This window comes from Ochlerotatus camptorhynchus, unplaced genomic scaffold (assembly GCF_037179485.1).
Source record: "Ochlerotatus camptorhynchus isolate MF236.1 unplaced genomic scaffold, CSIRO-AGI_Acam_v1.1 ptg000471l, whole genome shotgun sequence".
NCBI classification, from domain to species: Eukaryota; Metazoa; Arthropoda; class Insecta; order Diptera; family Culicidae; genus Ochlerotatus; species Ochlerotatus camptorhynchus.
The window spans coordinates 715,735-787,823 of record NW_027040957.1 but is presented as its reverse complement, the minus strand read 5'-3'; the positions used below and the strand labels follow the sequence as shown (position 1 = coordinate 787,823).

Here is a 72,089-nt window from a genome sequence, read left to right as displayed (position 1 = left end):
TCGGCACCATGATGGGCAGGGAACAAAACTTGCGAATGGTCCGCAAATCAATACACTTTCGTGCCACACACGTTCACTGCAGGGTTTTTCCGCTCGAATTTACACGCTATTCCGCCATTCATCCCACCGGAGGAAGGAAGAATCCCGTCATGCCTCTCACTATTTCATAACCTTCACCGAAAATTGCCTTTTCGCGAGAAAGGCTTGCACCGAAAACATTCGACGTTCGAAGAACTGCTGATGTTCACACAAAAAAAAAAGACACAAAAGAATGAAAATATTTTCACTTCTCCTATTTGGGTGGAAACTATTCTAGGCTCGTTAGAAACACCCGTCCTAACGCGTTCCACTGGTTTCAGGATTCAAAGCCGAAATGAAAATCGAGCCACACGCGACACACCGAACGGATTTGGGCTTCGCATGGTTTCTGCACGGAGCTAGATCCGACGTACCAGCAGGGAATAAAATTTACACCCGCTTCGAAACAAGGGCGACGAGGAAAATGACTTTTATTTTGTTATGTCGCCTCTTCTGTGCCGCCGCTACTGCTGCGACGACGAGGACCCACCACCCATTTCTGACGTTTTCCCCTTTCAGTGTAGTGGTGAAATAGTGTGGTGGTTGAAAATTTTCCGAAAATCACCACTGTTGATGAAAATTTTCCGCATTCACTACAACCTGCAATGAGAGTGAAAGAAATGGCACGAATGAGAACTGTCACACCGCCAGATTGTGGTTGTATGTACCTTGCAATCAGCTGGGGTATATTGCACACTGGGAATGATTGGTTGAAAGTGGTTCGATTTTATGGGTGAAGATTTTTAAGCGAGGCCTCGGCAAACTATCGGCAATCTTTGTGAAGCAGATTTTTTTTAAAGCTGGTTTAAAACCATCTAGCGGTAATATTTGCTTTCTCGTAAAACAGTACAACTAAAAAAATGCACTAGTGAATTGTTCAGGAAACATATATTTTGGTTTGACCTCGCAATGATAATGAAAATTTGCATAGATACTGCTTGATCTGTTGAATATGATTAAAAGAAAAGCTATAAATATAAAGCTTGATATTTGAAACAACTTTTTAGCACTTTTATATGGTGCACGTCACTTTTGCAAACAAGTCGTTTTTTCTTTTCTTCGAAAATGTATGGATTACGTCGCTTTGTGAGCATACTTCCAAAACATATTTTTCTCATGTAAAGAGAGTGTGTGTATTTTTGAGTAAACATTGAAGGAGATGCCTAATTGATGTCAACATCTAGAGAAATCGTTTCAACCGTTTCGAGCAAAAGTGGTACATAAGCCATGTTTTTCAATTTGGATCTTTTTGCATAAACGGCATCCAAATGCAAGGTTCTACTATAAAAATCTAAAAAAAAAAACTACAAGGGCAGCCCTATGGAGTTGTACGCAATGGTGACGTAGGACTACGTGGTCTTCTATAATAAATGTTATTTGTTAACTGCAGCAGGAGCTTGTGTTTTGTGTAGGAATAGGAATTTGAGCGGGGTTCTCTCTGATTATACTCCTTAGTATGACTATGATTGCCCTGAAAAGAATCTTTTGTAATTTTTTAGTTGGGAAATGTTGAGAAATTTAATTCTTTTGGAAAATCTTGGTGGCCCTGAAAAGGGCCGATGGTACTGCAGGCTTAAAACCTTTGGAAGATGATGATGACGTGTAGGCAGCTGGATCAGCAAATCGGATCGGAAAATTCCATATTCTTCGGTTTAATGATTGGGCACTCGCACGAGTCTCGGCCCGTCTGCAGCTGGACAGGGGTTGAACTGGTGTCTGCGACTGGTTGGAAGGCCACAGAATATCAGTGTCCACCCAGCTAAAGATTATCCCTTTTTAGTGTTTCTCGTTAAACTCCTTCTCTCAACAAGTTGGTAAATCTTAGCCTTTAGCAGAAAGACGCTTAACACTTTTTTCGCCGAATTTATGATCCTGTATCACGTCATGGTTCTTCTCTACGCCTGTTCAGATAAATTAGTACGGGCTGGAATAATTGGAAATTGGATAAATATTTAATAGATAGCTGGAAAAATCTTTACGCTTAATAGTTAATCGAATAATTGGACATTTAGGCATCCCTAGAAAATAGTGTAATTTTGTTTTTTGGTCGTCCTTCGAAAATGTTGCAACCAGCAACTGTAAAGGCCCGCGCACATTAGATCCAGATCGGACGCGTTGCGGCAAAGTGACACCAATCAGTTTCTCACCAAATGGGTTCAAATTTTGAGAGGTTAGTCAGGATCCGATTTGGAATCGTTTAAGTACTGTGGAGCGATAATTTCAAATTTTGCATCACTCTAATGACCATGGCTTCACTAACCTATTTTGCAATATTTCTGCTACGCTCTTCTATCATCCAGAACAACAAACGTACCAATGAATGTGTTTGCCGTCGAGTTATTAACGAAACAGAAAGTCGATGAAGAGAATCGATCAAACTCACTTGCCCCCTGCTTCCAAGTTGGGTTACAAGATTACAACTCTGAAGAGCATTTTGTGTGGTCGTTGGGGGTGTGTGATTCTGAATATGGCAATGAGTGTGCATAATGCTACGCAATTGCATCCTCCCTATGTGTACACGCCGGAACAACGGAGGCGAATGCATGTACGTAATTGGTGGATTTGTTTGTTATTTCAACACTTTCGGACAATGCTTGACATTTACTACCTTTTCAATAGGTTTCTTTTTGAAAATCAACAGTCAAAAGCATTGCTATTGATGCGTAGAAATATATCTGATCGATTGGTGATAAAATTATTGAAAATGGTCTAGGGGGAGCTGAGTTAGTAACGTTCGAAATCTTTCATAATTTCGTTACATGTTCCATTTTCAGTTTTCACAAAGTGTATCCCTATATAGAAATCACAGATGTAGTCCTACGTCAAAAAAATGGTAATTTAAAAACATGTTATGAACAAATTAATTTTTGGTACACATCACAATGGCCATTTCGTTGCAAGGAACAATAGTACATGTCCATATAGAACTTGACTTTATTGGATCCAACGTGAAATATCTGGTGATCTTGGCCATATAGAAGGTTACTATATTCGGGAAATCTATTTTTCCGGGTGTTGAGCACATTAGTTCAAATTTTTATCACTACGGGGCACTAGTGTGAATTGCCTGGATAAGCTGTGTCTAGAGCGTTTTTGAATGGTGGATAGATTAATTCAGAATTCTTCCCCTATGAGGCGCTAGTGTACATGTAAACTTGCTGTATAAGCTTTGCTGTAAGATATTGATTATCTACAAAGTTGCTGTCTTCTGGAAGTTTTTCAGGTGTCCAATGCCTTTCGGATAGAAGACGTAAAAATTCGGAAATTTCTCACTACGCTGCACTAGTTTGCATGTTTACTCCATGTATCTGTATCTTGAAATCCAACCCATCCAATTTTATTTCGTCGGTGAACAAGGCCTGTCGGATGAATAGCTGCCAACTAGGGGGTTAAGAGGCTGATGCATTTTGGTCCCCCATGTTCAAGCCAAGTTGAGGCCACTGAGTTTATATGAGAATCAGAAAATTATTGGGGAGCTAAAAGTGCCTCGTCCACCATCTTTATATGAACAAATGGTAGTTAGACAGTTTCAGAATTTTCTCACAACGTGGTGCTAGTGTACATGTGAGCTTCCTGTGGACCAACATTTTAAATATTTTTAGAACGAGGACAACTGCCTCTACCAGAAATGGATGTCCGACACCATTTTGGAATAGTAGTTAGTAGTCTTCGGTTTTATAAAAGCTGTCATCAACCTAACAGTATAAGTTGATATAAGTTTTTTTTTTTTTATTATAGTTACTTGGATTGGCACACTTGGGTCATTCGTGACTTGTCCGGGGGTGAGATTTGAACTCGTGACTTTGGCGTGAGAGGTATGGATGTTAACCACTACGCCGGGGTCGCCCCCTGATATAAGTTAAGGGGTTACGCCACCCTAGAATACAGAAAAATGCACCAACTTCATTAATTGTTTTTGTTATTTAATAAAGTCACATACTTAATTAACTTATATGGGCTTATAGTACACATAATTAAGGGTGCTTACAGTATTTTTTCATAACGGGAAACCATGTGTGGCAGCACTATTTACAAACGAAAGTAATCGTTTTGATTTATTTTACGTAGGGTAAGTTTACTATTTTTGACAACAGTGGACCAGTTTTTTGCCCTTGGGCCTAAATCAAATTTTAAGTATATTTTCAAATTGAACATATGTTCGAACCTTGTATCGTAAAACAAAATTGAAAATAATACAAAAATGTGTAATTTATACCTGATGAATGTGAGAATTTAAGATAAGGCCAATCCGAGCACCACTAGGGCCTAAAACTGGCAAACTTACCCTAGTTTTATTTCTTGATTTTTCAGAAAAAAAAATCACAGTAAAAATTACTGGTTAATATCGCTTTTGATTCGCTTCTGACCGACTTGAAAATACTAGTTTAAAAAAAATCCTTTGATAAGGTCCCTGTAAAGCAAGTCGAAAAAAGAATGGTCGATAATAAATGGTTGATAATATACAAATTGCCTTTTCGACCACTTTGCAACTCTTTACTCCTATGTTAAATTCCCTTCAGCAAACGTCAGTCTGTGCGTAAAACATGGAGGACATTTCCTTATCCTTTCACTCCTATGAAAATCCCATAAGATACTGTCATGCTTTGCGTGAAGAGACGGTGCTTCACTGGTACCATGGTGGAGTGAAGAGATAATACAAAGTTCGCTAGATTCATGCACAGATTGACAGATGGTTATGGGATTTTACCATAAGAGTAAAGAGTTGCAATGCAGAGTCGTCGAAAAACTCCAATGCTTACTGAGCATGCAACCATATATCTGCTTCTCTTTCAAAAGAGCCAATGTCGCAATCGTAAACAATTACTTTTTCCGCAAATTTCTCGAGAATGAAAAACCACTCAAGTAAACCACCACGATGATTATGTAGAGGGAGAGTCCCCCTATCTGATAGAATTGGAGGTTTACATGGATTCGCTTTGAACTACGAGAAATTTACGAAAGAAGTCATTGTTTACGTTTTCAACATTGGTCCTTGTGAACGCTCAGTGTCGATATCATGAAAATTTTATTTTGACAGATCGATGACCAACTATATCAGTCACTGAGGCAATACAAAAAAGGGGCCAACTTTAAGTCAGTCATTTTGCATGAAGTTCCACATATGTTATGTGTTACTACCCATATTGTTAGGTATTTCATAGTTTTTCTCACCGGATTTTTCCATCTTGGATATAAAAAAATATAGTATGAGGATTTGACAGTTTTTCTAAAACCGGAAACCACCTTCTTTGATTAATAAATGCCAATTTCCGTTCTCTAATCGTTGTTTCCGTTTTGAAAACACCCATATTGTTGGGTATTTGATAGTTTTTGGAAGCCGGAAGAAGCCATCTTAGATCATTAAAAACCTGGAGCTGCCATCTTGGATATCTTGGATCCATATCATATTGGATCTCAAAATTCAGAACTTTCTCACTACGCACCCCTAGTGTGCACATGAACTTCCTATGTATGTTGAAAATGCTGTAAAAGTGCCAACTACCCCCACATTATTGATATTTCCGGGGACGACGTGTAGAGGCCAACAATATTTGTATATTCGGAACGGAGACAATGTGCTGTGGCCGGAAATAGATGATTGACGCCATGTCGGAATAAAAGATGTTGACTACTGGTTTGTGAAAAAGTGTGAAATACCCTAACACTTTTTTGATGCCAGAATACCATGATTTGTTATTTAAATGGTCTTCTTATGCCAATGTTGTTGTCTAAAAACTGAATGATCAGGTTTTGTTATTTTGGTATATATTAGATATTTTATGAAATATTTCGATAACTGAATAGTATAAAATCAAGATTTTATACCACAAGCATACCAAAACAAGGTATCATACCACATTAAGATATTCATATGTTATCGGTTTGTTATCGGATCTTGCTCGGGATGTCATCCTCGTTCTGAAAATACCCACAAACTGGAAGTCACCATCTTGAATTCCAAAATGTCACCAATCATCTATTTCTGGTTTCTACACGTCGTCCTCGTTCCAATAACATCCATACTGTGGGATATTTCTCGATTACGTTTTCAAAGTAAATTTATCGAAACTCTAAGCACTCTTAAGAAAGGGTGATGATTCCCTAACAAGATGGTGCTGTTAGTTTGCGTGGGAGTGCTAAGAGATTCGATAAATTGACGTTTGCATTATTGTTTACAAAAGCAGATACGTTTGACACTTTTTCGCTAGCCGGAAGTCATCATCTTGAATTCCAAAATGGCTTCAACCATCTATTATCAGCCTCTAAACGTCGTGTCTGTTTCGAAAATATCCATATTGTGGGGTACACAACTGAACAACTTTCCTGAAGATAATAACCTTCTATATGGTAAGGATCTCGAGATACAGCTTGTACAGGAAGTTCAAGTGCACACTAGCACCGCGTAGTGAGCAAACTCTAAATTACTGTCCACCAACCACAAGACCTTGATCCAATGAACAACTTATCCCAAAACAGAAAACTTCTGTATGTTCAGATTCACGATATATTCCATGATGGAACCAAATAACCTAGATTCCCATAAGCAGTTCCTTTATATGCAGTCCGTATTATGCGCATGTATGAAGGGATAGCTGAACATTAGTATGCACACAAGCGCTGCATAGTGAGCTAGTTCAGAGTTTAGTATTCTGAGGACCTTTATCAGCTGAAGATCATATGGACCTTCACGTCACGTAGTGAGAGAATTAAGGACTAATCTGTATAACATCCGGAAGACCATGTTACCCTAGTAGATATGCACCATTTTTGTTCGCAACGGTTCATATATCCCGCATGATAATATGGTTGTTCATCGAACACGCATTTAATGGTCAATTAAAATGTTTCTTAGCTGGTAGTACCGACACCTGTGGCGCGCATAGTTAATTACCTCGCATATGATGTTTATTCACTATCGCCATCTGTTTAGCGTACTGCCCATCACAGTGTACTTAACAGATAACGGTAGTGTTTTTGCTACGCTGTTTTTCACTGAGAAATATTTAATGATCTATGTCTGTTTGTCTCTGTGATATGGGGCTATACGATGAATTGGGGGTTCACACATTTAGTCGAGACAACGTACAGTATCTCGTCGAGATTAGAACTTCAGGTCAATTTGGAGAATGGAACATATTGTGTTAACAATATAAATGTTTGTTATGGAGCTCTATGATGTGGGTTGGGTTTAAATAACATGCTGGTGCATCGTACAAGACACCGTTGAGCCTGTGGAACTTGAAGAGTTAAACTTCAGGAAGATTTGTAGAACCATAGATGTTTTGTCAAGATAACTATGTATCCTACACGAGTACTGGTTTTTAATAAATTCCATAACTTTTGATACTTTCACAAGGACCATGTTTAGTGAAGACTCACAAAAACCAACTGGCAGCCATGCTTGGCATACACAGTTGTACACACCAACTGCTCATTTGTTAATAACTTTTTACTCAGCTGTTGAAATTTGTTTTTCTTTAAATTAATTGATAGATTTGTATCATAGCTTACTATAGATATGCCAAAAGTAGATAAATCTTAACATTTCAATCAACACCAATGAATTTTTACACTTTAAGTCCGAGATGTGCAGCGAGCATTTCTCACTTCATTTTTACAACGCATAAACAAATACAGTTTATTACTAGAATTAAAATCTACTTTTTTTACGTACCTATAACAAGCTTAAACTCTAGTCTATCTACTACTTCAAAAAGAACTATGTTTCGTCAACTCTGTGTAAAGTTATTAGCAAATGAGCAGTTCGTAACCAAAACTGTGTATGCCAAGCATGCTGGCAGCGACAAAAATGTCGTGGAATTTCTGAACTGTTTTCTGTCAGCGACAGAACATACAATACAATGTATGATAAAGAATGAGCAACGACACCGTCCGCTTGAAATTTAGGTACATACGACCGCCATTTTGTTTCGCTCTCGTTTTGCAAAAAAAAAAATAGATTTGCCACCAGTGTCTGTTTTTCTCATTTACCCTCATACACACTCAGGCATGGAAAATCATTTGCATTCATTTTGTGCATTCTTTTACATTCATTCGCCCCTAAGTTTTTTCTTTAACAGCATTCCGCAAAATGATGTATAGAGTTTTTGTAGGTTTTGCTATAAGCTACAACTTTTGTTAGCAAGTCAAATCCGTATCTCATATGCATGACGAAGCAGAGCGAACAGAAGTCACTACTGTTTTTCAGTGAATGTATTTTACATTCAATGAAAAACAGTAACAAGTTCTGCCCGCTCTAGTTCATGATGCATAAGAGATACAGAATTGAGTTATGAACATAATTTGTAGCTAATAACAAAATCGACAAAAGCTCAATACATCATTTTGCGGAATGCTGTTGATGAAAAAAGTTAGAGTCAAATGAATGTAAATGAATGTGTGAAATGAATGCAAATGATTTTCCATGCCTGCACACACTGACTATCGTTTCTACACAGTGTAGATGAATTGCGTTTATTTTGAAAATCTTCACTGTCAACGAATGAGTGGAATGTTCAAATGAGTTCATTGTCCATCGATGAATACGCGTTTGTTGATATTCATCAACACGATCCTCAAAAGCGAAAAATCAAATTCATCACCTCGATATTATCATAAATGTTGCAAAAGGCAATAATCCTCCATCGATCTGAGAGAGAAAAGCAACATAAGACGTTCCACAACGGTATAGGGTAGAGAACTACTTCAGCCTAAGCGCCCATTTTGGGCCTATCGAGCAAAAAACTTCAAATAAATCCATGATTTTAGAGTTAACATGTCAATTATGCATTTGGTACGATACTTTAGTTAATAAGCTACCAAACAAAGTCAATGAGAACGCGTGATATGAAGGTTTGCACCCATTATTCCCAAAAACAAAAGAAGCGCTCCGACCGAATCAATTTTTAATATAATATTTTTATTATATTAACTACTTTTTAACGAAATTATATGACTTGAGCACACAATTACATGGAACCGTTAATGTGAACAATAGCATCTACGTCCTGAACTGCTTGGATAACATTAATGTGACACAGAATGTACGATATTACACTTGTTGTTACCAGGTGAATCTTTGTCATTGATGAAAAAATGAATGAGATTTTGACGAAGGTTTTTTTTTTGCGGATCAAGCCTGCAAGTGACTATGTGACGAACAATACCGTGCGAAAGTCTATCAATGACAATGACAAATCTCAGCACTGGTTGCTACAACGGATTGCTATCTCTAAATTACCGTACCAGCACCATATTTGACGCGTTCCTAATGTTGACGCACTCGTCTATTTTTGATCGCATCTCGATTGTGACAAGACATTTTTAAAACCTTTGTTACTCCATCATCCCTAGAGCACTCGAACTAAAATTTGCAGAAGTAACATGTCAAAAATAATGATTTAAAATAGTCGAACATTATTGAATGCGTCGATTTAGGAGCCGCTTCGAATATGGTGCCTCCACGGTAATATCTCTTTTTTTTTGGCTTAAATCGTTAGGAGACGTACGTTTCATAACATAAACATGTGTTTGGTCAACCGGCGCGCCATAGACCTTATCAGAACTGATTTGATTAATCACGCAAGCTACCGTAGATTGTAGATATTTGTGTTTGCACAAACGGTATGAATACTTGGGTTGTCAATTTCAATGAAATTGTGTACTGCGGAGCTTTAACTGATTGAATAGATTTTCTGTAAATTAGATACTTTTTCAAATACATTATTCCCAGTGTACACAGGACCAGGCTGTAAACTGAGGTGTATTTTCCGAGTGCAGACATACGTCGTCGTCGGATGCCGTTTTCCGCGATTTCCCACCTAGAATGATACAAACACATACCCAGTGCCGAATCGCATTCACTGCGCAGGATCTAACATCGGAGAAAGCCGTATACTGAATTTGACATTTAGACGACGATGGTTGTTTTGCAGCAGAACTTATTTATGAACAATCGCGCACTTTGCTCTCACGCAGCGTCACAGATCTGTCACTCAACATTGATGCAATGCACACGCTCGTCGCCAAATCATATGGTACGGGCGTCGATCGCAACACACGATGCCACTTCCTTATGTGCTCTACCTCCACGGGGTTCTTCTCTTTTCACGCTTCACGCACTAGAGAGCACTATTGAGGAGAACGAAGAATTTAGAATTCTCGCGGCATTCACTCGCCGCTCATGGGCGTCCTTCCGAATCACGGCACGAATCTAGACTGACGTGGAAAAAATATGTCTGGATCGAAAATTGCTTCATTTTCGTTTGCAGTGCTCCATCATTTCATCGCTTAGTCCCCGGCATCTTCGTCAGAAGGGTGGTGGGTGATGGTGGGACGAACCGCACTGAAAATAAACTATCATGACTATAAGTCTGCTGCTCGCCGACAGGCTGAAATTCGATCGTCTGCTAACAGGGCTGATGGGCCTACAGAGAACAGACTACGTATGCTCAAACTCACGCGATAAAAACTAGAGTGCACACGGCCACAGGAGCTCAAGTTAAAAACGTTTCAATATTTGTGCGGTTGGATTGAAGATTGTAAGGGAGTCTGGGTAAAATCATAATAACTTAAATTGGTTATTGGTATCACTTCAATGCGAATTTTAGATTAAATCAAAATTCAATTAATAAACTTAGATTCATCGTTGTTAACCGCACCTATAACGTTTGCATTTAACAAAAATTCAACACGATCACATTATTGACGTACAACTACGAGTATATGATTACAAAAATGTAAAATTTAGTTCCAAACATGTACACTTTCGTTAACAGAATAATGTATGATTTTTATCTCCTGAACCACACTCTTTATATTTGAAATGCCTTTTTTTAAATAAGCCTGTTGTTAAATGCGTTTAAAATTAATCAAACTACAGTTGACATCATCTGACATCTGACAGTAAGTGTCCTTTAATTGAAAGTTATTCCAGATGACGAACATTCAATTAAAAGTCTTTCATATAGGGAATGTTGAGCGAAATCAATTTGATAGATGAATAATAATGTATTTTAAACTCATATTAGAACCTGTCTGCACACTTCGAAGTAACTAATTTTACACTTGACGGAATCCATCTTTGACATAAAGTATGAGACGTAGGGTAACCAACTGATTTTGGACCCCTAGAGGAAGTGAGATCACGTTTATGTCAAAATAATATTATTTGTTTATTATTATTATGCAATTTACATGCGGTTGTGTTCGAAAGCTACTCATCTTGGATGTAAAATGTCACTAGATGTTTTATTTATTGATATATACTCGAAAAATAATTCTTTTCACATCATGATATTCACATATTTTGGACCCTTCCGCTTGATTTTGGACAGTGTCCATAATATATTTTGGACACACTGAATGGGAACGAATATATTTTGGACATGCTGAAGTTCTTTCAACCTATGAGCCTAAAATTAATTACGACGGTCACTTCTTCCTATCTCGCATTTGTTAGGTCCGTCTAGGTGGGAAAATTTTCAAAGAAGGTGCCGTAAAACGGGGTGAAATTGATCAGCGGGGTGAATTTGATCGCTGAGTATACCCAATATTGTACTTATGCATAATATTTTTACAATGTATACAAAGATACATTCGTACGCTTAGTAACGAAAAACATGTTACACATGAAAAAATATCACGAGAAATTTCAGCGATCAATTTTGCCTCGCTGATCAATTACACCCCGTTTTACGGTATACATAAAAGTTAACCCCCCGTTACTCGCGCTGTTGTACTTTGTACAACACATATTAGTTTTCCATTGCCATTTTGTTGCTGCCAATCGATCTGAAACCAACTTGTATTCCTCAAAAAACTTGTTTTGAACTAAAAAAGCTAAACTTTGATTACAATTAACCCCCAAAATGCGGATAATAGAGAAAATGTAAATGGAAACCATTGTCCATACAACGTGGGATTGACTCAATTGGTTACAACATGGAATATCTCGAGATCCTGACCAGATAGAAAGTTACTGTCTTCCGCAAAGTTGTTCAGGAGGTCAAAGCCTATTTCTTAGTGTACAATAGTTCAGAATTATCTCACTTCGTGGTGCTAGTATACATGTGAAATTCTCGTGTATAAAATATCTCTAGATCCTGACCAGATAGAAAGTAAATGCCCTCAGCAAAGTTGTTCAGGAAGTCAAGCTATTTTCGTTGGTGGAGTAGTTCAGAAATTTCACACTACGAGGCGCTAGTATATACGTGTAATTCTCGCATATACAATAGCTCGAGTTCTTGACCAGCTAGAAAGTTACTGTATTGGGCAAACTTGTTCGACTGGTAGACAGTAGTTCAGAATTTTCTCACCACGTGGCGTTTGTATACATATACACTTCTTGCATATGATATATCTCGAGATCCTGACCAAATAGAAAGTTACTGTCTTCGAAAAAGTTGTTCAGTAGGTCAAAGCCTATTGCTTGGTGTAGAATAGTTCAGAATTTTCTCACTATGTAGTTCTAGTATACACGTTGAATTCTCTCATATAAAATATCTAGAGAGCATGACAAGATAGAATGTTACTGTCTTGGGCAAAGTTGTTCAGGGGATCAAGGCCTTTTGGCTAGTGGACGGTAGTTCAGAATACATCACTTCATGGTACTAGTATATACGTGCAATTCTCGCATATGATATATCTCAAGACCTGCTAAAAATGTAGTGTAATCGGCAAAGTTGTCCAGGAGATCAAACCCTATCGTTGGTGGAAAGTACATAATTTTCTCACTAGGTGACGTTGAAAGACACGTGAAATCCTTGCATATAAAATATCTCTGAATGACCCGCATACTAGTGCCACGTAAAGGGAAAATTCTGAATTACTGTACACCAACGAAAAGATCCTAACATCCTGAACAACTTTGCCGAAGACAGTAACTTTCTGTCTGGTCAGGATCTAGAGATATTTTATATGCGAGAATTCCTCATGTATACTAGCGCTGCAAAGTGAGAAAACTCTGAACTTAAGTCCACCAGCAAAAAGGCTTTGACTTCCTCAACAACTTTGCCGAAGACAGTAACTTTTTATATGATCAGGATTTCGAGATATTTTATATGAGAATTTCACGTATATACTAGCACCATATAGTGAAAAAAATCTGAACTATAGGCTTTGAACTCCTGAACAACTTTTTCGAAGACAGTAACTTTCTATCTGGTCAGGATTTCGAGATATTCCATGTTGTAACCAATTAAGTCAGAACCCTCGTAGTATGGACACCATTTACGCGGTTTCCATTTACATTTTCTCTATTATCCGCATATTTTGGGGGTTAACTGTAATCAATATTTAGCTTGTTTAGTTAAAAGCAAGTTTTTTGAGGAATACTCGTTGATTTCAGATCGATTGGTAGCTCGGCTGCAAAATGGAAATGGAAAACTCACACTGTTGTACAAAGTACAACGCGTGAGTTCTCGTGTTACAAATGTTGGCGCGAGTAACGGAGGAAATATAATATAACATAAGGAAACAACTGATCATACCATAAAAAAATCATTCAGAAGTAAATCTTAATACGGAGACCTGACTCTACACAGCAAAAAAATAATTTTGATATCACATCAAAGTGGATGCACTACAATCATGTCGAAAATTTCATGTAATTTTTATGACCACATAAATAAACAAATGCAGTAAAAGCAGCGTAATGTCAGTTCATGCATTGTATTAATGATAATTTTGTCCTTTTTAGCAAGTAATATTACACCATATTTTCGACATGATTGTAGTGTATCCACTTTGACGTGATATTAAAATTATTTTTTTGCTGTGTATGCTTGCAGTCCATATTATGTTTTGTATGGGCTGTTCATGAACTACACACTTAGAAATACATAATTTTACACGTGACGGAATCCATATTTGACATAAAAGATGAGACGTAAACAAACATGTCATGTACAATTAAGTGCTCCGAGACTGAAAAGTTTGGTACTCGACGAAAAGTACGTTTGATTGAGCTGAGTTTTACGTCTATTACGACTCAATTTTATGTCAAAAATGACGCTCGTATATGTCAGTCTCAGAGCACCTAAATTTACATGAATTTTTTTAAGTGTGTACGTAGACGGTTTTTGAGAGATTTCAACCCCCCCCCCCCCTCCCCTTCCGTAGAAGACAGTCTCAAACACAAAATTTAAAAAATTGTATGGACCGTAGACATCTGCCAAGCGCTCCCACCCCCTAAAGCGTCTACGTAGTATATGAACAGCCCCTTAGTTAAATGCGTTTGGGAGATAGGAAAACTTTTGTGGAAAACTAGGAAAACTCAGAGTGGACCACTCTACGTGTTTTGCCGTTTTTCCCATTTTGAATCGCCTGATAAACAAGAAATATATTTAAAAACAATGAATTCATATAATTTTGATTGATTTACTTACCAATTTAATCAGAAATCTGAGATAATAGCACGATCGAACAAACGGAATTTTTTTGACGCTCTTTTGATGATTCTCATTTGATAAGTGTCCAAAATAAGTTGGTAACATTTTTTTACGATCTTTTTTGGACACTTTTTATTTAATACTTTTTAAGTAAAATCTTAAGGTGAAATCTTTATAAACACGTGAAATACATCTTCCAAAGTCAGATAAACTGATTTAATTAAAAAAAATCATTGAATTGTATATTTTAGACCAAATTTAAAACAAGTCCACTAACGCCGATTCCTCTTGACAAACGTCGAAACATGAAACTTTTTCGATAACATTTTCTAAAACTGCATAAATTGAGCAATTGTAAGCAATTTGAGGTGAACTAATGATCTTGAGACATAGCAAGTAATTGAAAGAATGTAATTACAACATCAACCCAGATGAATTTGAAGAAACTAGACAGTAAGTGAGGAAAATATATGAAAAGGGTCCAAAATATGTAGGGGTCCAATTCAAATTGGTTACCCTAAACACACGTGTCATGTAAAATTAATGGCTCTGAGACTGAAAAGTTTGATACTCGACGAAAATTACGTTTGATTGAATTGAATTTCGCGTCTATTATGACCCAATTTTATGTCAAAATTGACGCTCATATATGTCAGTCTCAGAGCATCTACATTTACATAAATTTTTCTAAGAGTGTGTATTTTGTAAGTTGGCAAACGTTCCATTTTAATAACTTTTGTCAGTGCTTTTTAGCGAAAGTTTATCAGATAATTTGTATATATCAGCAGCAGTGCTGTTAATTTTCATATCAATCGATTGAAGATGAACCAATACAACCATTCAATCAATTCTGTGAAAACCAATTCTCACATGACTATAATTTGAAGAGCCCCTTTCTTATTCGAAGCTCATTGTCACTTTCAATTGAGTTATTCAATATCATTTGATATACGACATGTGGAAGAAATCCAGCAAAATGCTCCCCAACAGACAAATCGACCCGTTGTCGGATCAATGTAAGGCAAACTCCGTTTATGTGTAGGTTTTTTTTTTCCCTCTGTTCGGGACCTAACATCACTGCGACCAGTAATTTGATCTATTGTATGTACACGGATAGAAATCTCCTTAAACCTTTAGGTATATTTCTATTGCTGATTATTCATAAAATGTATCTCTATTATCTGTAAGTCAACTAATAAGCAGACGCCTTGCAAAAAAGTTAATAAAGATCATGTGTCAAATGAAATGTATAAGCGGTCACACTTGAGTCATTCCAGCTCAAGCGGGTACAAAATTTTAAAAAGTTGTGGTAATTGTCACCGATTTGAGATAAACTTGACCAAAAAGCTTATTTTGGCATTCTGAACAAACGCTTTTTTTATTTTGCTCTAACGTGCATAGATCCTTCTGGGCTACAACCCTGTATTTTCGAGATTTAAAAAAATTTAAACTTTCAGAAGAGATTACTCTACAACCAAATAAGCTATTCGTGATTTTAGAACGTCAATTTGAAGGTTTTTCAATGTAGATTCTTATAAATGTACAAACATTTGGTTTTTGTTAAAGTAACTACAGTTAGCATACTAATTACTGGCAGGTATGCAAAATATTCAAAAAGTGGCCTATTTTCACAATGGGCGGGATTTTTTGTTTCTTAATATTTTTTTTAAATAGCATTGATTTTCCACCAAAAAAGCTCAAAACTACCTCTCACTCATCTGGTCATATATCAAAAACTACTTGTCCAAATCATTTGCCCTTGGAAACACATCAAGTACAAGAGTTTTCCAAAGTGTGGTGAAAATTTGAGCCTAAAATATTGAGAAAAAAAAACCCCCGCCCATGGTGAAAATAGGCAATTTTTTGACAATTTAAATACCTGCCGGTAATCAGCCTGTTTACTGTAGTTACTATAACAAAAACCAAATGTTTGTACATTTATAAGAATCTACATAAAAAACCTTCAAATTGAAGCTCTAAGATCACGAATAGCTTATTTGATTGTGGAGTAACCTCTTCTGAAAGTTTAAATTTTTAAAAATCTTGAAAATCCAGGGTTGTGGGGCGGAAGGATCTAGGCACTTTTGGTCAAAATAAAAAAATAGGTGTTTTGGCCAATTTTGGTTTAAAATCGGTGACTTCGACCACAGGTGTTGTACCCACTTGAGCTGGAATGACCCACATACCTTTTATGAATTCTTATAGGACCTATGTGGTTTGTCTTATGGAATGTTTGTGGTTTGTCTTATGGCTGATGTTTTGGCAAAAATGTATAAGTAAAACACATGAATAAAATAATTGATTTTCGTTCCGTGTAGTAGGTATATACTGTGTCCTTAGTTTAGTGCATGTCGTATTACTCCATCACTATTGAGAAATGATGAAGTATTCGCACTTTGACTATATATTTTAGTATTACTTCTGCGTGAAGTCAACGATTTACATAGTTGAAGATGCTAATTTCAAAAAAACAGACTGTAGTGGTAATTTTTTATACGATAGATGGAGTAGATGAAAGTGTAGAGTTGATAGTTCCGTTAGAGTACGGCAGTGTGAAAATTGCATATAGATAGTAGAATAGCGAGCTAGGACAACTTTTAAGGAAGGTACAAATCGGTATTTTCATCTCTCTTTATCCCTCTCCCTTTGGAGAGGGATGGTGAGGGGTGTTCCCCCCCGCCACCACTGGCAAAAAGAGATGAAATCCGACCGCTCAAGTACCAACGATGTGTTTGACACAGTTCTACCGATTTGTTACCGCACGTCAGTTGTTATTTGAAGGAAGGCATCCAGTCGTAGGTTTGGAAATTTCAACTAATGTTTACCCCTACCACGATGTGCTCCTGTCATCGTCAACTTGACGATCTCGAGGGGTTAAAATTATCACTGATTGCCTTCGAAAAGCGATTTCCCTAACACAGATTGCAAAGTTGAATTCCATCCGGTCCCACCAAACGGTGTTTATTCAATCACAAAATGGTGAGTGGTAGTGTTCTCCAATATACAACGAAGGGCTGTCTGGAAGCAACGAGCTGCAGCCGACATGAGCATCCAAAGAAAGAAGAAGAAGCCGCACCGCTATTGATCGGAATCAGTAGCTCTTCATGAGTTGCTGTGGGTCAACTATGACAAGCGTGTCACACGAAAGAGTATAAACAGAGAAAACCCCACTCAAATTCATATTCCTACACAAAACACAAGCTCCTGCTGCAGTTAACAAATAAGATTTATTATATAAGACCACCTAGTTCTACGTCACCATTGCGTACAACCCAATGTAGTTTTTTAACTCTTTATTTGTTCCAAATTCAAAATAAATTACATTTCATTTTAACCTAGGTGCTCCAGTTACTACAGTAGCTTACCAGCCTTAATTTTTATGATATATATCTTAGTGTTAACATTGTTCCTGTCTTGACAGTTTTTTTAAACCTGCATGTCAGAATAACAATTTACACCTTAAAACTAAAAACTAACACTAAATCTTATCAAAGTATAATGGGAATTAATCATTGCAATTGAGAATTGCAACGATTCTTGCATGAAATTATTTATTTTGTTGGACATTTGTATCAACCTTCGAAATTCTTTGTACCTCGGTAGTGCTGTACCAGGGAGACAACTTCAAAATCATCTTCAGAACTTTGTTCTGATTCCTTTGAAGTGATTTTTTCCTGGTAGTGCAACAACTTGACCATATTGGCACAGCGTAAAGCATGGCCGGTCTAAAAACTTGTTTAAATATTAGAAGTTTATTCGTCAGGCAAAGTTTGGATTTCTTGTTTATAAGAGGATACAAACATTTTATATATTTGTTACATTTGGCTTGAATGCCCTCAATGTGATCTTTAAAAGTTAATTTTTGGCCAACCCAAGTAACAATTTCCAGTTGAAGAAACGCTTTCGTTTTGATTTTGTTCAGCTGCATGTTGAATAATAATTGCACAATGTGTTCACTACAACTTTTATAAAACCCTTGTTTACACTGGTTTGGAGAACCTATACAACTGCAACACAAAGGTGTTGTCTAACGTATTCAGTAAAACGTTTATCCAAAATCAATTTCTTGTTGAAGAAACGCTTCCATTGTGATTTTATTCAACTGCATGCTGAATAATAACTGTACAATTTGTTTATTACAACTTCTGTAAAACTCTTGTTTACACTGGTTTGGAGAACCTGTTCAACTACAGCATTATATGTATACGCGGTATAGGAGTAGAAGCAACTTTTATACAACGTTTATAGATACATATTTAAACTCAAGCTTTATTATTTTGGTGAAAGCTTTTATACAACGTTTTTAGACACTTCTTGACAGCTGCTTTGAAATTTAGTAGAGAGGAAACCTGAGAGGCATTTGTTGCACTCTTTTATGACTCCTAAATAATCATTGTACAGCAAGCGGTGAAAAGCGTTTATAGCACTTTTCAATGACTCCTTAACAACCGGATAGAAGCAACTTTTATACAACGTTTATAGATACATATTTAAACTCAAGCTTTATTGTTTTGGTGAAAGCTCTAATACAACGTTTGTAGACACCTCCTAACAGCTGCTTTGAAATTTAGTAGAGAGGAAACCTGAGAGGCGTTTGTTACACTCTTTTATGACTCCTAAATATTAATTGAACAGCAAGCGGTGAAAAGCGTTTATAGCACTTTTCAATGACTCCTTAACAACCGGATAGAAGGGACTTTTATACAACGTTTATAGATACATATTTAAACTCAAGCTTTATTGTTTTGGTGAAAGCTCTAATACAACGTTTGTAGACACCTCCTAGCAGCTGCTTCGAAATGTTTTAGAGATTGAACCTGAGAGGCGTTTGTTACACTCTTTTATGACTCCTAAATAATCACTATACAGCAAGCGATGAAAAGCGTTTATAGCACTTTTTAATGACTCCTTAATAACCGTTGTGTAAGTACTCACAATATTCACAGATTAAAATTAGTTTAACAATTGTCGTGGTACGCCAAAATAATTGCTTGTACAGTTTTTATTAATTTATTTGTGCACATTGAAAAAATATGTAATTATGCCATAATTCACATTCTGTGTTCATGGAGGAAGTAGTAACAAGCATCTGTTTAATCTTTGATTGATATTCTTTCAATTAATCTCTCTAATCATTAATTGAGAGAATTTATCTAGAAATGTTATCGTTGATTATATGATATATGTCTTAAATTAATGTTTGCATTTATTAATAACACCTATATATAATTTACCTCTACTCCACCGAGGGTTTCTCGAAGCAAGATTCGAACTCATGATCCCGGATTGCCAGCCGCTTCTGTTTCCATCTGCTCTGTTCTTGAATACATATTTTGATCATATGAGAGAAGTATATCAAGCTCATCTTGAGTGACTTCTCTTGCAGTCGAATAATCATTGCCTTATGGTTATATAAACATGCCTATCACTTGTGCTATTTTTAGCAACAAAATTGTGGTTGGTCGAACGTAAACAATCATTTAAGAGTGCTCCAAGCAGCTTTTGAAGCTTCTAACCAAAAAGACAATACAACTACATTCTTGTTCAACTCTGGAAGCTATTATTCAACGTTTGATCAACTCAGGTGTTTTATAAGAGCTCCCAATGGTTTGTTTTGATGCGTTTATTCCACATCCTATATGGCTCCTGTCAAACAGTTTAACCGAACGTAAACAATCATTTAAGAGTGCTCCAAGCAGTTTTTGAAGCTTTTAACCAAATGGCAATACAACTACATTCTTGTACAACTGTGGAAGCTATTATTCAACGTTTGATCAACTCAGGTGTTTTATAAGAGCTCCCAATGGTTTGTTTTGATGCGTTTATTCCACATCCTATATGGCTCCTGTCAAACAGTTTAACCGAACGTAAACAATCATTTAAGAGTGCTCCAAGCAGTTTTTGAAGCTTTTAACCAAATGGCAATACAACTACATTCTTGTTCAACTCTGGAAGCTATTATTCAACGTTTGATCAACTCAGGTGTTTTATAAGAGCTCCCAATGGTTTGTTTTGATGCGTTTATTCCACATCCTATATGGCTCCTGTCAAACAGTTTAACCGAACGTAAACAATCATTTAAGAGTGTTCCAAGCAGTTTTTGAAGCTTCTAACCAAAAAGACAATACAACTACATTATTGTACAACTCTGGAAGCTATTATTCAACGTTTGATCAACTCAGGTGTTGTATAAGAGCTCCCAATGGTTTGTTTTGATGCGTTTATTCCACATCCTATATGGCTCCTGTCAAACAGTTTAACCGAACGTAAACAATCATTTAAGAGTGCTCCAAGCAGTTTTTGAAGCTTTTAACCAAATGGCAATACAACTACATTCTTTTACAACTCTGGAAGCTATTATTCAACGTTTGATCAACTCAGGTGTTGTATAAGAGCTCCCAATGGTTTGTTTTGATGCGTTTATGTCACGTTCTATATAGCTCTTGTCAATCAGTTTAACAAAGGTGCTATAAAAGTTATCGTAGGTCTTATAAAGCATATAGTTAAACCGAACGTAAACAATCATTTAAGAGTGCTCCAACAGCTCTTAAAACTTTTAATCAAATGGCAATACAACTACATTCTTGTTCAACTCTGGAAGCTATTATTCAACGTTTGATCAACTCAGGTGTTGTATAAGAGCTCTCAATTGTTTGTTGGGAAGTATTATACCCCGTTCACATTACAGCCTATATCACATAATATAGGCTGTCTTGCAATGAGCACTCATACATAGGATTTCCAGTGAAAACTAGATGTATGAGTGCTCATTGCAAGACAGCGTATATCACGTGATATAGGCTGTAATGTGAACGGAGTATTAATCCAAGATATTTCACTTGGTTTGACCAGGAAATTAAAACTCCGTTCATAGTGACTATGTGACTACTACTAGGTTTAGAAAATATCTAAACTTTTCTGAAGTCTGCTGCAAATAACACGAAGACTTCTTCCTTTAGCGGAAATGCCTTTGTCATCAGCGAACAAAGATTTGTGGCAACCCTGAGGCAAATCAAGGAGGTCCGAAGTGAAAATTTTATACATTAAAGGCCCAAGAATCCTACCCTGAGGAACTCCTGCTCTAACAGGTAGTCGATTAGATTTGGAATTTTGATAATTTACCTGCAGAGTTCTGTCAGTTAAATAATTTTGAACTAATTTCTTAATATAAAGTGGAAAATTAAACTTTTTCAATTTAGCAATCAAACCTTCATGCCAAACACTGTCGAATGCTTTTTCTATGTCTAGAAGAGCAACTCCAGTTGAGTGGCCTTCAGATTTGTTTGAACGAATTAAATTGGTAACTCTTAAGAGTTGATGAGTAGTTGAATGCCCATGGCGAAATCCAAACTGCTCATCTGCAAAAATTGAGTTCGTATCGATGTGAATCATCATTATATTTAAAATTATCTTTTCAAAAGTTTACTTATTGAAGAAAGCAAACTTATTGGACGGTAGCTAGAAGCTTCAGCTGAATTTTTATCCGACTTCAAAATTGGAACAACTTTTTCATTTTTTCATGTTTCAGAAAAGTATGCCAAATGGAGACATCTGTTAAATAATTTTACCAGGAAATAAAAGTTTTTTTTATGAGGATAAAGAATATGCCATCATCACTTGGAGCTTTCATATTTTGAAACGTTTTAGTTATAGGTCTTACTTCGTCCAAATCAGTGAGACGGTCGTGGACGGACAAGTTTACCACCATTTGAAAGCTCTTTTAATGTAGTTTTAGATACATTTGATTTTATCTGCACCTTCTTGCACCTAAGAAAGATACGCAAATCCAAAATATAAGGAAAATAGAAGAAAATTTATCAATAACTCATCCTATTAAAATGATGCAGGTATAGTATGTTCTAGAAAGATGTGTTTGTTAGTATACCAATCAACTTTGTTGAATATAATGAAGACCTTAAATTAAAGAAAATATGTGTTTTGATGAAAAACGTGTTTTTGGGGGTCCGTCCTCAAACAACGCTCTCTATCTCGATTTGAGTGAAATTTAGGAATTTTATGTCTTCAACAAAGTTGTTTGTAACCATTTTTGCTAAAACTTTTTTGTTGTTATTCACATCGTCGTGATTGTGCGCTGCTAAATTTGTCGATTTTTTATCACACGGGCTATCGTTATTCTTTTTTTTTCGTTCGGTATACCTGTAATATTGTACTGGTTATTAGTGAAAAGTGCAGTTCGTTGCGATAATCGTCTAAGTAGAGCATATTTTGTGTTGTGAAAACAGTGAAAAAGTTATCCAATCAGACATATTGTAGTGTATACTGTCTAGCATTAGGCGATCTTGAGAATCCAATTCCTCTTTGCGTATTAGAGCATCTCCACAGCTGTTTCTAAATCACTTTTGGAAATCGAGTCATCATGACTTCCGCCTGTGACCAATGCGCGAAACCAGTTAAAGGCGATGAAGAATCCGTCTCCTGCATGGCTTTTTTTGCGATAGGATGATTAACCTAAAGTGCGGGTGCAGTTTCGAACGCCTTTGGATACGGTTGTGTATTAAGTTTGTTCTCTGTATTGTGCGTGCGTTCGCTCTCATAGTTTTCGGCTGCAATTGCCGGATTATCGCTGGCGCTCTGCCTCCCGGACGTTTATACGTGTGTGATTGGTAGTTTTCTCGCTTTCCGGGAAGTTTAGAATATAGAAAGAAAACGTGATTCAACATGTTTGCAAGCATCAGAAGAGATGTCGCGATCTGCGTTGTTTGATTTTCTCCCGGACCAGAAATTAGTGGCATCGCGAGTGATAACTTTTAATTTCAGTTTATTTACGCGCTGCAAGGTGCGTGAAAGAGCTCGGCACAATCAGTGTTGATGTTGGCTCGCTTGTAACTTTTTTTGTTGTGTTTTCGAAATAAATTGATCGAAATTGTACCAAAAGTGCTTCTGAACGTGTTTTGCCGTTGTGTGTGGTGAAATTCGTGAATTCGCGGTTTATGTTCAGTGAAAATTCCGTGTCACAAAATTGCTAACCGAGTGTCCTTTTTTTGCCGTTCGACGACGACGGGTTTGCGAGAGAAAAATAAGCATCGGGAATTTGCTCCCGGATGTATTGATTTGGTGAGTACGTTCCAGTTGAAGATTGATCTTATACATATCTCGATTGCATTTGCGGGCAGATGAGTTGGTCGCCGGTAAGGGCCAGTAAGTGCTGCCAGCAGATGAATCAAGAGGTATTCGAAACAAAATTGATAAGAAATGTCCAGTCAAATCGATTTAATACAGTAGAAAAAAATTCAAAACTATATACGTGCCAGATTTGGAAATAATATTTTTTGAATCTGGAAGTGTGTTTATGATACCATTATCCATTTGATAAAGGTAGAGTGAACATGCGGGGCTTATTGTAAGTAAAACTGACCTCGGAGTGGTCGTGAATTACCAGGCATTCTGAAATGGGTCACTGGAGCTGCAATAGAGCTAACACCTTCTAACTCCCGGACTAAACCTGCTTTAATTTAAGGGTAATAAAAAGCAGTTTTCTTCCATAATAACACTGCCGGACAGTGGGGGTTAGATTGTACACACACACACACACACACAGGTCTTACTTCGTCCAAATCAGTCCACCAGGAATCATCAAAAATATTGTCCCGAGAGAAAATATTCAGATAATCCCGAGCAACCTGATTCTCAATAGGACTAGTAAGACCCAAACTGAAATAATGAAGACTCTCGAATTGCTTAGCAAGTTTCTGACCTTTTTTCGAATTTGTGATCGAAATTTTACCACCTTCTTGAAGCGCTGGAATAGGCTTTTGAAGTTTTTCAAAATTTTTGTGAGTTTCCGAAAGGGTTTGGAACTTGGGTCTAATTTCGACACATTATTTTCAAAAGTTTTGTTCCTGAGGGCAGAGAATCGCCTTTTAATTTGTTTTTGAAAATCTCGCCAGATAACTTTCACGGCAGGATCGCGTGTTCTTTGATATTGTCTCCTACGGACTTTTTTTAAGACGGATCAAGAGCTGAAGATCGTCATCTATTATAATTTAATCGAATTTAACCTCGCATTTTGGTACTGAGGCAGCTCTTGCTTCAACTATAGAAGTAGTCAGAGATTCAAGAGCATAATTAATTTCATCATAAGGAATGTTTGGATCAAAGCTATCTTCCATAAATGATCGATACTGCTCCCAATCAGCTCTATGGTAATTTAAAGTAGAGCTGTTGGGATTAGAAATTATTTCTTGGGATGTTTCAAAAGCTACTGGAAGGTGGTCAGAACCGAAGTCAGCATTGGTAACCAATTGGCTACAAAGTTGACAAGAATTTTAACTGATTCAGTTAAGACCAAATCAATAGTTGAGGGATTTCTTGCTGAAGAAAAGCATGTTGGGCAGTTTGGATATTGAATAGTGTAATAACCTGCAGAACAATCATCAAACAGAATATTACCAGGAATTGCTTTGAGCATTATTCCATGGGCGGTGTTTTGCATTAAAATCACCAATAATGAAGAATTTAGACCTATGACGGGTAAGTTTCTGGAGGTCTTCCTTGAGCAAATTCTTTTGCTGCAATAGCAGCATAGGCATAGCAATAGCAGCATAGGCAGCTCCATTTACTCGCTGAACTAACTTTAGCAGAGAGGAGAGTAGGAAAAATTTGAAGCAGGGGTGATATTTGTACCTACGGGTACGAATGCAGAATTTGTTCCTCGCTGACCGTTGTTAACAGCAAAGTAATTTGTACGTGGTCGGAAATTCCCAAAAATTGGATTTGTGGTTTTCACCACAATTTCAACATTTAAATTTCTTAGGATCTTCCTTCACATGACAGTCGTCCTTTGCATGAAAGGAATCACCACAATTCATGCATTTAGCTGGCATGTAGCAATTTTTAGTTCCGTGACCCCATCTCTGGTACTTACGGCACTGGGTGAGGTTTTGGAAATTTCCTCCAGTCTTCCTGAATTGTTCGCACTTCATTCGGACATGGTGCATAAGGCTAGTTTTTTCCAAGCCCTTAAGGTTGCTTAGTTCACTAGACTTGAAGTGAACTAAATAAAAAATATTAGAAATCCCGTTGCGCGAATCGCATTCATTTTCATTTTGATTACTTAGAGTGGGGCAACTCCAAGTAATTTTGCCAGTTAATCAGGGGTTCACCACTGGGCAGTCCTTTCATGACAACCTTGAACACACGTTCAGTTTTGGTGTCGTAAGTAAACAAATGATGCTGCTTCTCAGTAAGATACTTGAGAAGACGTTTAAATCCGTCCAAGGTTTCAGCAAATACACGGCATTCACCCGACGGACAATTTGCAGTGAAAATTTGAATATCACGAAGTTCAAAAGAACCGTGCGAAGAGCATGGAAATCGAATGTGGTTATCATAATAGAGGGAGTTTTTTTCCTTCTTTGAATTGAGCTGGAAAAGTTTACTAGAATTTTTCCTGGAAGATGGATCATTCTCATCATCCGTGAGCAAATCAAATTGATTTCTCAAATTAATTTCATCAGAAGGGGGATTAAGAGGTTGCCTTTTTCTTTTGAGCTTAGGCGCCATGACGGCAGTAATTTTTTTTAATTCAAATCGACTTCCAAGCAGATTACTATAAGAATCTGAAGGATCGAAGAGGAATTTTCCAAATCGATATCCAAGAAGGAATAGGGTAGGGTCCAAACAAGGTTCAAATAGGAATAAGAGTCAAAGAAGGTAGAAAACGTACAGGTACGTTGAGCACTGAAAAGTGCTGTTTGAATTTGTTGTAGCTAGTAACACTTCCTTCAGCAAAAAGCAAATAGATCTGCACGGCAAGATAGCACGATGTGGACTGAACACCACTGTCTTTTTTCTTTGATTTGTTTTCCTTCGAACTTTTTTTCTGTGGTGAGCACCAATGCTACCGACACCAGGGAGGCAGCTCCCACACCTGGACCCTACACACAAAAAATTATCATTGATTAAATTGAAAAAAACATTGGTAGAATTAAAAGTTTGCGTTGGTTCTTTTTGGTAGAAAGTCTTTTGCATTCAAAACAAAAGTCAGCCAACTGTCAATTCAAAAATAACTCTTTTTTTACTTTTAAAAGTAGAAACTTTTAAATCGAATTGTAGAACTGTCAAAATAAAAATCCATGTTTTTTAAATAGACTCACGAAAGGATTTAATTTAAAATATGGGCATTTTTATCGCAACGATGTATGTTTTGATCTCAAATAAGAATTATTTTTAATTCGACTGCTATATGCTTTGAAAAAAAAAAAACAATAGAAATATTGTATTTAATGTATTTTCGTTTATTTATATTTTTGATGATGACTGAAAGGGCACTGCATTGTGGAATCTTCCATGGGAAGCATTTTACGCAAATGATACAGTTGGTGGTGATGGTGGGAGTAGCCTTCTTTTCCGGCAAGACTGACGAGGCTGCTCAAAACACATAAATTAGTAAAATCGGAAGCAAGCTCGAAAGTATTCGAAAATTTCATCAACCTACCTCCAAATCCCGTAACTGGAATATCCTTCCGATCCTTCCACTCGATAGCGTCAGAATATAAACAAGCGCGCCGGCGGATGAAAATGTGGGAAACTTGAAGAAACTGCTGCTGCTCATGTTAGCTGCTGGTCTCGTTTTTTTTCACATGTCCAATTTGGCGGGAAACGGTGGTCCAGTACTGTCAAAAACTTTGCAATGAAGAGATTTTTGACAGTTTTTCGACTTTTATTCTAAAAAAAAACACTTTTAAAATTACAAGCCGAAAGTGAAAGAAACACTTTTAACCCAAAAAAATATGTTTTATTTTGAAAATTTTCATAGTTAAAACTACGAAATTTGGGAAACTTTTAATTTGATCATGCATTATTTTTAAAGCAACAGTTTTTGTTCTTTGTGTGTACCTACCATCAACTCATGAACCGGGACCTTCCGAAGGAAGGCGTGTTCAGAGATGTTATGCCTCAGAACATCCCGGTGGCGCCGGCTGGGATTGAACCCAGGCCTGCTGGGGTGACAGGTAATCACGTATACTATCACCAACACAACATTGAACAAATTTTGGAAAATTTTGAGAAGAAATAAAAGGAAACAATATAAACAAGCACATAAACAAGAAACATGGCGTTCTTCCTAATATAAAACCCGCCCCCATAAAACCTCCATCGAACTCTTTGAATCACAACACAATAACACATTATAAACAGCAAAATTATCTGCCAGCAGCAAATTTATGAAACAACTTTTCATTTTATAACCGGACGCATACATAGCATTTTATAAAATAGTATTAGACACAAGTCCATTTGATACGCATCTTGCGCCATCTACCAGCGTTGCTGGTTTTAATATTTATACATTTTAATTAAAGAAAAAACTCATGAAAAATGCATTTTTTGTTATATATTAAGAACCTTAAAAATTAACAAAACAACAACTTTTGGTCAAACTTTTTAACTTATTTTATGAACGTTTTATACATAAAGTTTACACAGAAAACAATATCTGCGACATTTTTAATCGCTTAAAAACATATAATGACTTAAGCGTTCAGTTTTGGATGCACATTTTGTTTGGATCTTAGCTATCCGGACATTTAAAAAATGGCAAACATGGTTATTTGAGCATGTGCACTATTTAAAAATCATCCGGAAAATTTTAGAAAATATTAAATAGGGTTCATTATCTTAAAACGCTAAGCACAAGCAAATTAAATACATTGGAGACGTGTTATCAAAATCGCAACTTTACATGCTTTTTCGATATTGTATTAAATCCTATCATATTAAAGTAAATCTTTTCATATTTTTGCAGCTTTTTGGCCCTTCATAAAGCGATATTGGTGGGTGAGCCCCCAGATTTCATAACAAAGTGCTATTTTGGGCCACTCTAGTGTTCAGATAACTTGCGACATGTCTAGTAGTTGGTCCTCGTCGTAATCCATTGTCGTCACTTGGTCTTGTGTCCGAGTATTGCACCTCATTCAGTTTTTATGTGTAGTCATGTTCCGTGTCCAGTTCTATTTTTGTCGCTGTGCGTGATTTTTGCGCCACCGTCCGTTCAATGTCGTATCCTTATTCGTGCTGGTATAATATCGTCGCTCTTCCGTTTCTGAGCCTGTGGGTGTTGGTGTTAGTCCAAAACATTGTCCATTTTCGTTGCTTAGGTGAAAATTCACATGTCAAATTTGGTTAATCAATCCTGCCTCCCACAAAAAGCAGAAAAGCGTTGACGTGCTAGAGGGGGTATCCCTGACGCTTCCCAATATCTTAGATAGTGCATTTCCAGGCCAAATAGCAAACAAACTTTCATGCTTAACCTTAACCTTTAATTGTTTGTTATGGCCAATCGTTCAAATTTGAGCTAAAATTCGGCCATTCTGAATCAAACAAATAGCGTATACGATATTTTTCAAAAAATTGTAACTCGAATGCGTCATTCAATCGAACTTACGGCTGAGACAAAATAGTAGGAAAAAATATTTGCTTGTCAGAAAAAAAATATATACACGGTACAAAATTTTAAGTTATTATGGAAAAACAATTAAAAAATGAAACATTAAAAAGGAAATAATTAATACTGTCCAATAAAAATCTTATGAAAAGTGTTAACATGCTATCTTTTCGAAAATTTAATTTTGGACACTTAAAAATTAACAAAATTCATAAAAAACAACTTTTGGTAAAAATTTTGTATTTTTTGTTTGAATATTATTGTTTTTATTGAATTTTGCACCAAAAACGATTTTTAAAGTCTAAATAATGGTTTTCAAAAAAATATTTCACGAAAAATTGTTAATTTTTTTTAAATTATTTGTCGGAAATTTGTTGTTAAATGACTTTAATTGTTATTTTTCAAGTGTCCAACTAGAAAATTTCACAGGAGATAGCATTTTTCATAAAAAAATATATTCAAAAAATACTGAAGAGGAAAATTTATTGTTAATTGAGTTTTTCAGATTGTTTACCCACAATTACTCGAAATGTTGTACCGTGTATAGTTTTTCCTGTAAAAGGTGAAGGATTGACCATAGACCGAGTTCGATTCCCAGTCTGGTCTAGGAAATTCGGTTGGAAAATTTCTCAACGTCCCTGGTCATAGAGCATCTTTATGTTTGCCACAAAATATACCAATTCATGCATTGGTTGGCATAGAATGCTCTCATTTATTAACGGAGGCAGTGAAATAACCCAGTTATTCCACCGTACTGACAGATAAGGAAAGGGGGACGGTCTCGGTATAGTGGGTACATCCATCTCTCACGCCAAAGTCATGAGTTCAAATCTCATCTTCCGACAAGTCACGAATGACCCAAGAGCAAGATATCAAAACATTGAGAGCAAGCAACAGCTCTTTCCGACACATAGCTTGATCGTAACGGTGCCAAATAAAAGATAAAATTGTTTGAAAGTTTAATTGCAACACACACCGTTAAAGATACATGTAAATTAATGGGAATTTTGTTGTTGTGTTATTCCACCGTTCCGACCAGCCTATGTCATCAACCACGTTTGTTGCAAACAAGCTTTCAAACAAATTTATCTTTGTTGCTATCCGTTACTGATCGCCTAATATTATTAAGATCGTATGTCGTATGCAATTTTGCTATGATAAATATATTTTTGATTACCTGTTCCAGAGTGTTAAAGTTGCAGTATCTCCCCGCTAATCCGACAAAATTGTGCCGAGGTTGATCCGTTAATCCGACTGTCAAATCCATACAAATCAATATTACCAAAAGCTCCCTAAGAGACCGCGATATCGGATTATTGAGTTGTCGAATTAACGGGAGCTGGATTAGTGTATATAAACAGTAATGACCAGATATCGTCAGCCCTTTTACGCATCAGACTTATATCTTTCACTAGTTCCACATAGCCGTAATTTCAAATCCTTCTCATTCATCTTCAGGATGGATGTTTACGGTATCCTATGGTTCGATAATAGCACTGAAAAAGCTCATGGATTTCGTAGAACATTAGAAAAGATTCTCATTAAGGGGCTGACATGGGTCACTACTGTTTATAAATTCAGATCAGCAATTAATTTGAGCTAACACCTAGTCGAAAGTCGGTTGATCAGCGACAGCCGGATTTCCGAATATTTTAATTTATTTTCGAAGTATACAATATATGTGAAAATTCACCAATTACCCAACTAACATTTTCATCTTTATAAGCCAACTTTGTCAGCGTTGTTCTGTAAAGTAGCTGACAAAAAGTTGCAGATACAGCTTCGAGCAGAAGCTAGCAAATTATTTTTCGAGAGCGTTTACCCAACTTTTTTTCAACCATTATTCGATTTGTCAGTCGCACTGAATAACAGCAGCCAATAAACGCTAATGTCACTGCAACTATTAATCAACTTTCAACTTGTAGCTGCAAAACAATGCTATTAAAGTGAATATATCACTCACTTGATGGCTTCTACACAACCAACCACTCTTACTGAATAACATAAAGATCAAAAGTGATTTTTCAATAACTAAACAACCTGTACTCAACTAATAAACTGTGTTAGCGCTACTTTGGAAGCATTTTTAAAGTCATCTACACACTTATGGCGGTAAGCTCCAACTCGGATTAACTTTTAATACCGTCCCTGTTTGTATGAACTGAAAAATGTTTGCTCAGAGTTATGTTGATTAACTCTGATGTCGACATCAAACCAGCCGGACATTCTTGATCGAGATTTAATCCGAGGATAATACCGGTTGGAGCTTACCACAATTAGACAAATTAATGTAAATTTAGGAGCTCTGAGACTGACATATACGAGCGTCAATTTTGACATAAAATTGAGTCATCATTTTGACATACGCAAAATTCAGCTCAATCAAACGTACTTTCGAACTTTTCAGTCTCGGAGTACTTAATTTTACATGACATGTTTGTTTACGTCTCATCCTTTATGTCAAAGATAGATTCCGTCACGTGTACGATTATGTATTTCTAATTGTGTAGGTTTGTTTTTAGATGTGGGTAGTTTTACAGCTCTTACTGCGCTCCTTTACAAAGCTGAACTAACTAGACGATAAAAGTGATTCCTCTGTACTATTATAAAGCCACTACTCAGCGATAGTGTTGTAGAAGGGAATGTAGATTTTTTCACAGCAGTTCAAAGCAGTGATGTAAAATATCATGACACTCACTCGACACTCGTCAAGTCATCAACCGACTGTCGCTGACAGAACGTTTTGTCACGCAGTGAGAGGTAGATCCATGGCAAACAACAATCACCAGCAGTGATGGAAAAGTTCGCGTAAAATCACTATGACTAACGAACTTTTCATTTGGTGAACTTCGTGAAATACCGCGAACTTTTCCAACACTGATCACCAGTAATGGTCGCTGCTCACAGACAAAACGTAACACTCGCTGCTGATGATGTAAAGCACAACTAAAACAGTGAAGACTTCTGCAATACGGTGATGAGAAAAAGCGAAACGACAGAAGAAAATGAAAACAATGCCAACGCATTCCAAGTTTATCTCGGCACGCGCGACTGTGTGAGTTACAAACAAAGCTGGCAAAATTAAACGGAAGCTGTTGGACTAACTCTCCAACACACTCACATAAGCAAGCAAAGCAGCAACTCCTTCAAAACGAGTACAGATGAGTGTCGTGATTGTCGAGAATGACCAAATCGGTGATGGATCACCACCGAAGACGACATTCACCAGTTGCTTTTTACTCCTTCGTCAACTTGATGGATGGTCATGAAGAGTGCATCGACAAGCACATTGATAGGAATGTACCAATCGTTACTTCCATCTGCTGTTTGGCGATCGTGATAGGTCGCAACTCTGGTTCAAAGTGTTGGCGTAGCTAAGTTGGCGGCTTCAGGAGAAAGCTGTTTAGTGATTATTGGATAACCGGAAAAAGATTGGAAACCGCCTTTCAAGTTCACACACAACTAAATAGCAGGATAATAGGTGTATAGAAGCGTTAATGGATATGCAACAAGAGCTTGTCCCAACCGTTCCAATAGCCATAAGTAGTAGCTGACTAAGTTCGTCAGATTTGCTTGTATAAAGGTTGAGTAAAGGTTGCCTCATAACGTTTGAATATAGTTTGAGGCTGTATAAATGAAATAAGTAAAGCGTTTACATTGTGAAAATGGTTAGTTTTGTAGAACACAGCCCCTAAGTTTTAATTAGAATAACATTAAAACTAATAATCGGCATTCACCAAACCTTCACCATTCGAAAGAGGAGGCTTTTCCCGTCATTTTGACACTATAACTTAAATTTTGCATCGAGGACACTTTTCATTCAAAATATGGTTTATTTCTATAGGTAACTTTTATTTTAGTCTTTTCATATGAAAAAAAAAAACCCGGAGAATGATGTTTTTGATCCAGACCCCCCGAAGAAAATGTTTAGTAATAATGTCAAAATTACGGAAAAAGTCCCATCTTTTGAATGGATTAGTAGATTATTTTGTTTTAAAGTTATTCACCAAAAACACCGTGCGCGAACCTCAAAGCCAGATAGTAAAAGAAGAACATTGATGTTTTGAAATGCCACTGGTCACACACTCCCCTATCCTGATCTCATTTTCAATTAACACTCACGGCAATATAAAAGAAGCGATAATTTGAAACTACCAACAACAATACACGGAGATTTCTCATCAAGATGTGAAATTTAGAACCTTCGTTCACTGAAACTGAAACTAACTCTAACTATCAGTGACGTTTCGTTTTCGGTCATTGCATTATTGTTCGCTAGTTGTACCTGGCTTGCAGTGTTCCTGTATGGAGACAACTCCGGCGTACAGGTAAACATCCTATCTCTGACGCCAAAGTCACGAGTTCAAATCTCATCCTCGGACTAGTCACGAATGACCTAAGAGTGTTACAGTGATTCCTTGTAGCGTCCTTTTAAGGAATTTCACAAGTCAACATATTTATTTATTTGTTTATTTGTTTATTTTTTATGTTTGCATCAACAGACTAGAAATAGCAACAATCAATACGAAACTAACGATTTTAAATTGGCTCACTACTTGACTAGCCTATTGGTCCCAAGCAAACGATAAACGTACCCCATTCTAGTCGAAATTCTAGTACTACGGACTGTTTGTTTTGATTCGCTATGAAAGTTTGACAGATAAAATGAGGGGTTATTGGTTTTTCCTATGTTTCGAGGGGTGAATCGATTAGCTTGGGGCCGAAGATAGTACCAGAGCTGAGCCAAAAAGTTGAGTACGTTATTTTGGGACCTTCTAGTCTTAGAGTTACCTCTATGGAAATAGTCCCAATGCTGTGCTGAAAAAAAAGTACAGATTATACAGACTACATATACTACAGTTACAAACGAAAATAACTAGGAAAGCATTGTCAATTTACTAAAAAATTATAAGTCTTATTTTACACTTAGCTGTTGGGCGTCAAGCGCCATATTCCGTGTCAAGTGGAAATCGAACATCGACGCTACTCGGTTGAAAATTCGCTGCAAACCGTAAATAGTGCTCCCTAAGCTATAATTAGTTCGAAGAAGTGGTAGTCTCAACATAAGACTGTTGCGTAGTGCTCGAGGTTGAACATTAATGTTCACTTGTTGTAGAATTGCTTCGCAGTCGATTCTTCCTTGCAGAGTATCGGCGACGGCTCTGAAAACATCTCTTCGGATACGTAAGGGCTCGACATTGATCAATTGGCAGCGATTCTCATAGCTTGGCAGACGACGTGGGTATCTCCAAGGCAGCTTACGGAGCGCGAAGCGAAGAAAACGTCGTTTCACAGATTCAATTCGCTCGGCCCCATTATTGTAGTTCGGGTTCCAGACTGCAGAGCAGTATTTCAACGTAGATCGTACGAGAGAGCAATAGAGCGATTTCAAGCAGTAAATATCTTTGAAGTTCTTAGTAATCTTGACGACAATGCCAAGAGTTCTGGACGCTTTGTCGACGACATACGATATACGATATAAGTCTTTCACGCAATGCACCCGTTCGATAGTCGTACCAACAATCAATACGAAACTAACGATTTTAAATTAGCTCACTGCTTGACTTGCCTATTGGTCCCAAGCAAACGATTAACGTACCCCATTCTAGTCGAAATTCTAGTACTACGGACTGTTTGTTTTGATTCGCTATGAAAGTTTGACAGATAAAATGAGGGGTTATTGGTTTTTCCTATGTTTCGAGGGGTGAATCGATTAGCTTGGGACCGAAGAGAGTACCATAGCTGAGCCAAAAAGTTGAGCACGATATTTCGGGACCTTCTAGTCTTAGAGTTACCTCTATGGTCGTACCTAGTAGTTTGTAGTTGAAAATAATCGGTTGTTTCTTGCGTGAGAAAGTAATAACTGCCCAACTAACATTTTCAGCTTTGTAAGCCAACTTTTCCAGCGTTGTGCTGTAAAGTAGCTAAAAAGAAGCTGCAGATACAGCTGCAAGCAAAAGCTAGCAAAATAGTTTTGGAGAGCGTTTACTCAACTTTCTCACAACCATTATTCAATTTGTCAGTCGCACTGAATAACATCAGCCAATAAACGCTAATGTCACTTCTATACACACACTAATCAATTTTCAACTTGTAGCTGCAAAACAAAGCTAACAAAGTGAATATATTACTCATTTGATGGCTTCTAAACAACCAATCACTCTTGCTGAATAACATAAACATCAAAAGTGCTTTTTCAACAACTAAACAACCTGTACTCAGCTTATAAACTGTGTTAGAGTAACTTCGGAAGCATTGTCACAGTCAACTAGGTTTATTTTTAGACGTGTGCAGTTTTACAGCTTTTACTCTACTCTTTTATAACTAGTCGAGAAAAGTGATTCATGTGCACAATTATAAAGCCTCTATTCAGCGATTTTGTTGTAGAAGGGAATGTTGATTTGTTTACATAAGTTCAAAGTGTTGGCGTAGCACATTTGGTAGTGTCAAGGTTTGCCAATGAGGTCCTCTCGAGTTCGATTCCAGGTTCCGGTGCAGGGTAAATAATTTGGTGATGATTTGTAACTAATTTCGATTAATTTGATTCACAGCAAAATAAACTCAATAAATTCCTTCATAAAAAAGCGTAAACAGTATTTAACCCGGCTTCAAGAGAAAGCTGTTTAGTGATTATTGGATAACCGAGAAAAGGTTGAATAAGCGCCTTTCAAGTTCACACACAACTAAACAGCAGGATAACAGGTGTATAGAAGCGTTAATGGATATGCAATAAGAGCTTCTCCCGACCGTTCCAACAGCCATAAGTAGCTGACTAAGTTCGCCAGATTTGCTTGTATAGAAGTTGAGTAAAGGTTTCCTCATATCGTATAATGTTTGAATACAGCTTGAGGCTGTATAAATGAAATGAGTAAAGCGTTTACATTGTGAAAATTGTTAGTTGGGTGTACACTTAGCTGGGTTGATCACCAGTCGGTTTAGACTACATCAGTCAGCAAAGATGTCAATCTGATTTTGGAGAGAACGGCAGTTGGCGAGTGAGCGGATGCTCAGAAAAACTTTCAGATCGTCTGCAAACGATAATCGTCGCCCTGTGATAACATGGTGAACGTCGTCGAAGTAAAGGAGAAATACCAATGGCCCCAGATGGCTACTCTGAGGTATACCGGACTTTGCGCAGAAGCTTGCTGAGCGACAAGTACTCAAAGTTACTATCCGTGAGGTATGAACGAAACCATCTCAAAAGATTTCCACAGATCCCTAGCCTATCAAGCTTAGCGATCGCAATTTCGTGGTTCAGCTTATCGAATGCTGCCGTAAGATCTGTGTAGATAACGTCCGTTTGGGTCCGTGCAATCAAACTGTCTGTGAAGTAAGACGTTAGGCACAGCATGTTCGTTGTTGTGGAACGCCCAGTTATGAATCCGTGTTGATCTATACTTATATATTGCATGCAATGCGCATTTAGGGACTCTATGACAACCAATTCAAAAAGTTTTGATACTGCACTCAGCGACGTGATTCCCCGGTAGTTGTTTACGTCACGTTTGCTTCCCTTTTTATGAACAGGAAACATATCCGCAGTCTTCCACCAAGACGGAAAGATGCCGCTGGAAAGAGAGAGCTGGAATATGCGGCGCAGTGGATCTAAAAGACAAGTGATGTTCTTTTTAAGAATAATCGACGGAACACCATCAGGTCCAGCTTTAGTTGAAGTCTGCTCTAGAAATCGTATCTGTAGTGGCTTCGACTGTTTTAGTACGAACAAAAACACCGGTTTAGCTTATTCACTCGAGCTTTATTAATTGAGTCCGTACGATACAAAGTCTCAAACCACACTGAGCTATGACCAAGAGAGGGAAAGGAATATTCACAAACTACGAACCAAGTATCACTCACAAAGTACGTAATAATATTACAACATCTTCCCTGTTTTATAATAAAAAGTTAATGAAGGTCATAGTCTTTGAATTTAGTAGGCAAACGTATTTCTCTATTCGGTCTTTGATTTTTTTCATCGATCCTGATGCTTGACATTCTCGTCTAGGTGTTGTAATCCGTATCGGAGTCTTCACGGTATCCATTCCGACTGAGGATTCATCCGATTTTGATGGAGATTGAATCGTAACACTTTTGTCAGGTACCAACAACGAAGGGTTCTCCGTAACACTTATCGCTGGGACATCCTCAGAATTGCCTGATTTATTTAGAGCAGGCGAAGGGGGAATAACAGGCGCAACAGGTTCTTTGCGCGGCTTCAAGTTAACCAAATCACGTCGATAAAGCGCTCCATCTACGTTCACCATGTACGAACGCTCATTCATCTTATTAGCAACCGTACCAGGAGTCCACTGTTTCGTTGATTCTGGATGCAACTGCACGTACACTGGTGATCCTGTTTCAAGCATTGGTAGGTTTCTTGTCGTTTTGTCATAGTGATACTTCGTCTTTCGTCGGTTTTCCTCGATACTCTTGGGTACACCTTGAACTGGTTTCGGCATCAAATTTTCCACAGACGTTGGAAGTCCACATCGCGTATTCCGTGAAAATAGACGAGCAGCTGGGCTGGATCCAATTTTATTTGGTATATTCCGCCAGTGCAAAAGAGCATACCAAAAATCAACACCAGATTCTTCTGACTTCTTCAACAGTCGCTTTGCAATTTTTACAGCTGCCTCCGACTTCCCGTTGGCCTGCTGGTGGTGAGGAGCCGATGTCGAATGCTGAAACTCCCATTCTTACGCGAACTTTCTCCATTCCTTGTTCGTAAAATTGGTTCCGTTGTCCGTAATAACCAACTGGGGTTTGCCGTGACGAGAGAAATTCTTCCTGCAGATTGAAATGGTGCTTCTTGGAGTCAGATCCTTCAGCATGTCAACCTCAAAAAAATCGGAGTAGTGGTCGACAGTAACGAGGATTTTTTTCTTTTCTCCTTGATATTCCGCGAAGAATACATCCATGGACACGAGTTGGAATGGGTATACAGGAATTGCATGACTTTGCATAGGTGGAGCTGGCTGGGATGAACAGTATTTTGCGCAAATTCCACAATTAGTGACAGCTTCTTTAATCTGGGTGCTCATGCCAGGCCAGAACACATTAGCCCGAGCCAGCTTCAACGTTCCTTCAACTCCGTTGTGGCTAACATGTACTTTGTCGGTCATTTTACGTCGTAGCAGGTATGGAATGACAATACGGTCATTTCTGAATACAAGCCCATCCAGGAAGCTGAGCTCATTTCGATGTTTGTAGAAAATTTTCACTCCATCCGGCACTTTATCTATTGACACAGGCCAGCCTTCACGGATATAGCTGATGATCTGTTGCATTGAAGGATCTTTTTCCGTCTCTAGCATAACTTCCGTCAAACGCTCATCGGTGATATTGAGGAAGTTGCTTGGGTTTATTTCCTCCAACTGTCTGAACACGTGATAGATGTTCCGCTTGTTGAATCGATCTTCAGGTTGTCCTGCATCCAATGGAGCCCGGGAAATGGCGTCGGCTACAACATTTTCCTTGCCTTTGACAAACTGTATCTCCAAGTTATACCGTTGCAGACTCAACAGCATATGCTGCAGTCGTTTCGGCGCAGACAACAGAGGCTTCCTGAACACGTTCACCAACGGCTTGTGATCAGTTCTCACAATCGTCCTCGGATTACCCACGATTAGCTGATTAAATCGTACACATGAAAATAGAATGGCTAGCAACTCCTTTTCTATTTGTGCATAATTCTTCTCTGTAGCCGTGAGAGTACGAGATGCGTAGCCGATCACTCCATTAGACTGGAACACAGCAGTGCCTAAACCAAAGGAGCTTGCATCACATTCGATTATCAAGGGTTGGTTGACGCCATAGTACTGCAAAGATCGAGTTTCAGCAACCAAAGACTTGACACGGTTGAACTCCTCTTCTTCTTTCTCTTCCCAGATCCAAGGTTCCTTGACTGCAATCAACCGTCTCAAAACCGCAATATTGGAGCTTAAGTTTGGAATAAAGCGACTCAGGTAGTTAACCATCCCTATGAACCGTTGTAGTTTTTTTTTTTTTATAATTACTTTATTTGTACAGGCTCAATCGAATAAACTTTACAGAGCCGAGTTATCCTTTGCATTATACATTATTGCTGTCTTAAATTTAAAGTTAAAGGAACTGGACCGAGTACTCGCGGTTGTCTCGAGGTTAGTGGAGATTTACAATTTTTTGGATGGGAAAAGGGAAGAAGGAGGTTTGAAATGTGGTTTACGATACAACTATTTAATTAATCCTAAAGCATGAAATTATTTCTATTCATCTTGAAAACAAACATTGAAAAAAAACCCACACGTACAAAATACAAACTAAACACAAGGTTAATAAAACTTACAATCTAAGGTTAATATCCTTAAAGTAAACATATATGAGTTTCATAAACTCCAGATCGCGTCTAGCCAAAATATCCCGAACTGGAACATTAGGTTGTCTACCTCGAGCCCGAAGGGAATCATAAAAATGTGATCTGACTCCACGATACTCCGCACAAGACCAAAGGATGTGATCAGCGTCCTGGTAACCTTGTCCACATTCACAGAGATTGCTGTCTCCCAACCCCACACGGAACAAGTGAGCGTTTAGACAATAGTGATTGGACATGAGACGAGACATCACGCGTATGAAGTCTCGACTCAAGTCCAACCCTTTGAACCATGCAAACCCCGTTGTAGTTGTTTCCGATCTTCCGGCTTAGGATAGTTCTTGATGGTTTCGATCTTGCTTTCGTCGGGCTGCAATCCTCGGGTCGTCAGTACATGCCCATAAAACTTTACCGAAGTCAAGCACAACTTCAGCTTAGTTTTATTCAACTTCACATTATTTTCTTCAAGGCGAGTTAGCAGTTTTGCAAGACATCTATTGTGGTTCAAAAGAGCATCTTGCAGGGTATCTCCAACTCCGTAGATCAACACATCATCCGCAATGCATTCAACTCCTTCCAGGTCCTGAATCACCTCTTGAAGCTTCATCTGGAAGATTTCCGGTGCAGGAGCAATGCCGAAGGGCAAACGAATCCAGCGATATCTTCCGAAGGGAGTCCAAAACGTTGTTAGTCGACTGCTTGGTTGATCCAGAACCACATGCCAAAAGCCCTTTTTGGCATCAACTGTAGAGAACACTGTGGCTTTTCCCAGCTCTGGTAATATCTCATCGATCGTTGTAAACTGCAGATTTGGCCGTTTCAGCGCCTTGTTTAGGGGTATTGGATCCAAACAGATCCTGATTGAGTCTGAATCCTTACCACCTCGCTTCACGAGAACTATATTGCTAACCCATTCCGTATGCTGCTGCTCTTTCACAATTAGTCCGTCCTTCTCCAACTTCTTCAACTCCTTCTTCAGCTTGTCTCGCATCGCAATTGGTACACGACGTGGCTGCTGAATTGATGGAGATACTTTAGGATCCAGTTCCAGCGAGACCACACCAGGAAATCTACCGTAGCCCTCAAATATACCGCTATGTTGATTGATAATTTGCTGAGCCTTGATACGGTAAATATTTAGCAGCTGTTCTTCCGATGGTGATGAAGCAATCGAAACCGAGTTGCAAAACTTGATGAAGCCAAGAGTTTTGCAAACTTTTGCAGATAGAAGCGGTTTATGGCTAACCTCCACGACTTGTAATACGAGTGTGTACTTACGGTCTGTTCTCTTACATGGCAACCTTATCTCACCAAGGACAGGTATGGTGCCGCCTCCGAAACTCTGCAAACGATATTTCGAAGGAAGCAGCTCCAAACGATCACAACCGGTTGCTTGCTTAATCCAGTCGTAACCAACCAGACTAGTGTTAGCGCCCGTGTCCAGCTCACATTGCACCATCTGCCATTTTCCACCAACAAATAGCTCCAAATCAGCCATCACGTTTCCTCCCGACTCCGAAAAATCATACACCTTGCCGATAACAGCCTCATCACTACTGCTTTCCAATTCTTCATTATCACTGGTCGCACTGCCGCTTTCTTCAATGTCGCTATAGTCTTCTTGCACTTTCTTCACTCTTCTTCGGCTTCTACCTTCGCTTCTGCCTTTTTGCTTGCGATCCGATTTGCAAACTTTTCCGAAATGGTTTTTACCACCACACACGTTACACTTCTTGCCCAATGCTGGGCATCACAAACGAAGTGACAGACGACTAACTGGCGAAGAAATCCATTAAAATAATGTGGTTCACTGTAATAGAATTTTCTTGGAAGCTTGTGCCATCATCCACCAGATGGGTTAGTTTTTTTGTTTTGATTTGAACAAAGTTGATTTTGTGTACAATGATTCTTTGACAGTGTGCAAAGAGTGTATCATTTTGTCATTTTTTTATGCATTTTATTCTTGAGTAGTGTGAAAGAGATAGAACCAAAACATTCTAATACATTTGGTCAAAATGCTAGTATAATCCAGTAGTAGAGTTGCCATGTGGTACAATCCAGTAGTAGTGGTGCTGCCATGTGGTACACTGAAAAATTGAAATAGCAGGTTAGTCACCAAAGTTTTCGAGCCGCTCCGTCTGTCACTTCGTTTGTGCTGGGCATACTCCTTTCGCGAATTCGTGCCGATCTCCACAGTACTTGCACTTCATATTCTTCTGCTTCCGTACGAAATTCACGTCAACACTACTGGCACCCATCGCAGCAGCATGTTTTTCAGCGATTTCTTCCGCTCGGCACAAGTCAATAACTTTCACTTCCGTTAGGTTTTGCATCGTCAACATTTTAGCACGCAGTTTGGGCCACTTGTTAGAGGTAACAATCTTATAGGTAATCAAGTCATCCTCCAGCACACCGAATTTGCACAACTTGGCCAAGCTTTTCAATCGCGCCGCATAGTCATCAATCATTTCCACAGGTTGTTGCACGAGCGAGAAAAAATCGAACCAGTCTACGATTTTGTTTCTTTCGCGCACTACTTTCACTTTTATCGCCTCCAGAGCTGCTTCTGGGGTACGCCGTTGTTCTTCCGACAACCCAAAATTGAAGAATTTTTTAAGCGCAGCACTACCGATCACTGACAACAAAATACTGGTTTTCTGCTTGTTCTGCTCCTGTGGCCACTCATCCATTCCAATAGCACTCGCGTAGTTTTTCCAGTTAGTAGAAAAAAAAAATCAAAATTCTCCTCCATGTCTCCACTTAGTTCGAGCGGTGGAGGGAGCGGGACAGACGATGCTGTCGAACTGGCAGCCATTTGCAACTGAGGCTGCCCTTGTACTTGTTGTGGTTGCTGCACTTGCACATTCTGCAACGAGTTCACGATTTCGCGCAACACATTATTCTGCTGTTGCATGAAACGCGAAAACTGATCGTCATTCATTTTGCATCCAGTTTATCACAAATTTCGGGAAAACACACTACACTCAGCATGAAGCGAAAAAAATATGGCCGCCGAACAGGACCCGACACGCTTGCTCTCGAAAACCGCCGACGCAAACAGCTGGCAATTCTCACCGTGGCAAATGATTTTTTCACTCTCCGAATCTGTGCTTCTCCTCGCAATAGTCTCTTCCGCGATTTAATGACGCCGGAAACACTTTAGAAGACTTTTACTTCTGACACCATGTTTTAGTACGAACAAAAAAACCGGTTTAGCTTATTCACTCGAGCTTTATTAATTGAGTCCGTACGATACAAAGTCTCAAACCACACTGAGCTATGACCAAGAGAGGGAAAGGAAGGTTGGGAACATTCACAAACTACGAACCAAGTATCACTCACAAAGTACGTAATAATATTACAACATCGACCATGCTGAGCGTTTGGTTGACCAAAGGAACATTACTGGCCACGGAAGTAATGAGATTAGCGAATAGTTGCTCGTCTTCAAAAACACTAGCAAATTTAGCTGAGAACAGGTTGCAAATGTCTTGTTGATTGCCAGCAGTTTCACCATTAAAAATCATGGAAGAGGGTAAGCCGACTTCCCTGCGTTGCTTATTTACAAAGTTCCAGAAGGATTTCGGGTGTGATTTTAGCCGCCGTTGAATCCTCCTTTGATAGCGTTGAAAACAGAGACGACTTAACCAACAACTTAACCGCTTATACTAGTGGTTGAGTCTGACATAGAAGCATTTCAGCGGCAGTGTGTGGAACTAAGTAAATCTTCTGAGAGCAGCCTTCTTAGTTCTTTTCAACGAGCGAAGATCTTTCGTCATCCACGGGACGCGAGAGTCGATATGGATGATCTTTTTGGAAAAGTGTTTGTCAATGACATATGCCAAGACGTGAGAAAAGGTTTGTGCAGCAATTTTGACGTCTACAGGATCTAGAATATGCTCCCAATCTAGGTTATACAGCACATGGACAATACTGCGATGGTCAGCACTACGGAAGTCATATAACACAGCGTTTGGAGCGCTGGTGAAATCATGGACAATATTATTTTCGATCACGATAACTAAAGCAGGGTGATGATGCACTTTCTTGACTAAAGGTTCGGGTGCCGTGGAGAGGAAAGGAGCTGTATCACCAGCACTCACAAAGCAGAGATTTGTGATAGAATTGCGGTACTATAACCATAGAGGTAACTCTAAGACCACTGGGTCCCGAAGAAAATCATTATTATTTTTGGCTCACTCAGTACCAGAACAACGGTCCCAAGCAGTCCCAAGCTATTTCACTCACCCCTGCATGTTCTGCATGAATCCACACACCCCTGATGTTATTTGTCAAACTTTCATAGCGAATCAAAACAAACATAGTGTAGTAATAGAATTTCAACTAGAATAGGGTACTTTAATCGTTTGCTTGGGACCAATAGGCTACTAAAGTGGTGAGCCAATTTAAAATCGTTAGTTTCGTATTGATTGTTGCTATAACCACAAACGAAGTGACAGACGGAGCGGCTCGAAAACTTTGGTGACTAACCTGCTATTGCAATTTTTCAGTGTACCACATGGCAACACCACTACTACTGGACTGTACCACATGGCAACACTACTTCTGGATTGAACTAGCATTTTCACCAATTGAACTAGAATGTTTTGGTTCTATCTCTTTCACTCTACTCAAAACTGAAATGCATAATGCACACCACAAACGAAGTGACAGACGACTAACTGGCGAAGAAATCCATTTAAATAATGTGGTTCACTGTAATAGAATTTTCTTGGAAGCTTATGCCATCATCCACCAGATGGGTTAGTTTTTTGTTTTGATTTGAACAAACTTGATTTTGTGTACAATGATTCTTTGACAGTGTGCAAAGAGTGCGTATCATTTTGTCATTTTTTTATGCATTTCAGTTTTGAGTAGAGTGAAAGAGATAGAACCAAAACATTCCAGTACATTTGGTGAAAATGCTAGTTCAATCCAGTAGTGGTGTTGCCATGTGGTACACTGAAAAATTGCAATAGCAGGTTAGTCACCAAAGTTTTCGAGCCGCTCCGTCTGTCACTTCGTTTGTGATGCACACTGTCAAAGAATCATTATACACAAAATCAACTTTGTTCAAATCAAAACAAAAAAAAACTAACCCATCTGGTGGATGATGGCACAAGCTTCCAAGAAAATTCTATTACAGTGAACCACATTATTTTAATGGATTTCTTCGCCAGTTAGTCGTCTGTCACTTCTTTTGTGCTATAACTGTCCAGGTTGGTTCCTACGTGGAAAGATGAACGCTCGTGATCAGGACAAAAGAAACCGCTATAGGTTGGAGTCCATGCAATGTCTGGTAAGTTAAAATCGCCAAGAACAATAACTTCGTCGGAAGGGCCTGCTTTGTCTGAAGCGACCAAGACGGATCGACAATGTGCGTCAATAAGCTCCAAGTCACGCATTCGATCTGGTGGGATATACACTGCACAGAGAAGCAATTGACGATCACCAAGTTGAATAGCCACCCACACTTGTTCAACCGTGTTCCAGGAATTGTCCTCGATAACTTTTGCTTTCAGCTTGGAATTAACTGCGATAAAGACGGCTCTCCCAGTAGTTTTCCTACTACTATTCGTGTTTCGATCGCAGCTAAATATTTCGAGTAGTATTATATTTAGATTTTACCAATTTCTTAGATGGTTGAAATACAGATCATTTAAACAAAAAAAGAAAAGAAAAAGGAGCATTCCCCATTTAATATAAGGTAAATATGGCACGCTGCAATGTCCGACTTATTAAGGTTTTTACGAATACACATAGCTAAAACTACCAGGGTTTAGATCAAATTGTGGGCCTACTAAGTACAACCCTCACCGAGTGGATTGTTTCACAAAATACTAAATTTATTTACCTTTCCACAACGTCTCGTCAAAATTGCTAAAGAGTCACAGATTGTTGAGATATTGTTAAAAATCTAGCACTGCTTCTCGATTTCAAATTCGCCCAATGAGTTTCAATTCCGTCCTAACGTCTTTAAGTCTATATTATAGCTTTTGAACTAAAGTATCGTACCAAACACATAATCAATTAGTTTGCGCCAAAATCACACATGTATGTAATGTTTTCTGCTCGATAGGTTCAAAATGACCGATTATGCCGAAGTAGTTCTTATTTCTGCCGATAAATGAAAACATGCTTGGCATACACAGTTGTACACACTAACTGCTCATTTGTTAATAACTTTTTAATCAGTTGTTGAAATTTGTTTTTTTAAGTAATTGATAGATTTGGATAATATTTTACTATAGATATGCAAAGAGTAGGTGAATCTTAACATTTGAATCAACGCCAATGATTTTTTTACACTTAAAGTACGAGATGTGCAGCGAGCATTTCTCACTTCATTTTTACGACGCAAAAACAAATATAGTATATTACTAGAATTAAAATCTACTTTTTTTACGTATCTATAACAAGCTTAAACCAACAATCAATACGAAACTAACGATTTTAAATTGGCTCACTACTTGACTAGCCTATTGGTCCCAAGCAAACGATTAACGTATCATATTCTAGTCGAAATTCTAGTACTACGCAATGTTCGTTTTGATCCACTATGAAAGTTTGACAGATAAAATGAGGGGTTATTGGTTTTTCCTATGTTTCGAGGGGTGAATCGATTAGCTTGGGACCGAAGAGAGTACCAGCAACAATCAATACGAAACTAACGATTTTAAATTGGCTCACCACTTTAGTAGCCTATTGGTCCCAAGCAAACGATTAACGTACCCTATGCTAGTTGAAATTCTATTACTACACTATGTTTGTTTTGATTCGCTATGAAAGTTTGACAAATAACATCAGGGGTGTGTGGATTCATGCAGAACATGCAGGGGTGAGTGAAATAGCTTGGGACTGCTTGGGACCGTTGTTCTGGTACTGAGTGAGCCAAAAATAATAATGATTTTCTTCGGGACCCAGTGGTCTTAGAGTTACCTCTATGGTATAACCACATATTGGTGGCTCCAAGTATAAGTTCGAAAGTCGTGTATATACGATCGTTCTTATAATTGGAGCCACACAATGCAGTACATTTACATACAACTTTACACAGCAAACGTCAGAGAAATCTATAGCGTGCAATCAACAATCAATACGAAACTAACGATTTTAAATTGGCTCACTACTTGACTAGCCTATTGGTCCCAAGCAAATTGATTAACGTGCCCCATTCTAGTCAAAATTCTAGTACTACACAATGTTTGTTTTGATTCGCTATGAAAGTTTGACAGATAAAATTAAGGGTTCGTGGATTTTCCTATGTTTCCTATGTTGCTTGGGACCAGGCCAGTGACTAGGCCTATACCATCAGCAGCGTTTGACAGGAGGCAGCATGTCCCGGGCTCAAACGGTTTATTTTGCTGTTCTGGGCCCGGTGTCACGGTATAACATGTTACCTACGCGCCTGCCACTGGGATGCTTGGGACCGAAGATAGTACCAGAGCTGAGCCAAAAAGTTGATACGTTTCTTCGGGACCTTCTGGTCTTAGAGTTACCTCTATGGTGCAATCTTCTTCTTCTATATACATAAAAATGAATTTCTGTCTGTCTGTCTGACCCTTATAGACTCGGAAACTACTGAACCGATCGGCGTGAAAATTTGTATGCAGGGGTTTTTGGGGTAGGGAAAGGTTCTTATGATGGTTCGAGACCCCTCCCCCCTGTGTAAAGGGGGGCTCCCGTACAACTGCATAACTCGAAAACTAATCATGCAAATGGAACCAAATTTGGCATGTGGAGGTCATAGTCATAGCGCCCCTTAGATAAGAGGGGGGGAGGGGGTTACGTATAATGCCGGGCACACTCAGCTAGTACCCTATAAAATGAAACTCAGTACATAGGGGAAATGGCTCTAATGTTGGCTTATGGGTCTAAGATTGGGTCCATCGCTTAAAATCTGCTATTTATCAATTTTATCTAGATGAACCCGTCATTGGGACGGTACTAATGGATATGTTTGATCGCTATAGAAAATTTAGTCGTTTGCTGAATTTATGTATGGGCCCAAATTAGGGGCATTTAGGCCGACATTACATCCATTTCCCCTACATAAACAAGATGAAGTTATGATTTTACGTTCCGATTTATTAATAATTTTTTTGTGCATTTATTTAAAATAAATGAGGACATAATTCCTAGCTTCACGGGGTACACAGATAAGCAACAGCGTTGCATTTAGAACCGGATTCAATCCGTTACCTACTTATTGTACATTTGTTCCGATGATAAACTTCACAGTTATGAGCTTGAAATGGAATACCAGCAGCTAGATTCACTTCACAAGCTCTTCAGTCTCATTTTTGTTTTTTGATTTTGGTGGAGTTTTTCCAGCAGTAGCCGATCCTTTCTTGCTGGTAAGCATGTCAGCAAACAGGCCAGTGAATACCAGAACCGTTCCAATCCACTGTCGACCGGAGAGACTGTTACCGAACAGGACAACCGAGCAGAGTACGGTGAAGAACTTCCTCGTGGTGGTTACGACGGAGCATGCCAGTGCACCGTATGACGATACCATCATGAAGATGAACAGCTGGCCCAGTGCACCGGCCAGTGCAAGCGTAGCCAGGTGACCCAACATCTGAGGATATTTCGTAGCAAACGCGATGAACTCCATGGCTTCGCCGGTGGCCAGAAGAGGAACGGCTAGGAATAGCGTGCTCCATCCATTCATGGCCAGCATCATTTGTTGAGCCGATGGCGAACTGTGTTGCCGCATGCGCTCCTGGAAATGGAATAAAAATGATTGAGTGAGCATATTTACACCAAATCAAACGGCAACTTGTATCGACTGTAAATTGTAATGGTAGTTCTTGAAGCAGACTGTAGATATCCAGAGATAAATAAATGCTTGTTAAGCTTGCCTTAATTGGCAATTCTATCTCAAAACTATAATTAAACGGTTCCGAAATTTAAGGAAAATGGTAAATACACAATTTAACACTCTAAATACTGTTGGTAATTTTTTTTTTCGTGGACTACCGTAGTAACGTAGCCTCTGAAAAACGTGTAACGGGAAGTTCGCAATGACATAATATAGCCATTTATTGACGAATGTCAAAACTTATGGTACCACTAGAATCCCTAGGGTCTGTAGATTATTTTCAATGTAAATAAGTTGAAAATATGGTGGTTTACTTTTTTTAACATCGAAAAGAGTTGTATAAATCACACACTTAGAAATAACAAATTTAACAAGTGACGGAATCCATTTTTGACAAATTTTGACGTATTTTGTCTCAGGGCATCAAAATTTACATGATTTTTTCTAAGTGTGTATGATATTGATTATTGAGCACCAATATTCAGAATTAGTCAGAATAGAGTCATGATTCCTATATATGAACACTGGAGTCAACGGAACGGAAGATCCGGAACACGCTTAAATCTGGTCAACATTCATGAAAGTGAATTTAAAGCTTCGTGAGTTTTTTCGAGATACCTTGTATATATGATAGCGTTAATGTCCCTAAATTCGGACTAAGTGGGCCAAGGAAGCATTTTTTGCAAATTTTATACTAGTTACCAAACATATCCATTTATTTTGTCTAAATCACGCATTGTTCTAAGAAATATTGAAAAACAGGAGTATCGAAGGGTCCAATCTGTAGAGCATTTCACCTATAGAGATTAGTGACGTTTAACGCACGCACACTAACGGTCTATCGCTGTGTAAAGTTGCTTATTATTTTCCTTGGACTAACCTCAAAATGTATGTAATTCGATCAGTCATAATGAGATTGACAGCGGTTTGTTATGGATTTCCCTCGGATTTTCACTACCACAGTTCCACACATCTCTATATATGTCTTGATATAGCTGGAATTAGGGCGTAACAGCTTTTGTAAGCAATGACTTCTCTCGATGATTTCTCGAAACTCAAGGCACGCCCACGCAAAGCAACCAAACCAACGGGAAGGGGAAGTCTTTCTCTACCCGATGGTGTCGATGATTTGAGAGGGCGAGCCTTGGCTTTCGAGAGAAATAATTGTTTACAAAAGCTGTTACGCCCTAATTCCAGCTCTATCTAGATGTATGAATGAATTTGGGTTCAATAAATATACTTGAACTCTGAGGTCCACAGGACGGTTCTCATGATGATTCGGAACATATATGAAATTATTCAATTTATATAGGGGAAATGACGGCTTCGGCATGCCAGACTATTTTCGGCAACCCAAATTGAAACACTATTTTCACTGGATTTTCTTTCGAAAACACTTCGCTGAATGCATGCAAACGATTCTTTATGCTTTCAGCTTCAATTTGACTATATTTTTACCACTGACAAAAAGCAATCTAGCAAGGTTTTCTTGAAATGAAACACACGCACTACAAATTGTAGCTGATTTCGAGTTGCCGATAATAGAACAGCAGATTTACATGTAGTTCAAATGGAACGGTTGCCGAAGAAAAACTGGTTGCCGACAATACTCGCTCTCACTAGAGAAGATTGGAGCTTTGTAAAAGCGTTTCAAACAGTTTTTGACAATTCTTTCGAGTGAAATTGTTAGAGCAGTGTCCGTTCCTTAGAGAAAAAGGCTATAGAAAGAAGGTCACTGCTTAGGTTGCCGAGAATACGTAAATTCCCCTAACTGATTATGGAACTCCTTGACTTCTTTAGACATCACTTTTAATGAATAAATCAGAACGATTTAGTGTTTTGATTATGTCATGACCCGAAATGTATTCTTATACCGTAGAACCCCGTTAGTTTGAACAGCTAAAATGGCAATTACACGGCGCTCATGTAACGCCATTGGGTACCAGTTGAACAAATTCTTTCAGGGATGTTCTGGATCTTCCATTTTCTCCATATATCTGAACCATAACTCTATTCTAGTCAATTATGAGCATTGGTGCATTTACAATCAAAAACATCTACAGACTACTAGGGATTCTAGTTGTACCATACTTAAAAGCAGTAATATTTAATAGTTTTTTTTTCACCAACTTAAGCTTTCAGAAAGGTCTAGAAAGTATGCAGCTATAGCAATCTCAAATAAAACATATTCGTTCAATCCGACGTTTAGTACCTTTTGACGTGTCTTCATTGTTTCTGCTTGAACCATTCCGTTTTCTTTGCATTGTTCGAAGCTGTCAAATACCCATCTAAACATTCACTTCAGCTGTTTTTTTTCATCGTATTAAAAGATATACGTTATAAACGAATAAAATGGTATAGTAGTTAAACGTTTTAAACCAATAGTACGTATATTTGTTATAAGTCGGGTAAGACAGTAGGATAGAGTTTACCACCACCGCATAAGAGAACGAACAAATATCACTGGGCTCAGAAAACTCATTGCACCCAATTGAGTTGAATTTTGCTTATTTACGTTAAAGCTAGTTGTTCACAAACAATATTTAATTTTGATTAACATTTATTCAGTTGTGAATACAATTGACTAAGATTTGAGTAAGATTTACTCAGTTTTAAGTACTATTTACTCATTTTTTGGTTTGTACTATGTTTAGAGAAATTAGTGAAACCCTACTCAGTATTGGGACGGCTAAAAAAAGCCGTACACCATTTTGCATTCTGGCATATTATAGGTATTTGGATGTTTTTTGTTGATGAGAAATCAGAACAAGAAAAAAAATTGTAATCTGGTATGAGATTAAATGTACGTTCAGACTACAGAGTAATAACATGTAATAGCGCTATCTTGATGGTGATTTCTGTGTTGCAATTATTTGACAACCGTTATAACATGTTATAACTCTCCAGTCTGTACAGCGTTTAAGACTTAAAGAAATATTGAGGGTATATTGTTCCTCTGTATAGAAACCTGACACTTGATTTTTTTTTCAATTAGAAAAGGGGCGTAATTTCGCTCTTAGTTCTGACTATGACGCTGATTACATGCCCTGAAGTTCTTACGCTTGATGTTTTGAAAGACTTTTACCACGTGTATACTTATTTAAACTGTATATCATTTTATACTACTCACTTGTACGGCTCCGATCAATCCATCCATCGTCAGGCTCATAATCAACAAAAGCTGTCCCAAACGTTCCTGCTCCAACGGATTACTGTTCGTTTTGCCTTCTTTGAACATAAACAACACTACTCCAATGACAATCAGCAATACGAACATATATTTCCGAAACGTGTAAGATTTCCTCCCCAGCAGTACACCTAAAAGCATCACCGGAATCGGTTTGGCAGATTTGGCTACCACCTGCATCGGGTAGGCCACCCATCGCAAAGCCATGTTCGAGCTGATCATCGCAAGCAGATAGGCTAGTGAACTGCTTGCGTAGTACACCTTAGGTGTTGTATCCTGGTTTTGGTGTTTTACGACAAGCATTGCTAAAATTAATCGAACATCAATTAAAATATAACTTAAGAGATCCACCTTTCGTTATTTTCCTACCCTTGGCAAAGGACCAGTTGCAGATGCATTGTACTCCGACTAGGGCCAACACGTACGTGAACTGTTCTCCTCGCGTGCCATCCTCTTGTAGTTCATCGCCGTACCTTCCACGGGTGATTTTCTCCTGGATGATTCCGAAGTAGAAGTAGCACACGAAGATGCCAACAGCAGCAATCAATACGTTCTTTCTGTCGGACATCTCACACCGGTTGGATACCACTAAATGCAAGCGATGAAATGACACGCGTCACGTATTTCAGAAAAATATCTAGAAACACTAGCGAACGTTGGAGACAAATGAACGAATCAACATTCTCCGTTGGGCTACTTGCTGGAACTGTATAAAAAGAACACGTCAAGCGTAAAATTGACAGTTGCCTATATGTGACAGGGAATAAATCGAAAACAAACAGGGGGAAAACATGTAGAGCAATCTTTTAAGGGGAAGCAAACAGATGATCAGCCAAGACGCAAACTGAAAGGCTAAACAGCTCTTCGTGTTGTTTAGAAACATTCGAAATGCAAAAGCAATGAGCGCCGCACTGCGGTTGGTTAAAGCATTAACGCTTGTTTTTGTTGTTATTCTCATACACTTGGCCGGCGCAGGTGGTGTAGTAGTAAGCGTGTCTGCTATCTTACCTGTGCCTGGATTCAATCCCAGCCGAGTACGGTGGGATTTTTCTGAGGCATGCCCTAGTAAACAAGTATGTACCATAAACGAACTATATCCCGGATGGGTAAACTATTCCACAAATGGTTTGGATGATACCCCGAACACGTCGTTAAGCTCTCTTATATGGTTATTTTTATTAGGGTGAGACCGGCCCATGTGTGTTGATGGGTGCGATATCCAACGTAGGTGTGTAACCGACCTTCCTTGCACATTCATTGATGGCTATCGATGTCAGTCGGTGATTGGCGCTAGAAGAAGAAGATAATCACTTAAAATTTTGAATGGATAATTGGATCCAGCATGATTGAGACATTTTGACTTCCATCCCTATAACATTGCTCGAAGAAGCAGACGTATTTTATAGCTAGATTAATCTGTTTTATTTCAGAACAAAATGTCAAACTAAATTATGTCAAAACGTTTTGCTTTTGAAAAAGTTAAACACTAGCATGGATTGCTATGGATCTATCAATTCACAGTTAGCGTGAGTTCAGGGTGGCAAGTGAACCAAGAAAACCTGGACAACCGGGAAAAATAAATTTTATTTGCACCTGGAAGAATTGGGAAAATAATATTGTTTCTATGATTTAAATAGCTTCTGAATGTCACATCAGTGATAATGGTAAAAGCTCTTCAAACGTATGTCATCGTGTATTTTAATAATCTGATCAAAGCTAATCATTTTGTTCTTAGCACACAACTAAAAATCTGCAGCAAGATGAACAATATTTACCGAAAGTGTTTAGTAGGCATACATACATACATTTATTTGTACAACATCACATTTAAGATAGGCATAATCAACAATAGTACGCCACAATACTCGGTTTGCGGCTGTCGCTCTCCATCCTCGGTCATGCCCAATGCTCGCTAGATCACGCTCTACCTGGTCCGCCCATCGTGCTTTCTGCGCTCCACGCCTTCTTGTGCCAACCGGATCTGTAGCGAACACCAACTTTGCAGGGTTGTTGTCCGGCATTCTTGCAACATGCCCTGTCCACCGCATCCTTCCGGCTTTGGCCACCTTCTGGATGCTGGGTTCGCCATAGAGTGCAGCGAGCTCGTGGTTCATTCTTCGCCGCCACTCAGCGTTCTCCTGCACACCGCCGAAGATAGTCCTTAGCACACGTCGCTCGAAAACTCCGAGTGCTTGCAGGTCCTCCTCGAGCATAGTCCATGTCTCGTGTCCATAGAGGACCACCTGTCTTATTAGCGTTCTGTACATGGTACATTTGGTGCGGGGGTGAATCTTTTTTGACCGTAGTTTCTTCTGGAGCCCGTAGTAGGCACGACTTCCACTGATGATGCGCCTTCGTATTTCACGACTCACATTGTTGTCATCCGTCATTAAGGATCCAAGGTAAACGAATTCCTCCACTACCTCGAAAGTATCCCCGTCTATCGTGACATTACTTCCTAGACGAATCCTGCCATGTTCGGTTCCGCCTACTAGCATGTACTTTGTTTTTGACGCACTCATCACCAGCCCGACCTTTGCTGCTTCGTGTTTCAGGTGGGTGTATAGTTCCGGTACCGTTCCAAACGTTCTTGCGATAATGTCCATGTCGTCCGCAAAGCACACAAATTGACCGGATTTCGTGAAAAACGTACCCCGGCTGTTTAGCCCGGCTCGTCGCATTACACCTTCTAGAGCAATGTTGAAGAGTAGGCATGAGAGTCCGTCACCTTGTCGCAGTCCCCGGCGAGATTCGAATGAACTGGATAGTTCACCCGAAACCCTTACGCAGTTTTGCACACCGTCCATCGTTGCTTTGGTCATTCTGATCAGCTTCCCAGGAAAGCCGTTCTCGTCCATGATTTTCCATAGCTCTGTGCAGTCGATACTGTCGTATGCCGCCTTAAAGTCGATGAACAAATGATGCGTTGGGACCTGGTTTTCACGGCATTTCTGGAGGATTTGCCGTACGGTGAAGATCTGGTCCGTTGTCGTTCGGCCGATCGGCTTGATAACTTCCCACGAACTCGGTCATTTTAGGTGATAGACGACGGAAGATGATCTGGGATAGCACTTTGTAGGCGGCATTCAAAATGGTGATCGCTCTGAAGTTCTCACATTCCAAATGGTCGTCTTTCTAGTGAATGGAGCAGATTACCCCCTCCTTCCACTCCTCCGGTAGCTGTTCTGTTTCCCAGATCCTGACTATCATCCGGTGCAGGCAGGTGGCCAACTTTTCTGGGCCCATCTTGATGAGTTCGGCTGCGATACCATCCTAACCAGCTGCTTTGTTGTTTTTGAGCTGCTGAATGGAGTCCTTAACTTCCCTCAGCGTGGGAGTTGGGTCAGTTCCGTTCTCTGCTGCACTGACGTAGTCGTTTCCTCCATTGCGCTGGTCTCCCTTGCCTACGTTCTCCTCGCCATTCAGGTGCGCATCGAAGTGCTGCTTTCACTTTTCAATCACCTCACGTCCGTCCGTCAAGAGGCTTCCGTCCTTATCCTTGCACATTTCGGCTCGCGGCACGAAGCCGTTGCGGGATGCGTTGAGCTTCTGGTAGAACTTCCGTGTTTCTTGGGAACGGCACAGCAGTTCCATTTCCTCGCACTCCGCTTCTTCCAGGCGGCGTTTTTTTCTCCCGAAAGATGCGGGTCTGCTGTTTTCGCTTCTGTTTATACCGTTCCACGTTCTGTCGGGTTCCATGCTGCAACATTACCGGCCGCGCTGCGTTCTTCTCCTCCAAAATCGCTATGCACTCCTCGCCGAACCATTCATTCCGTCGACTTCTTTCCACGTACCCGATGGTGCTCTCGGCTGACGCTTGACGGTGATGACTGCTTTTACTGTACTCCAGCAGTCGTCTAGAGGGGGCACATCAAGCTCGCCCTCCTCTGGCAACGCTGCCTCAAGATTCTGCGCGTATGCTAAGGCGACATCCGGTTGCTTCAGTCGCTCTAGGTTGTACCGTGGCGGGCGTCCGTACCGTACATTGTTGATGACGGAAAGTTTTGGGCGCAGTTTGACCATCACCAGGTAGTGGTCAGAGTCGATGTTAGCGCCACGATAGGTCCTGACGTCGATAATGTCGGAGAAGTGCCGTCCATCAATCAGAACGTGGTCGATTTGCGATTCCGTCTGCTGTGGTGATCTCCAGGTGTAACGATAGGGGAGGCTGTGTTGGAAGAAGGTGCTACGTATGGCCATGTTCTTGGAGGCGGCGAAATCGATGAGTCGTAGGCCGTTCCCGTTCGTCAGCTGGTGGGCGCTGAACTTTCCAATCGTCGGTCTGAATTCCTCCTCCAGGCCTACCTGAGCGTTTAGGTCTCCTATGATGATCTTGACGTCGTGGCTTGGGCAGCGATCGTACTCGCGGTCGAGCTGCGCGTAAAATGCGCCCTTGTCATCATCAGTGCTTCCGGAGTGAGGGCTGTGCACGTTGATTATGCTAAAGTTGAAGAATCGGCCCTTGATCCTCAACCTGCACATTCTTTCGTCGATCGGCCACCAACCGATCACGCGCTTCTGCATTTCGCCCATCACGATGAAAGCTGTGCCCAGCTCGCGTGTGTTGCCGCAACTCTGGTATATGGTATGATTACCTCTGAACGAGTTGGTTGGAAATGCTAACATGAAGCTTTAGTGTGATAATTTATTAGCTAGAGAATGATTTTTAGAAGAGTGTAGGTGGATAGTTCCGTTAGAATACGGCAGTATGAAAATTGAATAGTAGTTAAAAATGAGCGAAGGGCCATTAATGCGACAGTTTTTGAAGATAGACGCACATCTTTTGCCTAACCCGTACGATGTACGCGGAGACTTGAAGTATGTCTATAAACTTGAAGACATACTTCAAGTCTCCGCGTACACGTTTGCCCATATGTTTTTCTACAGTTTATGTACTGCAACTGAAAAAAAAAGTAGATGAGTTTGTACATTGGACAATCTCGCTGTTGCTAGGATATGTAATCAAGACAACTTTGTTACTTTTAATACTTATCATATAATTGTTTCAACAAGCTACATACGAAAGCGAATGGATATCAACAGTAGGAGCAGAAGCTCTAAGGCCTGTAACTTCAAGGTTTGTCAAAATCTTACTCGACGAGCAATTTGGTTTTAAAAAAAGGTCGGTCTACTGCTGATCAACTGACTCGAGTAACAAATATTCTAACAAATAATTAATGGCTAATGATCTTGCGTGCCAATTACAACGATAGGGTCTTCCAATATTATCCGTGAAGGTCATCCAAAATTATCTTTCTGATGCCTTCAACATTGGCGCGGTCGCTCCACAAGGAATTACACTAGTTTACAAAACAACATAAAAAGTGTGAACTTTAGTGGTTGACCAACGTTTCTAATGCAAAATCCTACGCTGAATTCAATGCCGTGGTCAGAAAAAATTAAAGTAGAGCCATTTTCGAGATATACAAAAAATTTGATTTTTTGAATTTCGGACAAAAGTACGATTACTAAAATGTCAATATCTTTGGAACTAGTGCACCAATTTTAAATCATTTTTTTATGAAAGTGAAGCTTAATAAATTTGCTATCGTTCACTAGAATATTATGTCTTAATTAAACATTTAATTTTGATGTCATTTAAAAATTTACAGCATTTTTTTTTTTTTTCTGCGAATTTTTCATAAAAATCTTGTTTTAATCAACATTTTTAATGGGATAAAAAGATTAAAAAAATCATTCCATAATTTATTCTTAAAGTCCATTAAAAACTGGAAAAAGTGAGCTTAATGGATGAAATCGGTTGGAAATTGTCGAAGTTATGAAATTTTTTGTAAAATCATGGAAATTGAATGTTCCAAGATTGGTCGTTGTCCCGCTCCTAGGTTCATGCACCACTTCCAGTAAGCCTTTCTGCGGACGTGTACGCATACGGTGCATTTCACTAACACTACCAGCTGTCACGCAAAATTAAATGGGATATTTTCAACAATATAATTTACGCTAGTGTTTGTGATACCGCTCGGCGAGAACCTAACGCAACCAACTCAATTTGACAGCTTTCTTTCTTTAACATTGCTTAACGATGTATACGACAAAACGTGAATTCAAGTGTAAAAATGATCCTCAAAAGTTTTGTTGCGCGTGTATATATTTACAAAATCGGTCAATTTCACTGCTTCGTTGCAAACTGCATACAGGTTTTATTTTAAAATTGATCCTGGAGACTTTGACGAACCGTGGATTCCAAAAGTATTATGTAGTTCGTGCAAAACGTGCTTGGCTAGGTGGATCTCAGGCGCAAGGTAAATTGATTTTTTGAATAACTTTCATATAAACAATTTATGTACAGCATGGTAGTACTTTGTTCTTTCCTGATCGACATTATCTTACTTCATCTATTTTTGATAAGTGTTAATGTCTTACTTACTAACTCACTTATTTGTTATCTGTCAGTCGCTATTTGTCCTTTGACATGCCCACCATATGGCGTCGACCGTTTTGTCATGCAACGGATTGTTATTTCTGCTTGACAAAAGTTAAGCAACAAGGACGTCACAAAACAGTTGAGTATCCACAAGTGGCTTCTATGACAAAACCTGTTCCACATTCAAGTTCGGTCCCGTATCCTGTTTATCCAAAGCGGAAACGAGCGCCCTCTGTTGAATCGACCGTTACAAAAAGTGAGGAGGAATTCAAGGAGGAATGCGAGGAAGACTTCGAGGTGGAATTGGAAAGAAACCCAAAACTGTTTACACAATCCGAATTTAATGATTTGGTGCGAGATCTCGACTTATCGAAGGAGAAATCCGAATTGCTGGCATCACGCTTGAAAGAACACAACATGCTGAGCAAGGAGGTCAAAATTTCTTGTCACAGGAATCGTCACAAGAAATTTGACAAATATTATTCTACAAAGGACAAGGCATGTTTTTGCCATGACGTAAACGGCTTGTTTGAAGAGTTTGGTGAGCCATATGATCCAGCTGAATGGCGTTTATTCATCGATAGCAGCAAGTTGAGCTTTAAAGCCGGTTTACTGCATCAAGGGAATGAGAAACCTTCTATTCCATTAGCTCATGCCGTTAATATGAAGGAAACATATGAACCAATGGCTCTATTGCTCAATTTGATAAATTACAATCAACACAATTGGAAAATTTGTTCCGATCTTAAAGTGGTTGCCATGTTGACTGGATTGCAACAGGGATACACAAAATATATGTGTTTTTTGTGTAAATGGGACAGTCGAGCTATTCAAAAATTTCGTCAAAGCGTTGCAAAAAGAAGGGCCGGCATTCCAGTACTTGAAACCAGTATTTCCAAATTTATCTGACGCAAAGATAAAGGAAGGTGTATTTGTTGGCCCACAGATCAAAAAACTGCTCAATGATTCCGCATTCAATACAGTTTTGACACCAGATGAGGAAGAAGCGTGGAAATCGTTCCAGCGTGTTGTCACAACCTTTTTAGGAAATTTCAGAAGCCCAGATTATGAGGAAGCCGTCGATGAATTGCTCAAAAATTATGAGAAAATAGGTATTAATCAAAAATATTGTGTTTGTTACATATAATTAATTTCAAATCCTTTTATTTCACTGAACACAGGTGTGAATATGTCTTTGAAGATACATTTCCTACATTCTCACATGGATTTTTTCCCGGAAAATCTTGGTGACGAGAGTGATGAGCACGGCGAACGTTTTCACCAACAAATGAAGATGATGGAACGTCGTTACCAAGGGTTTTGGGATGAAGCAATGATGGGTGACTATTGTTGGTTTCTGATTCGAGAAACAAGTTCAAAACATCGAAGACAAAGTCATTCGATTCTCAATCATTTTTAATAAAACCTAAATAAATTTCTTTTGTATCAACTCGGTTTTAAATCCTGATATGCCTTAATCAAATTGATATGTAGAGAAAAGAATCTCCCATGAAAACTTTACATGCGATTTGGATGCTTACAACGACACCTAGAAAAGGAACTCTAAAGCTGTTGAATTTCGGCAAAATTTTTAAGTGTTTTACAAAAATGCTCGTAACTTCGACAATTTCCAACCGATTTCATCCATTAAAGGCTCATTTTCTCCGGTTTTGAATGGACTTTAAGAATAAATTATGGAATGATTTTTTGAATCTTTTTATCCCATTAAAAATGTTGATTAAAACAAGATTTTTATGGAAAATTCACAGGAAAAATTAAAAAAAAAATGCTGTAAATTTTTAAATGACTTCAAAATTAAATGTTTAATTAAGACATAATGTTGTAGTAAACGATAGCAAATTTATTTAGCTTCATTTTCATAAAAAAAGATTTAAAGATGGTGCACTAGTTCCAAAGATATTGACATTTTAGTAATCGTACTTTTGTCCAAAATTCGAAAAAATCAAAATTTTTGTATATCTCAAAAATGGCTCTACTTTATTTTTTCTGACCACGGCATTGAATTCAGCGTAGGATTTTGCATTGGAAATGATCATCACCTTACCGAGTTCAAAAATGCTGTAAACTAGTGTTATCATTGATCCCATCCTGTTCAACCTGTTTATCTCCGACATTCCGGCTCTCCCAGATGGTGGAACGTTGTCTCTGTTTGCAGATGACATATCCATCGTCTAAGAAAAGAGTCAACGGAGCTCTAACTGCCAAACTCCAGAGAGGCTTTGATGTTGTTGTTGTTGTTGATTCTTTATTAAGAAGATTTTCAGTCCAAGGCTGGTTCGTCTCCGAGAACTCCAGAAGGGCGTTCCCAAGGTTACAAAGTTTTTTTGTACAGAAGCTTGGATGTCCTGTCTGAGTAGTTCAACAACTGGAAGATCCGTATCAACGCGAGTGGTCAAGATCCAGGTCATAATTTTTCCACATTCATATTCACCTAGACTTGTTCCGTCTGTGAATAATAAGATCTGCTTACACGGCTCAGTGTTGAAATGGTCAAAAGAGGTTGAGTACCTCGGACTAATACTAGACAGCAAGCTTCATTTCAGGTAGCACATTGACAAAACTTACACCACTGTACCCGTTTATCAACAGAAAATCCACCTTATCCCTGCAAATAAAACTTGCTGTCCATAAACAAATAATCCTATCTGTTATTGAGAATGGTATACCAATCTGGGAGAGTTGTCCCATATGCCATCACCTATTACAGCAACGGATCCAGAACAAGATCCTTAGGATGACTCTAAACAGTCTCCCACGGATTTTAAAATCTGAGGTTCAGACATTAGAAGAACGAAGTGCTCATATTGGAAAGGTTCATAGACACCTGTCTGAGATCTGATCAACAGATCATAAGTGATCTATCACGTTGAGTTAAGTTAAATTATATTAAGGCTCCCAATTAGTAAATTAAATGTAAATCAGTTGAAAAACAGAACATTTAATTTAAAATTTAATCAACCATTCAATCAAACATGAAGAGCCCATAATTTGGCCAGAAACGTTTTGGTCCTTGGTTGACTACCTATGAGCTATGGGGGTGATGATGTAATATGTCTGGCAGCAAGGTGGACGGACGTTAATTTACTCTTTTTCTAAAAAAATAAATAATGGCCTTGAAAAGCTTGACAAGGGCCAGTTGGTTTAGTTACACTTGTAGAAGGCTGGTAATAGATACGAGCAACGAACTGGAGGTATTATGGAATGATGATGGCGATTTTCGTGTTACACTTCGCAATTTCACATGTAAAAATATTAAGGTTTCTGTGAATGCACGTAGCTGAAACTACTAGATGTTGTTTGCTGCGGAGAAGCAAGCAATGTCTGAAATTTGTAAATGTATATACCTCGTAGATCTTAAGCTGTATGCTCTTGAAATTGCGAGGTGCGATGGAGAAATGGACTCCACAAGAAAACACGTTAAACACAGATTCGTATTCACTTCTGGCAGCGGCAGGTTTTGTGCACGGTACCGGGTTGTTCATTGTCGTGCCTTTCCTTCGGCCCGCATATCGTCTGTGTTGAGCTGCTTCGTGATGAATTAAACGAACACGTCCGAATGTGGCTTCGGCTTGTTTCGTTTGGTACCAACTATGTAATGTCTCTGTTACGAAAGACACCTTGTGGTCTAATGTATGGAAAAAATGTATTCTACTAGTTGTCGTTAAATTTCTTAGTTGTATAACTATTTTCACTATCTGTACTATATGCCAAAAAATTGCTAGATAAATTCCCGTCGAATGGCATATTGCATGATATACTTCACAATAATGCTTTGGAGAAATATGCGTTTGAAAACACCTCCATTTTCGAGACATGCCTCATTTTCGATTTCTTAATGTGAAATCCAGTATAGTAAAGAAAGGCGTAGTTCTACCATAGACTAGTAGCAACAATCAATACGAAACTAACGATTTTAAATTGGCTCACTATTTGACTAGCCTATTGGTCCCAAGCAAACGATTAACGTACCCCATTCTAGTCGTAATTCTAGTACTACGCAATGTTTGTTTTGATTCGCTATGAAAGTTTGACAGATAAAATGAGGGGCTATTGGTTTTTCCTATGTTTCGAGGGGTGAATCGATTAGCTTGGGACCGAAGAGAGTACCAGAGCTGAGCCAAAAAGTTGAGCACGTTATTTCGGGACCTTCTAGTCTTAGAGTTACCTCTATGCTAGTAGGTCTCGAAGAAACGTGCTCAACTTTTTGGCTCAGCTCTGGTACTATCTTCGGTCCCAAGCTAATCGATGCACCCCTCGAAACATAGTAAAATCCACGAACCCCTCATTTTATCTGTCAAACTTTCATAGCAAATCAAAACAAACATTGTGTAGTACTAGAATTTTGACTAGAATGGGGAACGTTAATCGATTTGCTTGGGACCAATAGGCTAGTCAAGTAGTGTTGTGTGTAGTGTACCTTTTCAATACTTTTAATTAAATTAATTACGGATAGATAATTTTAATTACCGTCAGTACTACTTCAAAACACTTTAAGTACTTTTGATTGTATTTTAACTTCAACGGTGCGTTCTTTGTATTGGGTGTCCCTCATGTTTTCACAATTTTCATAGAAACAATAATACCTTCATTAAAGTGCCCTTCGTGGTCCATAAATATATGTATTTCAACACTTCAACATTGGCTGCACATTGCGATTTTAGAGAACTTTAAAAAAAATATACATAAACCTGTATTTATACATTTACACAGTTATTCTATGGAACTACCAACAAAATTTGCTCCGATTTCGCTCAGGCCTTGTATTTCTCTCTACGAATGCACCTATGGCTTTACTTGTTGGTGATACTCAAGATTTTATGCCTCAGAAAATGCAGGCGGCGCCGACTGAGATTGAACCCAGGCCTTTTGGGGCAAAAGCTTACCACTACACCACCGGCACCACTACACATTAAAATTTATTATTAAAAAATATTTTATTTTTTAATAACACTATTTGTAAAACATGGATTTTTGAAAAATAAAATTTGTATTATACATCATCTGAAAGAGCTTTTAGATCCTATTTACACTTAAAATAATCTGTCCTCGGTGAAATCACTGTAATCACGTCAGTAAACTGTAAATTTATCAAAGTTACGTTGAACATATAATTTTTTACAGAAATTCGGATCCGGTTTTAGCAAAATTTCGGTAAAATCATTTACTAAGCTAATCACTGATCTAATTGAAAAAATCGCAAATCGTCTAAATGGCCAAAATAATTTTACGAACTTTACGGCATTCGCATTTTACTTTGCCTAAAATACTTAAAATACCTGTCAAAACGATGTCGGACACATTCCAAACTTTCGTTTTGTCGAGAATACGTAAAATAACTGTCAGAATGGAATCGAATAACTCTGTTCGGTGCGCATGGAAAGAGAAAGCCAAGCTAAAAATAAAAATAAAACAATGTTGCATAATTGTATACTATGTACTTCTTTTATTTCTCTTCAAAATATTAATCATAATTACAAATTAAAACAAAAAATATTAAAAAAAAAAAACTGCCGTGATTCACAAAAAAAAAATAATGATGAACGGTAAACAATTTTTCCGAAGGCTTGGCAACATTTTACAGTTGTGGTAAATTTTGATTTTGCTTTGCCAATTTCACGGCAATTGAATGTTTTATCGAGATGTCTGTCGAAGGCTTGGCTGTTGGCTACTCGGCACTTTTTTTGCCTGGCTCTCGATTTTTAAATCACGATTAAAAGCACAATAATATCTCTACTATTTGACACTAAACTAACAGCTCTCTCCCATACAAAATCCCACCGAGGGTCGCTATGATGGTGATTATTGATAATGTAATCTCACTTATTTAAATTAAATAGCTCCAGTGCACCAAAGTTGAATAAATTTTGGATTTAGGTTCCATTTTTAATGAAGATTAAAAATATGCATTTACCCCGACCCCTAAAGAACCCAATTATTGACCAGGAAAACCGTGAAAAATCTGGAACTTCAATCGTATAGTATTTGAATACAGCTTGATTGAGGCTGTATAAATGAAATGAGGAAAGCGTTTACAATGTGAAATTTTTTAGATGGGTTTATATATTTAATATGTTGATGCTGCCACATTTGCAATAGTATTTACTATTCAATTTTTTCCTGACTATTGCAATGATGATGCGACATAATTGTTTACCTCGTGTAAGCAGACCTGAAAAGTTCCATATTCAATATTAACAGCAATTTGCACCTGCAGAATGTATAGCTGAATCAATTCGTATTGTTTGTACAACGCTTAAAACTCAAGAGAGTGGCATAGCTCTGTGATCCCCAAAAAAATAAAAACACTCATCATTCCCTCCCACCCAAACAAACCATTATCTAAGTACAAATTGTTGTTTGATAGACCTTTCCTTGTCGTTGCTTTTTCGATTGTGCAAACAAATACAGCTGGCCATGTGCTCACGCTTTCCGGTCGAGCATATACCGAGAAGGGATTTTCAGGATTTACGTAGCATGATGCATTATGCGTATGCGACATGGCCGTGAGTGAACATTCTTTTGTATTCATCCCAATATAGAAAACAGCAGAGAGGCGGGAGAAACTTCTCTTTTCTATTGGGCGGAGTCTAATGCGGAACGATGTATTTATTGCCTCAAAGAACACCAATGGAGAAAATTAAGGACAATAAGTTTTTTCGAGTGGAGTAGAAGTGTTTCTTCTTTTTTTGGCATTTATTACACGCAAAACCAATTTCTCTTACATCAAATGTAAGGTTGGATCCTCTGCATACAACAAAGTTTTTCCAGAATTGATATTTTTGTATAATTAGATTTTTTTAAAATCTAGTTCGTTTATTTGGAAGGCTCAATCGCGTTAACAACTGAGCCGATAATTCATTGTTCATTGTTATTTCTATGGGTCGAATACTCGCGGCTTATCCGAGGTTAGAGGGTACATTGTTGAAGGATAGGATCAGGGGAGGAGCTTAGAGTGGGGGTTCGTTGTCTCATCAGAGTGTTGTCGCCAGTATGAAAGGTAGTGCGGTTCTAGATTTGTTTAGAGTTTGACCGGCTATGGTGACCAGTGGGCGACGATGAGACTCATCGAGACGGGTTACAAGACAAACAAAAACTAATAAAAAGAGGCAAAATACAGAGGACAATTGCAGAAACACATAAATCGACTACATATAGCAGAGGTCGCGGGTTCCAAAAACGTCTCTGATAGGGATATAGGGTTGTCTTTCTTTGGCCTCAAGGATATTTAAAAGTCGCTTTAAAAGTCAGAAGCGAAGAAATTTTTGGAAACTATTTTAATGTATTCCGGCACGACAGGAATTTTCAACTCTGTAATAAAAAGTCGGGTGGTGGAGTGCTCATTGCCATCAATGCTGACTTTACTTCTGAAGAAATCATAACAAATAAGCACAAGGAATTCGAAAATGTCTGGGTCAAAGCACTGGGAATACGAGGAAGTGCCGGAATACCATAAAGCAAATTACGAAGAAGCCAAACGTAGACTATGTACAATAAATTGGCAAAATTTAACAAGTATTGAAGGAAACGTCGATATTGAAGTAGAAAAATTTCACTCAATTCTTCAAAGCCTAATTTTAGAAACTATCAAAAAAATAGAAGACGAACACAAAACAATAAACTACCCGTATGGTTCAATCCACAACTGAAAAATTTGAAGAATAAAAAACAGAAAGCTCATAAACTATACAAAAAAGAAAAAACTGAAACCAATTGGCGAAACTATCACAACTTATGCAACCAATTAAATACAGCCATCAACTCTGCATATGAGGACTATAACTGCAAAGTCGAAAATGAAGTCAAGTCATGTCCTAAGAACTTTTTTAATTATGTAAACACGAAATTAAAAAGTAGCAATTTTCCTTCGCGAATGAATTTGGATGCAAATGTAGGTGAGAATTCTTCTGAAATTTGCAATTTCTTTTCAAATTTCTTCCAAAAAGTATACACCACATTTTCCGAAGAAGATCGTGACCGCGATTTCTTTGCATTCGTTCCTGAAATTTCTAAAAACATCTCTGTCAACCAACTTTCTCAACATGAAGTCCTCAATGCACTAAAAAACTTAAACGCGTCGAAAGGGTCTGGACCTGACGGCATCGCACCCATATATTTGAAAATCATCTTATTTGGTACCTATTTTCAAATCAGGTGCAAAATCAGACATTCGAAATTATCGTGGAATTGCTATTATTTCTTGCATTCCAAAACTTTTTGAATCAATCGTAAACGGCAATATTTTTCAGCAGGTGAAAAATCTAATTACAAGTAAACAGCACGGCTTTTTTAAAGGTCGCTCAACTACCTCTAATCTTCTAGAATATGTATCTTTCATTCTTAAAGCGTTGGACAGTGGCAAGCACGTTGAAGCGCTATACACCGATTTCAGTAAAGGATTTGACCGTATCGACATACCATTATTAATCCTCAAATTGCAGAAAATAGGAATGGAGCCTGGACACTTTTGAATTGGCTTCAATCATACACCCAACCGGGAGATGTAAGATTTGCTTACAATTATGTGGGATTCATCATCAGAGGATGTTAGTGGAGACCGCATGAACCGAGGATGCAATATACCGTGCTACAGTCCAATGTAAGAAAATGGAGAGTGAAAAATGTGGAGTGTATTAGTGAGTAAAATGAATCATGTCGAAAAAAAGTGCCGACTGGGGAGACTCGAATCAAGAATGTTGCGATTATCAGACCTGTGCTTTCTCCACTGCTCTCTCCATGCTTCGGAATATGGATGGGCTAATAACAAAGAAGAAGCGCTCATTTCCTCGCATACTCGACTTCGTTTGCTTTTCTGCTGGAGAGAATCGAGGCAAGTGTGTACGTCGTTCTACCATGTTATATATAACAATCAAGGCAAATGCTTGCTTGTGTAGGTGAAAGCATATACAGAACACGGAATAAAAAAAAGATTATAAACCATTGCATTGTCTGCAAGGTCAACTTCTAACATTCGCTGCGATGTTCATAAACAGAGGATGATAGAGAAGTGCACTAACATTCATTGCAATAAATTTTTGGTTTGCGTGTACCTAACACATCGTAAAAAATAGTCCGCTTTCAAAATAAACTTTCAGAACCAATTTCAGTCACCTCTGGGGTACCCCAGGGTTCTCATTTAGGCCCACTTCTTTTTATTTTGTACATAAACGACATTTCCTACATATTTAAAAAACATAAAATTGCTTGTATATGCAGACGATATGAATCTCTTTATGGAAATAAGTTATTCTAGCGATACAGAAGAATTCCAGAATGAAATCAATATATTCCACACCTAGTGTGGTAAAAGTCTACTTCAACTGAACGTAAAAAAAATGTACCGCATTTAGCAGAAAAATTGAAACACCGCATATTGAAATATCATTAGCCAACCAAATAGTAGAAAAAAGCAAAATTGTAAGAGATCTAGGTGTAATCCTAGACTCCAAACTAACTTTTATAGAACATTATAATACTATTATTAGTAAAGCAAACAGAATGCTATGCTTCATTAAAAGGTTCAGTCATAATTTCGAAGACCCATACACTATTAAGCTATTATATACCACATATGTAAGGCCAATTCTGGAATACTGCCACCTAGTATGGAATCCATACATTTCCATACACGACGAACGCATAGAATCTGTCCAAAAACAACTCCTTTTATATGCTTTACGTAAATTGAATTGGACTGCATTTCCATTAACATCTTATGAAGCGCGCTGCATGCTCATCAATATACAAACACTTAAGGAGCGCCGCCAATTTGCAATGCTTTTCTTCATCAACGACATTATTTCAATGCGCATAGATTCGGCAGAAATTCTCGCACAATTAAACTTTTACACGCCTTGTCGATATCTTAGAACACGGAATTTATTTTCTGGTGCGGGTTGTGCTTAATAGGCCGGAAATGGGGTAGTTAACCCTATCTATATCAAATCTACAGGCAAAAAAGGGCGCGTTTGACTTGCACATATACCGCATGGTCATGACGAGAGGAGCAACACAATAGTTGGGCAAAGAAGAATTGCATTATAACACACCATCGACTGGAAATGCGTTCGGCAACATGGGGCTTTAGGTATTGATGAAACGTCGCTAGAACTATTCCACAGCCGCAGACAGTATCCTAGCAAGTTAAACGCGCAAAACCCAACTAAAATTTTCAGCTTTATAAGCCAACTTTTCCAGCGTTGTGCTGTAAAGTAGCTGAAAAAAGCTGCAGAAACAGTTACAAGCAGAAGCTAGCAAAATAGTTTTGGAGAGCGTTTACTCAACTTTTTCACAACCATTATTCAATTTGTCAGCAGCCAATAAACGCTAATATCACTTCTATACACATACTAATCAACTTTCAACTTGTAGCTGCAAAACAAAGCTAAGAAAGTGAATATAATACTCATTTGATAGCTTCTACACAACCAACCACTCTTGCTGAATAACATAAACATCAAAAGTGCTTTATCAACTACTAAACAACCTGTACTTAGCGCTACTTTGGAAGCATTTTTACAGTCAACTAGGTTTATTTTTAGAAATGTGCAGTTTTACCAACAATCAATACGAAACTAGCGATTTTAAATTGGCTCACTACTTGACTAGCCTATTGGTCCCAAGCAAATGATTAACGTATCCCATTCTAGTCTAAATTCTAGTACTACGCAATGTTTGTTTTGATTCGCTATGAAAGTTTGACAGATAAAATGAGGGGTTATTGGTTTTTCCTATGTTTCGAGGGGTGAATCGATTAGCTTGGGACCGAAGAGAGTACCAGAGCTGAGCCAAAAAGTTGAGCACGTTATTTCGGGACCTTCTAGTCTTAGAGTTACCTCCAGGGCTCTACAATTTCGAAACTCTAAAATGAACTCGTGTTTTGTTTCTCTCATACATACGTGTTCGACGCTTCATTTCTATAACGCCTAGCTAGACTATCAGCAAGAAACGAAAATAAAAAAGAAGGACGCTTGGAAGAAAAGGCTGGCTGTGGAACTTCTCGTCGTTGCTTTGCTCATCGCTTTCAATGTAAATAACGTCGATTTTCTAGTTAAACGAACTTCATTATGGCTTTCAATCCCCTTTCACGAACACTCTATCGCCGCTCTTTCAATTTGTTTAAAATGCGTTATGTCCCGTTTTCGATCATTTTTTTAGATAAATATATGGAGATGGAAGATAAATTAGAAATATGACGTGTAATCTTCAAGTGTTTTGACGTAAGAAATGCTTTAAATGTGTTATTTCATTTTCCGTCATATACGTCATGAAACCTCTGTTGATGTGTTTCATGAAAGAGAAAACTATCAAAGTCGAGCGCTCTTTCGCTCATCCATTTCGACGAAGCTTGAAAGGAAGACCAATGGAGCGACGGGAGAAAGAGAGACAAGCGATTGAACATTTGTTTGTGCACGCCGACTGAGGTTCTAGAATGCTGCGAAGCTGTTCGACTTTAACAGAAAAAGAAAGCCAGCAGTCTCTTCGTCGCATCGATTTGGTCGATTGAAGCTGATATTGTGACGCCCTGGTTACCTCTATGGTTTTACAGCTTTTACTCTGCTCCTTTACAAAGCTGAGCAGTTCCACACAGATTCGCAAATCGTTTTGTATCGACCTTTTACGATTATGATGAAACTTGGCACAGTTTTCGATGAACATTTCAAATGGTCCTATATGCTTTGATCGATTCTCTTAATCGACTTTCTCTTTTCATAACCACTGCTATGCAAACAGATTTCGCGTTAATTCTACCACATAGTTTGATAAAGGAGGTTCTTATCTAGCGTCCAAAACGTCAAATACAACAGGGAAAGGTTTTGCAGCTGAGTTATTGACGAAAGAGAAAGTCGATGAAGAGAATCGATCAAAGCAGATAGGACCATTTGAAATGTTCATCGAGAGTTGTTTGTTATTGCCCAACATGCCATTTTACATAAATGGTTCCCTAGTTTTGCACACGACTAACACTTGAAAAGGGCTTATGCAAAAATGATACGCATCAATAGAAAAATATATATCTCGTGAACGATTTGTTTGATCGAGATGGTGTCTTAGAAGAAGTTGCGGACAAGTATTGTGCCTTCCAAGAAAAAATGTACACTGTAAAAAAATATATTTTTTTTACAAAAAAAATCAAAACTATCAAAAAAAAAATTAAAGAAACTCAAATTGCATATTTTTTTATATTTATTTTGTAGCTTAGTTAAATAAATACCTTTTGACACTGTGAATTTGCTGCTCATAATTAAAAAAGTTATGAATTATTGAAAAAATAAGTATTTTCTAAAATACTACCGATAGTTATCGAATATCTTTGAAGTATTGTTAATATTAAAACACATTAAATTTACTAAAAAAAAGCTCATAATGCTTAAATTGCCCAAAGTTGTTATTTTAGAGATACTCGTAGGTTAAAATTCACTTATCGCATAATTTGAGCAATTTTCGCTCTTTTGAGATGTTATTCGTGAGTGTTCAATCTTGAAAATATTTTTAACAAAAAGCCCAATTAATTTTCTTAAACTTTGCTGCTCACAGTTTTTAATCATACGCATGAGTTAAGATATAATTAATTAGCTACACTTTTCCCATACGGTCTCTTACTCATAATTAATTGTATCTTGACTCATGCGTATGATTAAAAAACTGTGAACAGCAAAGTTTAAGGAAATTAATTGGGCTTTTTGTTAAAATTATTTTCAAGATTGAACACTCAAGAATAACATCTCAAAAGAGCAAAAAATTGCTCAAATTATGCAATAAGTGAATTTTAACCTACGAGTAAGGTTAAATACCCCATTTCCGGCCTATTAAGCACAACCCGCACTTAGTCTTTCTTAATCTAGCGCAGTTTAGCACCAAACGGAATGTTATTGTTACTGATGGCTTCCAAATTTATTTACCTTTCCGTACGTACCAAAAGTTTTGATAAAGGGAAACCAATCGTTGAGATGTTGTCAAAAGTCTAAAACTGCTTCTTGACGCCAAACTCGGCCTACGGATTCTAAACTCGGCCTAACGCATTGAAACGCCATTGAAATACGAATGAATTCATTTCGGCCTATCGGATGAAGATAAAAATTGATTCGGTCGGAGCGCTTCTTTGGTTTTTGAGAATAATGGGTGCAAACCTTCATATTACGCGTTCTCATTGACTTCGTTCGGTAGCTTATTAACTAAAGTATCGTACCAAACGCATAATTGACTTGTTAATTCTGAAATCATGGATTTATTTGAAGTTTTATGCTCGATAGGCCCAAAATGGGCGATTAAGCCGAAGTTGTTCTCTACCCTATCTCGAAAATAACAACTTTAGGCAATTTAAGCGTTATGAGCTTTTTTGTTGTAAATTTAATGTGTTTTAATATTAACACTATTTTAAAGATATTCGATAACTATTGGTAGTATTTTGGAAAATACTTATTTTTTCAATAATTCATAACTTTTTTGTTTATGATTTGCCCAGCAAATATTATCGTTTCAGTTGAAAACCGGAAAATCCCACACGTGCCAATTGAATTTACTCTCGTTCTGTACGTTAAACATAACGTCGGACATAGTGCGCTGTATTTGAAAATGATGCGCTATTCAGCGCACAATGTCCGACGTTATGTTTAAGTACAGAACGAGGGTAAAATCGAATGTCGCGTGTGGGTTTTCCGGTGTCCAACTTGAACGACAATACACAGTGTCAATAGGCAAGCTTAAAAAGATATGTAATTTGAGTAATCATCGCAAAAAGGCGATAATTTCTTAAAATATGCGATAAGTGAATTTTAGCTTACGAGTATCTCGAAAATAACAACGTTGGGCAATTTAAGCATTATGAACTTTTTGTTGTAAATTTAATGTGTTTTAATATTAACACTACTTTAAAGATATTCGATAACTGTAGGTAGTATTTTGGAAAATACTTATTTTTTTTCAATAATTCATAACTTTTTTGTTTATGATTTGCCCAGCAAATGCACAGTGTCAGTAGGTATTACTTTATCTAAACTATAAGATAAATATAAAAAAAAAAGTAAAAAGCGACTCCAGTGCACTATGGTCCGAATCGACAATTTAGCAGGAAAAAATTGTTTTCTCCGTTGTTGTTCATTTTAGATGCTAAGTGTCGTGAGAGAAGTTGTTTGTTATCATACCATGCGTCTTTTGAGCAAAAATCTGGTTAGGGTGGTCCTCATTTAAATCCAAATTCAAGTTCTAACTTTTTTGTTTCAGGTTTCAGGTAGTTACAAAGTTGTAGAACATATTATTTCAGTCAACTTTGCTGAACACACCATTTATCTATCTCTTAAGTTGATTGTTTTAGAGCATTTATTGAGTATTTAGTTAGGGTGTCCTTAAAAAAGAAGTTTTTTTTATTCTATCTTTTTTGAACCATTTTCTTTTAGAAAATGATCTTCAAAAGACTTGTAGAACAAATATTGGCGCACGTTCTTGCTTA

At 38.2% G+C, this 72,089-nt stretch overlaps 2 protein-coding genes across 2 annotated transcripts; both read right to left on the bottom strand.

Annotated features, from left to right (window-relative positions):
- Window positions 1–39,497: 39,497 nt before the first annotated feature.
- On the bottom strand, window positions 39,498–42,167 carry LOC135712344 (uncharacterized protein K02A2.6-like). Its single transcript, XM_065235321.1, has 4 exons — window positions 41,987–42,167; window positions 41,372–41,810; window positions 41,231–41,313; window positions 39,498–40,918 (listed from the first exon to the last, which is right to left on the bottom strand). The coding sequence occupies exons 1-4, from the start codon at window positions 42,165–42,167 to the stop codon at window positions 39,498–39,500; spliced, it is 2,124 nt and encodes a 707-aa protein (XP_065091393.1).
- A 5,147-nt stretch (window positions 42,168–47,314) lies between these two features.
- meigo (Solute carrier family 35 member B1 homolog meigo) lies at window positions 47,315–51,936 on the bottom strand. The gene is made up of 3 exons (XM_065235315.1): window positions 51,607–51,936; window positions 51,181–51,542; window positions 47,315–47,951 (listed from the first exon to the last, which is right to left on the bottom strand). The coding sequence occupies exons 1-3, from the start codon at window positions 51,803–51,805 to the stop codon at window positions 47,502–47,504; spliced, it is 1,011 nt and encodes a 336-aa protein (XP_065091387.1). The 5' UTR covers window positions 51,806–51,936; the 3' UTR covers window positions 47,315–47,501.
- Between the last annotated feature and the right edge of the window lie 20,153 nt (window positions 51,937–72,089).

What these genes read in the sequence shown, in the direction of transcription:
- LOC135712344 (XM_065235321.1), bottom strand. Translation starts at nt 42,167, where the DNA reads ATGAATGACGATCAGTTTTCGCGTTTCATGCAACAGCAGAATAATGTG. An exon ending in CCCTCCACCGCTCGAACTAA is followed by an intron (nt 41,811 to 41,986) that starts GTGGAGACATGG and finishes GGTTGTCGGAAG; the next exon opens with AACAACGGCGTACCCCAGAA. An exon ending in GTATGCCCAGCACAAACGAA is followed by an intron (nt 41,314 to 41,371) that starts GTGACAGACGGA and finishes TCAATTTTTCAG; the next exon opens with TGTACCACATGGCAGCACCA.
- meigo (XM_065235315.1), bottom strand. Translation starts at nt 51,805, where the DNA reads ATGTCCGACAGAAAGAACGTATTGATTGCTGCTGTTGGCATCTTCGTG. An exon ending in CAACTGGTCCTTTGCCAAGG is followed by an intron (nt 51,543 to 51,606) that starts GTAGGAAAATAA and finishes GATTAATTTTAG; the next exon opens with CAATGCTTGTCGTAAAACAC. An exon ending in GATTGATCGGAGCCGTACAA is followed by an intron (nt 47,952 to 51,180) that starts GTGAGTAGTATA and finishes TTCCATTTCCAG; the next exon opens with GAGCGCATGCGGCAACACAG.